Source organism: Zea mays, chromosome 7 (assembly GCF_902167145.1).
Source record: "Zea mays cultivar B73 chromosome 7, Zm-B73-REFERENCE-NAM-5.0, whole genome shotgun sequence".
Lineage (NCBI taxonomy): Eukaryota > Viridiplantae > Streptophyta > Magnoliopsida > Poales > Poaceae > Zea > Zea mays.
The window spans coordinates 18,233,214-18,305,302 of NC_050102.1; the positions used below are offsets into that span (position 1 = coordinate 18,233,214).

General features: G+C 46.1%; 3 protein-coding genes and 1 long non-coding RNA gene across 4 annotated transcripts; 2 read left to right on the forward strand and 2 right to left on the reverse strand.

The window, feature by feature from the left end:
* Positions 1-31,998: 31,998 nt before the first annotated feature.
* On the reverse strand, positions 31,999-33,626 carry LOC103632105 (uncharacterized). Its single transcript, XR_002263861.2, has 4 exons — positions 33,217-33,626; positions 32,773-32,862; positions 32,267-32,456; positions 31,999-32,173 (listed from the first exon to the last, which is right to left on the reverse strand). It is a non-coding gene; the product is annotated as an uncharacterized lncRNA (long non-coding RNA).
* Positions 33,627-35,877: 2,251 nt separating this feature from the next.
* Positions 35,878-37,133, forward strand: LOC109941004 (uncharacterized). Its single transcript, XM_020541446.2, has 2 exons — positions 35,878-36,549; positions 36,618-37,133. The coding sequence occupies exons 1-2, from the start codon at positions 36,277-36,279 to the stop codon at positions 36,843-36,845; spliced, it is 501 nt and encodes a 166-aa protein (XP_020397035.1). The 5' UTR covers positions 35,878-36,276; the 3' UTR covers positions 36,846-37,133.
* A 464-nt stretch (positions 37,134-37,597) lies between these two features.
* LOC103632107 (protein FAR1-RELATED SEQUENCE 5-like) lies at positions 37,598-39,114 on the forward strand. Its single transcript, XM_023300679.1, has 5 exons — positions 37,598-37,613; positions 37,708-38,171; positions 38,253-38,520; positions 38,612-38,952; positions 39,028-39,114. The coding sequence occupies exons 1-5, from the start codon at positions 37,604-37,606 to the stop codon at positions 39,112-39,114; spliced, it is 1,170 nt and encodes a 389-aa protein (XP_023156447.1). The 5' UTR covers positions 37,598-37,603.
* Positions 39,115-40,828: 1,714 nt separating this feature from the next.
* LOC109941031 (uncharacterized) lies at positions 40,829-43,234 on the reverse strand. The gene is made up of 10 exons (XM_020541483.1): positions 42,881-43,234; positions 42,680-42,765; positions 42,551-42,574; positions 42,346-42,459; positions 42,181-42,261; positions 41,667-41,791; positions 41,402-41,582; positions 41,188-41,313; positions 40,926-41,076; positions 40,829-40,836 (listed from the first exon to the last, which is right to left on the reverse strand). Exons 1-10 carry the CDS (start codon positions 43,104-43,106, stop codon positions 40,829-40,831), a joined length of 1,122 nt encoding a protein of 373 aa, XP_020397072.1. The 5' UTR covers positions 43,107-43,234.
* Between the last annotated feature and the right edge of the window lie 28,855 nt (positions 43,235-72,089).

The following is a 72,089-nucleotide window of genomic DNA, read 5'->3' on the forward strand; positions in this document are numbered from 1 at the left end:
ATTTTGATTAGGACGTGGAACTAAATGCCATACCTCATTCCTAGTGAAGTTGTTGAGCTCCTCTTGCATCGCCACCACCCAATCCGAATCTTGTAGTGCTTCCTCTACCCTGTGTGGCTCAATAGAGGAAACAAAAGAGTAATGCTCACAAAAATGTGCAACACGAGATCTAGTGGTTACCCCCTTATGAATGTCGCCGAGGATGGTGTCGACGGGGTGATCTCGTTGGATTGCTTGGTGGACTCTTGGGTGTGGCGGTCTTGGTTCTTCATCCTCCTTGTCTCGATCATTTGCATCTCCCCCCTGATCATTGCCGTCATTTTGAGGTGGCTCATTTTCTTGATTTTCTCCTTCATCAACTTGAGCCTCATCCTCATTTCGAGTTGGTGGAGATGCTTGCGTGGAGAAGGATGGTTGATCTTATGCATTTGGAGGCTCTTCCGATTCCTTAGGACACACATCCCCAATGGACATGTTCCTTAGCGCGATGCACGGAGCCTCTTCATCACCTATCTCATCAAGATCAACTTGCTCTACTTGAGAGCCGTTAGTCTCATCAAACACAACGTCACAAGAAACTTCAACTAGTCCTGAGGACTTGTTAAAGACTCTATATGCCCTTGTGTTTGAATCATATCCTAGCAAAAAGCCTTCTACAGTCTTAGGAGCAAATTTAGATTTTCTACCTCTTTTAACAAGTATAAAGCATTTGCTACCAAAGACTCTAAAATATGAAATATTTGGCTTTTTACCGGTTAGGAGCTCATATGATGTCTTCTTGAGGATTCGGTGTAGATACAACCGGTTGATGGCGTAGCAAGCGGTGTTGACTGCCTCGGCCCAAAACTGATCCGAAGTCTTGTACTCATCAAGCATGGTTCTTGCCATGTTCAATAGAGTTCGATTCTTCCTCTCCACTACACCATTTTGTTGTGGCGTGTAGGGAGAAGAGAACTCATGCTTGATGCCCTCCTCCTCAAGGAAACCTTCAATTTGAGAGTTCTTGAACTCCGTCCCGTTGTCGCTTCTAATTTTCTTGATCCTTAAGCCGAACTCGTTTTGAGCTCGTCTCAAGAATCCCTTTAAAGTATCTTGGGTATGAGATTTTTCCTGCAAAAAGAACACCCAAGTGAAGCGAGAATAATCATCCATAATAACTAGACAGTACTTACTCCCACCGATGCTTATGTAAGCAATCGGGCCGAATAGATCCATGTGTAGGAGCTCCAGTGGCCTGTTAGTCATCATGATGTTCTTGTGTGGATGATGAGCACCGACTTGCTTCCCTGCTTGGCATGCGCTACAAATCCTGTCTTTCTCAAAATGAACATTTGTTAATCCTAAAATGTGCTCTCCCTTTAGAAGCTTATGAAGATTCTTCATCCCAACATGTGCTAGTCGGCGATGTCAGAGCCAGCCCATGTTAGTCTTAGCAATTAAGCAAGTATTGAGTTCAGCTCTATCAAAATTTACTAAGTATAGCTGACCCTCTAACACTCCCTTAAATGCTATTGAATCATCACTTCTTCTAAAGACAGTGACACCTACATCAGTAAATAGATAGTTGTAGCCCATTTTGCATAATTGAGAAACAGAAAGCAAATTGTAATCTAAAGAGTCTACAAGAAAAACATTGGAAATGGAATGGTCAGGTGAAATAGCAATTTTACCCAGTCCTTTGACCAAACCTTGATTTCCATCCCCAAATGTGATCGCTCTTTGGGGATCTTGGATTTTCTCGTAGGAGGAGAACATCTTCTTCTCCCCTGTCATATGGTTTGTGCACCCGCTGTCGATTACCCAACTTGAGCCCCCGGATGCATAAACCTACAAAACAAGTTTAGTTCTTGGTTTTAGGTACCCAAACTGTTTTGGGTCCTTTGGCATTAGAAACAAGAACTTTGGGTACCCAAACACAAGTTTTTGATCCCTTGTGTTTGCCCCCAACAAACTTGGCAACTACCTTGCCGGATTTGTTAGTTAAGACATAAGAGGCATCAAAAGTTTTAAATGAAATGCTATGGTCATTTGATGCACTAGGAGTTTTCTTCTTAGGCAATTTAGCATGGGTTGATTGCCTAGAACTAGATGTCTCACCCTTATACATAAAAGCATGATTAGGGCCAGAGTGAGACTTCCTAGAATGAATTCTCCTAATTCTGCTCTCGGGATAACCGGCAGGGTACAAAATGTAACCCTCGTTATCCTGAGGCATGGGAGTCTTGCCCTTAACAAAATTAGACAATCTTTTAGGAGGGGCATTAAGTTTGACATTGTCTCCCTTTTGGAAGCCAATGCCATCCTTGATGCCAGGGCGTCTCCCACTATAGAGTATGCTTCTAGCAAATTTAAATTTTTTGTTTTCTAAGTCATGCTTGGCAATTTTAGCATCTAATTTTGCTATATGATCATTTTGTTGTTTAATTAAAGTCATGTGATCATGAATAGCATCAATGTTAACATCTCTACATCTAGTGCAAATAGTAGTATGTTCAACGGTAGATGTAGAGGGTTTGCAAGATTTTAATTCTACAACCTTACCATGTAATATATCATTCTTACTTCTAAGGTCAGAAATGGAAGCATTGCAAACATCTAATTCTTTAGCCTTAGCAAGCAATTTTTCATTTTCATTTCTAAGGCTAGCAAGAGAAATGTTCAATTCTTCAATCTTAGCAAGCAAATCAACATTATCATTTCTAAGATTTGGAATTGAAACATCACACATATTTGAATCAACCTTAGCTAACAAATTAGCATTCTCATTTCTAAGGTTGTCAATAGTCTCATGGCAGGTGCTTAGCTCACTAGATAATTTTTCATATTTTTCTACTTCTCGAGCATAAGCATTTTTAACATTAACATGTTTTTTGTTTTCTTTAATGAGGAAGTCCTCTTGGGTGTCCAAGAGATCATCCTTCTCATGAATAGCACTAATCAATTCATTTAATTTCTCCTTTTGTTGCATGTTTAGGTTGGCAAAAAGAATGCGCGAGTTATCCTCCTCATTACTAGCATTATCCTCATCACTAGAGGTTTCATATTTAGTGGAGGATCTTGATTTTACCTTCTTCCTTTTGCCGTCATTTGCCATGAGGCACTTGTGGCCGACGTTGGGGAAGAGAAGACCCTTGGTGATGGCGATGTCGGCGGTGTCCTCGTCGGAGGAGGAGTCGGTGGAGCTCTCGTCGGAGTCCCACTCCCGGCAAACATGGGCATCGCCACCCTTCTTCTTGTAGTACTTCTTCTTCTCCTTTCTCCTCCCCTTCTTGTCATCGCCCCTGTCACTGTCACTAGAAATAGGACATTTTGCTATAAAGTGACCGGGCTTACCACATTTGTAGCACACTTTCGTGGAGCGGGGCTTGTAATCTTTCCCCCTCCTTTGTTTGAGGATTTGGCGGAAGCTCTTGATGACGAGTGCCATCTCCTCATTGTCGAGATTTGAGGCGTCGATTGGTTGTCTACTTGATGTAGACTCCTCCTTCTTCTCCTCCGTCGCTTTGAATGCGACCGGTTGTGCTTCGGACGTGGAGGGGCCATCAAGCTCGTTGATCTTCTTTGAGCCTTTGATCATCAATTCAAAGCTCACAAAATTCCCAATTACCTCCTCGGGAGACATTAGTGTATATCTAGGATTTCCTCGAATTAATTGAACTTGTGTAGGATTAAGAAAAACGAGGGATCTTAGAATAACCTTGACCATTTCATGGTCATCCCATTTCTTGCTCTCGAGGTTGCGCACTTGGTTCACCAAGGTTTTGAGCCGGTTGTACATGTCTTGTGGCTCCTCCCCTTGGCGAAGTCGGAAGCGACCGAGCTCCCCCTCGATCGTTTCCCGCTTGGTGATTTTGGTCACCTCGTCTCCTTCGTGCGCGGTCTTTAGCGTGTCCCAAATCTCCTTAGCATTTTTCAACCCTTGCACCTTATTATACTCCTCTCGACTTAGAGAGGCGAGGAGTATAGTTGAGGCTTGGGAGTTGTAGTGTTGGATTTGGGCCACTTCGTCCTCATCATAATCTTCATCCCCTACGGATGGTACCTGTATACCAAACTCAACAACATCCCATATACTTTTGTGGAGTGAGGTTAGATGAAATCGCATCAAATCACTCCACCTAGCATAATCTTCACCATCAAACGTTGGTGGTTTGCCTAATGGGACGGAAAGTAAAGGCGTATGTTTAGGAATGCGAGGATAGCGTAGGGGGATCTTACTAAACTTCTTGCGCTCATGGCGCTTAGAAGTAATGGATGGTGCGTCGGAGCCGGAGGTGGAAGGTGATGAAGTATCGGTCTTGTAGTAGACCACCTTCCTCATCTTCTTTTTCTTGTCGCCACTCTGATGCGATGGAAGAGGATTTCTCCTTCCTCTTCCCCTTGTTTCGGGACTCTTCCGATGAAGCCTTCCCGTGGCTTGTAGTGGGCTTGTCGCTGGTCACCATTTCCTTCTTGGCGTGATCTCCCGACATCACTTCGAGCGGTTAGGCTCTAATGAAGTACCGGGCTTTGATACCAATTGAAAGTCGCCTAGAGGGGGGTGAATAGGGCGAATCTGAAATTTACAAACTTAATCACAACTACAAGCCAGGTTAGCGTTAGAAATATAAACGAGTCCGAGTGAGGGCGCAAAAACAAATCGCGAGTGAATAAAGAGTGTGACACAAGGATTTGTTTTACCGAGGTTCGGTTCTCTCAAACCTACTCCCCGTTGAGGTGGTCACAAAGACTGGATCTCTTTCAACCCTTTCCCTCTCTCAAACGGTCCCTCGGACCGAGTGAGCTTCTTCTTCTCAATCAAACGGGAACAAACTTCCGCGCAAGGACCACCACACAATTGGTGTCTCTTGCCTTGGTTACAATTGAGTTGTTCGCAAGAAAGAGTGAAAGAAAGAAGCAATCCAAGCGCAAGAGCTCAAAAGAACACAACAAATCTCTCTCACTTAACACTAAAGCTTTTGTGGAATTGGGAGAGGATTTGATCACTTGGGTGTGTCTAGAATTGAATGCTAGAGCTCTTGTATGTAGTTGGAAGATGGAAAACATGGATGACTTGAATGTGGGGGTGGTTGGGGTATTTATAGCCCCAACCACCAAACTAGTCGTTTGGTGGAGGCTGCTGTCGCATGGCGCACCAGACAGTCCGGTACGCCACGGACACTGTCCGGTGCGCCAGCCACGTCACCTGGTCGTTGGGTTCCGACCGTTGGAGCTCTGTCTTGTAGGCCCGCCTGGCTGTCCGGTGGCGCACCGGACAAGTCCTGTAGACTGTCCGGTGTGCCACCCGCGCGTGCTCTGCCCTCTGCGCGCACAGGCGCGCATTTAATGCGTTGCAGTCGACCGTTGCGCGCGAAGTAGCCGTTGCTCCGCTGGCTCACCGGACATGTCCGGTGAATTATAGCGGAGCGGATTCCCGAAGCTAGCGAGTTCAGAGTTGCTCTCCCTTGGGGCACCGGACAGTCCGGTGAATTATAGCGAAGCGCCTCTGAGAATTCCCGAAGGTGAGGAGTTCAGCTTGGAGTGTCCGGTGGCACACCGGACAGTCCGGTGCGCTAGACCAGGGCAGCCTTCAGTTATCCCTTGCTGTCTTTGTTTGAACCCTTTTCTTGGTCTTTTTATTGGCTTAGTGTGAACCTTTGGCACATGTATAACTTATAGACTAGAGCAAACTAGTTAGTCCAATTATTTGTGTTGGGCAATTCAACCACCAAAATCAATTAGGAAAATAGGTGTAAGCCTAATTCCCTTTCAACTGGAACCCCGGAGTGACCCCCTACCGCTGAAGAATGCAATGCTAACACAATGCGGGACTGAATGGTTGTGTCGTCTCCCACCCAGATACAACCTTTGTATCTGAGGATGCCTTCGGTCAGAGTAAAATTGGAAACAACAGATGGATCGATGGCAAGCTTAGCCAACATAGATTGAGCTGTTGGGTCGTGGTTGTAGCTGTTTTGGATGTCCAACAACCATTGTGGGAGGGAGATAGGAACAATAGGAGCGACGGGGAGGAAGCTGGGAGGGGTTCTATTAGAGTTTTTCTCAGTTTTTGCTTAACCCTGATACAAAGACACCCACTACCACTTATACAACACACACCTTACACCCACTCTGGACCGTGAACCCGAGTATTGGCGTGGCGTTGGCGTCGTGGACGAGTCAGACGCTGGGCTTCCTCTTGTGCAGGCTGAGCCATCTCCTCTTCAGCTGTATGCGGCACATCTGGCATAGGAGCAGAGCTCACATCCTGGCACACCACAACCAACCCACAATTCCATGCACACAAATGTTTACCGATCACAACAAATAGGCCTAGAACAAACAATAGATAGGAGACAGAAGTGGTATCTGAGGCTATAGTAGATCTTTCTGGTACCTCCAAATCCTAATGTGTCATATTGAACTGAAATGAATCAAGAAAATTGAACAATTATGTGTGCCATGATTTTTGTTCCTCCTACTACCTTTCTGCATGGTACATATGACACTCACAGTTCTAGTGAAAGAGAGCTTATCGAAGGATGCATCTAAACGGTCACATGACTCACATGGCAAGGGTTGGATGGCTTATATTGGTTGGACTATAGTGTCATTAAGGTCCTCCTCTATTTTCTGTCCTCTTTATTACTCTCGACTCTAGTTTAAACAAAATTCTACTTGATGTTTATCTCATTCTATATTATTTTCCATTTAATATAGAATCCCTTCTAATGCATTTTATTTTCAAAATCTCAGCCACTTTTGCATGAAATCAAAATGCACTGATTACAGCTTATATGTGCCATAGATACATTGACGACTTCAAGATCGTAGTTGGTGTACCATAGCTGTAGCATGTCGTTCTCTAGCTTATCTACAGTGTGTGGATCAATTACCTTCTATGACATACTGCATTCAAGAAAGTGCACAACTTTGTGATTGTTTTTCTAAGTTTGATTGAAAGGACACCCTCAACATAATCAGAAGGAACTGTGTTATCAGAACATGCCATTCATTAGACTTTATGTGCACAAATTTCTTGTCATGCGTATTTATCAGCCTTTTTATAACGTTAATCGGTACAAAAACAATTAGTATTGATTGTCACCACAAACATGTACTAAATGTAACACCCAAAATTCCATTTTAGAGATTATTAATATGTTAACCTAAAAGATTAATAATTGCTAATAAGAATCCCCTTTCTTTTCAAAGCTACTCACTAAAATGGATCAAACTTAAGTTTGGATTTTCTTTTGTTTGACTTAAAAAGGGGAAGATAAGAAATATGAGAAGATCCATAAATAAGTCAAGTCATTGAATAATATATATATATATAATACTCTAAAAATATGAAAGTTAAAATATCCTTTAACAAATAGTATACCTTAGAGATTATCGTCTAGAAATATATTTTTGAGTATATGAGATGTAAATAATTGCATAAACAAGATAATAAATAAACAAAATAAATTTGCATTCATGCTGGAGTTATTGTTGTGCATTTAATCTGTAGTTTGAAACACCAAACTCAGAGTTGAATGTAATTTGAAATCAGAAATAGAAATAAAAATAGAAAACAGAAAATTAAAAAAAAAGATAAACCGTACATGGGTCGGCTTCTTCAATCTCCCCTGGCCCACCTCCACCTTGCTCCCGCTCGCTGGACCATGCAGGTGAGCAGGTCGCGCACGCCAACAGGCGGGCCCTGCTTGCAGCCTCTTTCACCCTTTTGCAGTTTTGCTTGACCGGCTCAATCACTGTGCTATGAGCCTACATTGTCAGTCGTTTCTTCCCCGCTCATAACAAACTCTGAACGCATAACAATCTCACCGTGATCCTCTCAACTCCAGCTAGCGTAGGTTCCACCCGCGACCCCTGGACTACAAATACCAGGGCACTGCACCCCTCTGGGCCGTTCCACAAGCCACCCGGAGAGTTTCGCATCACAGAGAGAGAGAGAGAGAGAGAGAGAGAGAGAGAGAGAGAGAGAGAGAGCAGCACCACCGGAGAGATGGAGAGAGTCGGGGGTCCGCTGCAGGGCCCTCCATGTCCTGCCGGTGTTTAGCCATCAGGGGGTAACAGCGGGCGATCGCCGGGCTGTGCAGAGTCTTGTGCAAGGACCAATTGATCGCGTGAACCTTAGGGCAATGGCCAATTGCTCGTCAGACTTCTACGCGCACAGTGGTGCCGCCCCATGACGGAGGAAGCTACGTCGCAACCACCTGATCCTCTCTGGTAAGGCCCTAATCGGTTCGGTTTGTTTTTAGCTACATGTTGAACCACTGTAATCGAGAGTTCGAACGCGTGACGCCGATGCCGGTCATGGTCGCCGAGCCGCTGCTCACCGTGGTTGAGTGTCTGAGCGCGTTAATCAGTGATGTGAGGAAGAATGTCATGTTCAGAGTATCAAGGGCTTCGTGTACGATGGTTCAGATCAAGGGATAAAGCTCTGGTGCGCGGAGTGGGTGGCCTCCGGCCATGGCGCCTCTGCGCCAGATCCTGTTCACCACCGCGGATCGGCGTCGGGAGGAAGGCAGCGGTGTGAGAGCCGTTGATTTGTTGGCGGAGGGCTGAGAATAGAGCGTGCATAACGGTTCGGCCAGATGCAATCTGGACCGTTGGATCGATGATGGTGTACGCAGTTTAGATGGGGGCGTGGATGTCTCTCAAGCGGTTGATTCGTGATCCAATGGATAGGATTGGGTACCTGTTCATAGAAGATCTCATCTAATTTGGACCGTTCATAATAAATCAAAAGGCTCAGACGTTAGGATACCCCTTCATGAGTCAATTTTGCTAAAGAACCTATGGACTTCTTGGTATTCCACCCGTCGTCCATGCTAGTTCAAGGAGTAATACAAATAGGTTCTGGTTTTTGTGGATTTGATCCTGTATTCTCCAGAAAGTCATCCCGCCGTTCATTTTTCAATCAAAAGAGGTACAATAAATCAGGTATTTCATAAAATCATTTATAGATGTTTTAAGTGTAAAATTAATTCAACAAACTTAGAAAATTCATAACTTCTTCGGTTTAACTCCGAATCTAGTGGTTCTCAAACCAACAGTCTCGTAGCGATGCGTGAATATTCTTACACAATTTGTTTTCATTTTTGGTATAATGTTATTTTTATGCACTCATTGTCTATCTATATGTATTGCTACGTATAGAACCGAGGTGACGGGAATCCGAAGACCAACATTGGATAAGTACCTGGAGTTGCACCAAAAAGGCAAATTGTGTCCTTGATCACTTTTTTACCTAATAATGTTCTCGATAATCATCGTGACATGCCCAGGTTAACTTGATGGGACCTAATAGGTTACTCTAGTTTTGTTTATCCTACACCTTGCATACAAATGAACTATTGGGTAGTTTTGCTCTGCTCTACCTGGTTTTGAGATTAATGCTATATATGAATTATGATAATGATTTATCACTATTGCTGGATTATTTATTGTTGATGATAAGGTTATTGTGTTAATTGGAACATGTAGCTTAACATTAGATAACGTGCTACCACAAGGATGGAATGTGACACCCTTGACTGATTAATTAGGAAAGCTAGTGTTGGGGACTTGTTCTTAAATGCTATGAATTAAGAACAAGGCAACATAGAATGTTAAATGTTAAAGTCCTTCGTCCGCTGAAGCATTATTTCCCGATGATTTAATGAGCTTGGGACGAAGATTATGGATGATAAATCACGAAGATTCTACCTTCGTGTTCAGAAATAAAACAATACAAAATGAAATATAAAATATAAAACGTTAAAGAATACCAAGAATAAATAATATTATTTATTCATTTTATAATATAAACTGAAATATTAAAACATGATGTTTGATTACATTTATACCTTCGCCTTGGCAGAAAACAATAATTCCAGAGTAATGCGTTTGCAATTACAGGATTGCGTGAACAGTAAAGGAGTACTGTTCACTATTTATAGGCACAGGACGCAGCCTGTAAGAAATTACAATCATACCCTTGCAAAAGATTACAATTATGACTCAGACCCTTATGGACTAAAAAGTCATTCCATCTTTAAGTCAGTTCGATCCTTCATCTTCAGATACGCTATAATATCGAAGCTTTATGAGCGGTAGCTTCGGTATCACGTATAAACAGGTTTTGCCGAAGGTGTTAATTCCTGCAGGACCTTCGGCGACGAAGCACGGTCCCAACAGCTAGTGTGAGTTAATCATTTTCCGAAAGGGGCAAGCGAGGTGGAGAAGCTGCAGGTATAGGGAGGTCCTCGAGCCGATCTGTCTATAATAGCTTTTCGAACGAGGGATTCCTATATCGCCTTCGACCCAGAAATCGTACCGGGTTCTCTCATGTTAGTGGAACTTTGAAAAGGACTTGTAGTGGTACCCTGCCTCGCCTCCTCGGTAGAGGTGTATGGGTTTCGTACAACCTAATGACAGATGAGTATCACGACTTGTAGGTAAAGATGTGCAACCTCTGTAGAGTGTAAAACTGCTATATAGTCATGCTCACGGTCAAGAGCGACTCAGGACTCTCACATGGTTTATTTATGAAATTAAATTTAATCTGTCATTTGCATTGCATTTGTGGGATTTATCATTAAAGTGTGATCAATTATTTAATTGTGTTGATATCTAGTTATATCTAGTAATTGCTAATAAAATTTTAACCAACTTATTAAAAACAACGCTCAAGCTTAAACATTCTCCTTGGTAAGCCTTACACTTCACATGATTCCCTACCGTAAGTGAGATCATGCACATTATTTCCCATACTTGCTGAGCAATGAATATATGTGAGCTCACCTTTGCTATAATCACACAAGGTCAAGAATAGGTACCGCAAGATGAGGATTATGAAGGATGCTACGATGATTTCGGAGAGGTTTAGGCCATCGTCTCTCAGTCAACTATGATTGCTGAGGATTGTTGTCGTCATATAATATGTTTATTTAGTTATTTTGTACAGAACCTCTATTATATAATAAAGATGCGACATTGATTTTTGTACCATTACTTATCATATATGTAAGTCTTATAATAGCACACATTTAAGACGTGTCCGGATTTGTGTGTGTGTGACACTAAAGCTCCGGATAGTTAAAACCCAATGCTAAAACTGTTAATAGGGGGTTCCTTTTCTTAATTTTACTATCAATTCTTAGACAACCAGTACTGAATTTAAGCGACAGAAGTGTTAGAGGAAAACATCCAGCTATCGATGCGGTTAAGCCGAATTGAACTCAGAGAGAGATTTTTTTACTATTGAAAGGGAATTAGGCTTACACCTAGTTCCTATATAATTTTGGTGGTTGAATTGCCCAACACAAATCTTTGGACTAACTAGTTTGCCCAAGTGTATAGATTATACAGGTGTAAAAGGTTCACACTCAGCCAATAAAAAGACCAAGTTTTGGATTCAATAAAGGAGCAAAGGGGCAACCGAGGGCACCCCTGGTCTGGCGCACCGGACTGTCCGGTGTGCCACCGGACAGTGAACAGTACCTGTCCGGTGCACCAGGGGACTCAGACTCCAACTCTTCACTCTCGGGAATTCTCGGAAGCCGGCGCGCTATAATTCACCGGACTGTCCGGTGCGCACCGGACATGTCCGGTGCTCCAAGGAAGCTCGGCCTCCTGAACTCGCCAGCCTCGGGTTCGCGTGGCAGCCGCTCCGCTATAATTCACCGGACTGTCCGGTGTACACCGGACTGTCCGGTGTGCCAGCGGAGCAACGGCTCCCTGCGGCGCCAACGGCTCCCTGCGGTGCATTAAATGCGCGCGCAGCGCGCGCAGAAGTCAGAATCGCCCATGTCGGTGCACCGGACATCAAACAGTACATGTCCGGTGTGCACCGGACACCCAGGCGGGCCCACAAGTCAGAAGCTCCAACGGCTAGAATCCAACGGCAGTGATGACGTGGCAGGGGCACCGGACTGTCCGGTGTGCACCGGACTGTCCGGTGCGCCATCGAGCAGACGCCTCCAGCCAACGGTCACTTTTGGTGGTTGGGGCTATAAATACCCCAACCACCCCACATTCATTGCCATCCAAGTTTTTCCACTTCTCAACTACTACAAGAGCTCTAGGCATTCAATTCTAGACACATTTAAAGAGATCAAATCCTCTCCAACTCCACACAAAACTCTAGTGACTAGAGAGAGTGATTTGCCGTGTTCATTTGAGCTCTTGCGCTTGGATTGCTTCTTTTCTTTCTCACTTGTTCTTGAGATCACAACTCCATTGTAATCAAGGCAAGAGGCACCAATTGTGTGGTGGCCCTTGCGGGGAAGTTTTGTTCCCGGCTTTGATTAGAGAAGAGAAGCTCACTCGGTCCGAGGGACCGTTTGAGAGAGGGAAGGGTTGAAAGAGACCCGGCCTTTGTGGCCTCCTCAACGGGGAGTAGGTTTGAAAGAACCGAACCTCGGTAAAACAAATCTCCGTGTCTCATTTGCTTATTCACTTGGGATTTGTTTTGCGCCCTCTCTTGCGGACTCATTTATTATTACTAACGCTAACCCCGGCTTGTAGTTGTGTTTATATTTGTAAATTTCAGTTTCGCCCTATTCACCCCCCCTCTAGGCGACTATCAATTGGTATCGGAGCCCGGTTCTTCATTAGAGCCTAACCGCTCGAAGTGATGTCGGGAGATCACGCCAAGAAGGAGATGGAGACCGGCGAAAAGCCCACTACAAGCTACGGGAGCACTTCATCGGAAGAGTCCCGCACCAAAAGGAGGGAGAAGAAGAAGAGCTCCTCCAACAAAGGGAAGGAGAAGAAATCTTCTTCTCACCACAAAGAGAAGAAGGAAAAATCTTCTTCCCACAAGCCGCATCGGAAAGGCGATAAGCACAAGAGGATGAGGAAGGTGGTCTACTACGAGACCGACACTTCATCAACTTCTACCTCCGACTCCGATGCGCCCTCCGTCACTTCTAAGCGCCAAGTGCGCAAGAAGTATAGTAAGATCCCCCTACGCTACCCTCGCATTCCTAAACATACACCTTTACTTTCCGTCCCATTAGGCAAACCACCAACTTTTAATGGTGAAGATTATGCTATGTGGAGTAATTTGATGCGATTTCATCTAACCTCTCTCCACAAAAGAATATGGGATGTTGTTGAGTATGGTGTACAGGTACCATCAATAGGGGATGAGGACTATGACACAGACGAAGTGGCCCAAATCGAGCACTTCAACTCCCAAGCCGCAACCATCCTCCTTGCCTCCCTAAGCAAGGAGGAATACAACAAAGTACAAGGGTTGAAGAACGCCAAAGAGATTTGGGATCTTCTCAAGACGGCGCACGAAGGTGATGAACTCACCAAGATCACCAAGCGGGAAACGATCGAGGGGGAGCTCGGTCGCTTCCGTCTTCGCCAAGGGGAGGAGCCACAAGACATGTACAACCGGCTCAAGACCTTGGTGAACCAAGTGCGCAACCTCGGGAGTACAAAGTGGGATGACCACGAAGTGGTTAAGGTTATTCTAAGAGCTCTTATTTTCCTTAACCCCACACAAGTTCAATTAATTCGTGGTAATCCAAGATATCCACTAATGACCCCCGAGGAAGTCATCGGGAATTTTGTTAGCTTTGAATGCATGATTAAGGGCTCCAAGAAGATCAACGAGCTTGACGAGCCCTCCACATCCGAGGCGCAACCGGTGGCCTTTAAGGCAACGGAGGAGAAGAAGGAGGAGTCTACACCAAGTAGACAACCAATTGACGCCTCCAAGCTCGACAATGAGGAGATGACCCTAATCATCAAAAGCTTTAGGCAAATCCTCAAGCAACGGAAGGGGAAGGACTACAAACCTCGTTCCAAGAAGGTTTGCTACAAGTGTGGTAAGCCCGGTCACTTTATTGCAAAATGTCCTATGTCTAGTGACAGTGACAGGGGCGACGACAAGAAGGGAAGAAGAAAGGAGAAGAAGAAGTATTACAAGAAGAAGGGCGGCGATGCCCATGTTTGTCAGGAGTGGGACTCCGACGAAAGCTCAAGCGACTCCTCCGACGACGAGGACGCCGCCAACATCGCCGTCACCAAAGGCCTTCTCTTCCCCAACGTCGGCCACAAGTGTCTCATGGCCAAGGACGGCAAAAAGAAGGTAAAATCAAGGTCCTCCACTAAATATGAAACATCTAGTGATGAGGATGATGATAAAAATGAGGAGGATAACTTGCGCATTCTTTTTGCTAACCTTAACATGGAACAAAAGGAAAAATTAAATGAACTAATTAGTGCCATCCATGAAAAGGATGATCTCTTGGACTCCCAAGAGGACTTCCTAATCAAGGAGAATAAGAAACATGTTAAGGTTAAAAATGCTTACGCTCTACAAGTTGAAAAATGTGAAAAATTGTCTAGTGAGCTAAGCACTTGCCGTGAGATGATTAACAACCTTAGAAATGAAAATGCTATTTTAAATGCTAAGGTTGATTCACATGTTTGTAATATTTCAATTCCCAATCTTAGAAATGATAACGTTGACTTGCTTGCTAAGATTGATGAATTGAATGCATCTCTTGCTAGCCTTAGATTAGAGAATGAAAATTTAATTGCTAAGGCTATAAATTTTGATGTTTGCAATGCTACTATTTCCGACCTTAGAACTAAGAATGAAATGTTGCATGCTAAGGTTGTAGAACTTAAATCTTGCAAACCCTCTACATCTAATGTTGAGCATGTTTCTATTTGCACTAGATGCAGAGATATTAATATTGAGGCTATCCATGATCACCTAGCCTTAATTAAAAAACAAAATGATCATATAGCTAAACTAGATGCTAAAATTGCCGAGCACAACTTAGAAAATGAGAAATTTAAATTTGCTCGTAGCATGCTTTATAATGGGAGACGCCCTGGCATCAAGGATGGCATTGGCTTCCAAAGGGGAGACAATGTCAAACTTAATGCCCCTCCTAAGAACTTGTCTAACTTTGTTAAGGGCAAAGCTCCCATGCCTCAGGATAACGAGGGTTACATTTTATACCCTGCAGGCTATCCTGAGAGCAAAATTAGGAAGATTCATTCTAGGAAGTCTCACTCTGGCCCTAACCATGCTTTCATGTATAAGGGTGAGACATCTAGTTCTAGGCAACCAACCCGTGCCAAGTTGCCTAAGAAGAAAATTCCTAATGCATCAAATGATCATGCCATTTCATTTAAAACTTTTGATGCATCTTATGTGCTTACTAGCAAATCCGGCAAAGTAGTTGCCAAATTTGTTGGGGGCAAACACAAGGATTCCAAGACTTGTGTTTGGGTACCCAAAGTTCTTGTATCTAATGCCAAAGGACCCAAAACAGTTTGGGTACCTAAAGTCAAGAACTAAATTTGTTTTGTAGGTTTATGCATCCGGGGGCTCAAGTTGGATACTCGACAGCGGGTGCACAAACCACATGACCGGGGAGAAAAGGATGTTCTCCTCATATGAGAAAAGCAAAGATCCCCAACGAGCTATCACATTTGGGGATGGAAATCAAGGGTTGGTCAAAGGTTTGGGTAAAATTGCTATTTCACCTGACCATACCATTTCCAATGTTTTTCTTGTTGATTCATTAGATTACAACTTGCTTTCTGTTTCCCAATTATGTCAAATGGGCTACAACTGTCTTTTTACTGATATAGGTGTCACTGTCTTTAGAAGAAGTGATGATTCAATAGCATTTAAGGGTGTGTTAGAGGGTCAGCTATACTTAGTAGATTTTGATAGAGCTGAGCTCGACACATGTTTAATTGCTAAGACTAACATGGGTTGGCTCTGGCACCGCCGACTAGCCCATGTTGGGATGAAGAATCTTCATAAGCTTCTAAAGGGAGAACACATTTTAGGACTAACCAATGTTCACTTTGAGAAAGACAGGATTTGTAGCGCATGTCAGGCAGGAAAGCAAGTTGGAGCCCATCATCCACACAAGAACATCATGACGACCGACAGGCCGCTTGAGCTACTCCACATGGATCTATTCGGCCCGATTGCTTACATAAGCATCGGCGGGAGTAAGTATTGTCTTGTTATTGTGGATGATTATTCTCGCTTCACTTGGGTATTCTTTTTACAGGAAAAATCTCAAACCCAAGAGACCTTAAAGGGATTCTTGAGACGAGCTCAAAATGAGTTCGGCTTAAGGATCAAGAAAATAAGAAGCGACAACGGGACGGAGTTCAAGAACTCTCAAATTGAAGGCTTCCTTGAGGAGGAGGGCATCAAGCATGAGTTCTCCTCTCCCTACACGCCACAACAAAATGGTGTAGTGGAGAGGAAGAATCGAACTCTATTGGACATGGCAAGAACCATGCTTGATGAGTACAAGACACCGGACCGGTTTTGGGCCGAAGCGGTCAACACCGCCTGCTACGCCATCAACCGGTTATATCTTCACCGAATCCTCAAGAAGACATCATATGAACTCCTAACCGGTAAAAAGCCCAACATTTCATATTTTAGAGTTTTTGGTAGCAAATGCTTCATTCTTATTAAAAGAGGTAGAAAATCTAAATTTGCTCCTAAAACTGTAGAAGGCTTTTTACTTGGTTATGACTCAAACACAAGGGCATATAGGGTCTTTAACAAGTCCACTGGACTAGTTGAAGTCTCTTGTGACGTTGTGTTTGATGAAACTAACGGCTCACAAGTAGAGCAAGTTGATCTTGATGAGATAGGTGAAGAACAGGCTCCATGCATCGCGCTAAGGAACATGTCCATCGGGGATGTGTGTCCTAAGGAATCCGAAGAGCCTCCAAGTACACAAGATCAACCATCCTCCTCCATGCAAGCATCTCCACCAACTCAAAATGAGGATGAGGCTCAAAATGATGAAGAGCAAAATCAAGAAGACGAACCACCTCAAGATGATAGCAATGATCAAGGGGGAGATACAAATGATCAAGAAAAGGAGGATGAGGAAGAACCAAGACCGCCACACCCAAGAGTCCACCAAGCAATCCAACGAGATCACCCCGTCGACACCATCCTCGGCGACATTCATAAGGGGGTAACTACTCGATCTCGGGTTGCTCATTTTTGTGAACATTACTCTTTTGTTTCCTCTATTGAGCCACACAGGGTAGAGGAAGCTCTCCAAGATTCGGATTGGGTGGTGGCAATGCAAGAGGAGCTCAACAATTTCACGAGGAATGAGGTCTGGCATTTAGTTCCACGTCCTAACCAAAATGTTGTAGGAACCAAATGGGTCTTCCGCAACAAGCAAGATGAGCATGGTGTGGTGACAAGGAACAAAGCTCGACTCGTGGCCAAAGGGTATTCACAAGTCGAAGGTTTGGATTTTGGTGAAACCTATGCACCCGTAGCTAGGCTTGAGTCAATTCGCATATTATTGGCCTATGCTACTTACCATGGCTTTAAGCTCTATCAAATGGACGTGAAAAGTGCTTTCCTCAACGGACCAATCAAGGAAGAGGTCTATGTTGAGCAACCTCCCGGCTTTGAAGACAGTGAGTACCCTAACCATGTCTATAGGCTCTCTAAGGCGCTTTATGGGCTCAAGCAAGCCCCAAGAGCATGGTATGAATGCCTAAGAGATTTCCTTATTGCTAATGGCTTCAAAGTTGGCAAGGCCGATCCTACACTCTTTACTAAAACTCTTGAAAATGACTTGTTTGTATGCCAAATTTATGTTGATGATATTATATTTGGGTCTACTAACGAGTCTACATGTGAAGAGTTTAGTAGGATCATGACACAGAAATTCGAGATGTCGATGATGGGGGAGTTGAAGTATTTTCTAGGATTCCAAGTCAAGCAACTCCAAGAGGGCACCTTCATTAGCCAAACGAAGTACACTCAAGACATTCTTGCTAAGTTTGGGATGAAGGATGCCAAACCCATCAAGACACCCATGGGAACTAATGGGCATCTCGACCTCGACACGGGAGGTAAGTCCGTGGATCAAAAGGTATACCGGTCGATGATTGGTTCATTGCTTTATTTATGTGCATCTCGACCGGACATTATGCTTTCCGTTTGCATGTGTGCAAGATTCCAATCCGACCCTAAGGAATCACACCTTACGGCCGTAAAACGAATCTTGAGATATTTGGCTTTTACCCCTAAGTTTGGGCTTTGGTACCCTAGGGGATCCACATTTGATTTAATTGGTTATTCGGATGCCGATTGGGCGGGGTGCAAAATTAATAGGAAGAGCACATCAGGGACTTGCCAGTTCTTGGGAAGATCCTTGGTGTCTTGGGCTTCAAAGAAGCAAAATTCGGTCGCTCTTTACACCGCCGAAGCCGAGTACATTGCTGCAGGACATTGTTGCGCGCAATTGCTTTGGATGAGGCAAACCCTGCGGGACTACGGCTACAAATTAACCAAAGTCCCCTTGCTATGTGATAATGAGAGTGCAATTAAAATGGCCGACAATCCCGTCGAGCATAGCCGCACTAAGCACATAGCCATTCGGTATCATTTTCTTAGGGATCACCAACAAAAGGGGGATATCGAGATTTCTTACATTAATACTAAAGATCAATTAGCCGATATCTTTACCAAGCCACTTGATGAACAATCTTTTACCAGACTTAGGCATGAGCTCAATATTCTTGATTCTAGAAATTTCTTTTGCTAAGCTTGCACACATAGCTCTTTTGAATACCTTTGATCATATCTCCTTTATATGCTATGACTAATGTGTTTTCAAGTCGATTTCAAACCAAGTCATAGGTATATTGAAAGGAAATTGGAGTCTTCGGCGAAGACAAAGGCTTCCACTCCGTAACTCATGCTTCGCCATCACTCCGAGCAACTCTCTCGTCTTTGGGGGAGAAATGAGCATCAAGGAAAAGGACTTCATCCTTGGGGGAGAGAGTAAAAGCTCAAACGCAAAAGGACTTCGTCTTTGGTATAATCTTAACTCACTTATTTATGACCAAAGGGGAAGATTGCACTTCGAGGGCTCTAATGATTCCGTTTTTGGCGATTCATGCCAAAAAGGGGGAGAAATGAGCCCAAAGCAAAAGGACCGCACCACCACCACCAAATTCAAAAACTTAGTGCTTTCCAAAAGTCTTTATCATTTGGTATCCTATTGTGTTCAAAAGGGGGAGAAAGTAGTATTTCAAAAATGGTATATCAAAACCCTCTTGAACACTAAGAGGTGGATCTCTTTTAGGGGGAGTTTTGTTTAGTCAAAGGAAAAGCATTTGAAACAGGGGGAGGAAATTTCAAATCTTGAAAATGCTTTTGCAAACTCTTATTTATTTACCTTTGACTATTTGCAAAAGATCTATGAAATGGATTTACAAAAAGGTTTTGCAAAAACAAAACAAGTGGTGCAAACGTGGTCCAAAATGTTAAATAAGAAAGAAACATTCCATGCATATCTTGTAAGTAGTTTTATTGGCTCAATTCCAAGCAACCTTTACACTTACATTATGCAAACTAGTTCAATTATGCACTTCTATATTTGCTTTGGTTTGTGTTGGCATCAATCACCAAAAAGGGGGAGATTGAAAGGGAATTAGGCTTACACCTAGTTCCTATATAATTTTGGTGGTTGAATTGCCCAACACAAATCTTTGGACTAACTAGTTTGCCCAAGTGTATAGATTATACAGGTGTAAAAGGTTCACACTCAGCCAATAAAAAGACCAAGTTTTGGATTCAATAAAGGAGCAAAGGGGCAACCGAGGGCACCCCTGGTCTGGCGCACCGGACTGTCCGGTGTGCCACCGGACAGTGAACAGTACCTGTCCGGTGCACCAGGGGACTCAGACTCCAACTCTTCACTCTCGGGAATTCTCGGAAGCCGGCGCGCTATAATTCACCGGACTGTCCGGTGCGCACCGGACATGTCCGGTGCTCCAAGGAAGCTCGGCCTCCTGAACTCGCCAGCCTCGGGTTCGCGTGGCAGCCGCTCCGCTATAATTCACCGGACTGTCCGGTGTACACCGGACTGTCCGGTGTGCCAGCGGAGCAACGGCTCCCTGCGGCGCCAACGGCTCCCTGCGGTGCATTAAATGCGCGCGCAGCGCGCGCAGAAGTCAGAATCGCCCATGTCGGTGCACCGGACATCAAACAGTACATGTCCGGTGTGCACCGGACACCCAGGCGGGCCCACAAGTCAGAAGCTCCAACGGCTAGAATCCAACGGCAGTGATGACGTGGCAGGGGCACCGGACTGTCCGGTGTGCACCGGACTGTCCGGTGCGCCATCGAGCAGACGCCTCCAGCCAACGGTCACTTTTGGTGGTTGGGGCTATAAATACCCCAACCACCCCACATTCATTGCCATCCAAGTTTTTCCACTTCTCAACTACTACAAGAGCTCTAGGCATTCAATTCTAGACACATTTAAAGAGATCAAATCCTCTCCAACTCCACACAAAACTCTAGTGACTAGAGAGAGTGATTTGCCGTGTTCATTTGAGCTCTTGCGCTTGGATTGCTTCTTTTCTTTCTCACTTGTTCTTGAGATCACAACTCCATTGTAATCAAGGCAAGAGGCACCAATTGTGTGGTGGCCCTTGCGGGGAAGTTTTGTTCCCGGCTTTGATTAGAGAAGAGAAGCTCACTCGGTCCGAGGGACCGTTTGAGAGAGGGAAGGGTTGAAAGAGACCCGGCCTTTGTGGCCTCCTCAACGGGGAGTAGGTTTGAAAGAACCGAACCTCGGTAAAACAAATCTCCGTGTCTCATTTGCTTATTCACTTGGGATTTGTTTTGCGCCCTCTCTTGCGGACTCATTTATTATTACTAACGCTAACCCCGGCTTGTAGTTGTGTTTATATTTGTAAATTTCAGTTTCGCCCTATTCACCCCCCCTCTAGGCGACTATCAACTATCAATTCTTAGACAACCAGTACTGAATTGTGTTGGATCTTTTATGGGCTTGGCCCATTTATTGAATAACCTCTAAGGTGTGTAATGGTGGAGAATACCAATAGTACCACATTGGAAGTTCAAGGGTCTTTTGGCTTGACTTATATGGTGGGATTTATTCCACTTAACTTGAGAAGTCAAGAAATGGACAAGGGCATGCCACACGCGCGCGCGCGCGCCGCCGCCGCCGGCCGGGCGTGGCGTGGCGTGGCGTGGCGAGGCAGGCGAGGCAGGCCGGCCGGCGAGCGGGCGTGGCGTGGTTGTGTTAATTTTTAGCACTCACTAACCGCGTTAAGCTTTCAGTTGCCTGTCTCTTCGTCAGCCGAGTGACCCTTCTCTTTCAGCTGATAGAAAGTGCATCGAGGGAAATGGGTATGAGACCCATGTGAAATCTACTCTAGTGGTAACCTGCTCTATGTGATCGGAGATCCCGTGAAGTAGAGTGGAGAAACAAGCTAGGAGTAGATTGTGAGGAAAGATCCCTTCTTTAACTCATTTCTGATGCACATCTTTCCTATCTATAAGGCAGGATGGTTTTTACCTTAATGTATTCCAAGAGTCTTATAAAGGTGAGATGTTGTCCTACAGAACATCTTTTGAGGAATACACCTATATGAGTCAGACTGCTGGTCACAGTCTATGCGACTTGGGTAATCCCTAAATACTCATGAAAGGCACTGAAGTGTGACTTATATGCTTCTAAATAGCGGGAATACCCTTTTGCAGCCTAGTATCAGCAAATGATTTGAGTGAATCTTATTTCGCACAAAACTGTCAATTCAAGGCATAGTCCATTGTTCAGTTGTGAATGAGTGAAACTCTTATTCTAGATGGATGTTCAACTTAACAGTCTCCATCGAAATACTGGTATATCAAAGGATTGTGATTCTGATACTTCATCATTACAAACCCTAGAGTTTGGTGGGGATTGTTGGATCTTTTATGGGCTTGGCCCATTTATTGAATAAACTCTAAGGTGTGTAATGGTGGAGAATACCAATAGTACCACATTGTAAGTCCAAGGGTCTTTTGGCTTGACTGATATGGTGGGATTTATTCCACTTAACTTGAAAAGTCAAGAAATGGACAAGGGCGTGCCACACGCGCGCGCGCGCGCGCCGCCGCCGCCGGCCGGGCCGGGCGTGGCATGGCGTGGCGAGGCGAGGCAGGCAGGCAGGCAGGCAGGCGAGCGGGCGTGCGTGGTGTGGTTGTGTTAATTTTTAGCACTCACTAACCGCGTTAACCTTTCAGTTGCCTGTCTCTTCGTCAGCCGAGTGACCCTGTCTCTTCGTCAGCTGAGTGACCCTTCTCTTTCAGCTGGCCGACTCATGGCATGACTCGGCGAGTGCTGGCCGACTCATGGCATAACTCGGCGAGTGCTGGTCGACTCTTGGAGTGACTCGGCGACCTTTTCTCCTTCAGCTTCCCTCTGCGAGAGGTTAAATAGAGGAGCACCCCTGTCACTCGGTACACGAGAGAAACACACTTTCAGACTCACAGTCCAGCCGCCGAGTGAGGGTATTTCCATCTCGTGACTCTGCGCGCACAGAGAAGCGAGAGGGCAGGTGCCTCCGAAGTCGGTGCCGTTTGAGACCTTGCACGGGGGATCGACAATTAGGTTTTTGGGGAGCGTCTACGCGACTGCCCAAAACATCTCCAACATGTCAAAAGAAGCTGGCCAAGGATATGGATCATCAGAGCGCATCGGAGGGTATGATCAGTTTATTTACTTACTGTTTTGTGTTCTGGAGATTATATATGTTTCATATATTCATCTATGCTGCTTCATATGTAGGAATGATTTTATCTTATCTGTTCTGTCTTATTATAATATGATAGATCTGTCTGTTTTAATTTTACAGTCATGCTATTTATGTTTCTATCTGTTTATTCTCAATTGTTCAGTCAATTTACATGTTTATCGTATTTATATGATTTATATAATTCACATGCTTTATGTTCTCATGATCCATATTGTTATGGATATATTTGATGTCATGATTAATTATCTTTTATATGTCATCATCATGATATTAATTTATGGAATTAAAATGATACGGAAAATGCCTATAATTCTAACAATCCAAAAACCTAATGTTAGGCATTTTTCTGTCAGAGGTTTTGCTGCTGTGCTAAAGCCTGATCCTTTTGATGGTAAAAACTTCTTGATATGGAAAGCTAAAATGGAATTGTGGCTAACTGCAATGTCTTGTTTTCATGCCGCTGAGGGAAAGCCTGCCAACTTACCTCCTGAGGATGAGGCTAAGTTTAAGGCTGAAGACAACCTCTTTAGAGGAGCAGTAATTAGCGCACTGGATACTAAATTCCAGAAAAGCTATATCATCCTTCCTACAGGGAAAGAGTTGTGGGATGCACTTGTTGGAAAGTTTGGAGTTACTGACGCTGGTAGCGAGCTGTATCTCATGGAGCAGCTGTATGACTACAAGATGGTTGAGAACCGATCTGTAGTGGAACAGGCTCATGAGTTTCAGGCACTAGCTAAGGAACTCGAACTTTTTCCTTGTCCTTTGCCTGACAAGTTTGTGGCTGGCGGTATAATCGTCAAGTTACCACCTTCTTGGAAGGACTTTGCTACCTCTCTCAAACATAAGAGACAAGAGTTCAATGTGGAAGAGCTCATTGGTACTCTTGATGTTGAGGAAAGGGCTAGATCAAAGGACAGTGGAAAAGGTGTTGAGACCTCTACTGCTAATGTGGTGCAGAAGAGAAATTTCCGCAAGTTTAACAAGAAGAAAAACCAGAACAAACCAGAGAACACGAATAAACCTGTTCAACCAGCACAGTTTAAAAAGAAGAACAACAATAACAAGGGAAAAGGAGGATGCTTTGTCTGTGGCAGTGATCAACATTGGGCAAGAGAGTGCCCTGATCGCAAGTTCACTCAAGACAAGAAATCATCTAATGTTGTAACCACTGAAACTGAAGGAGGAACATCTGGGTATGGTAATTCTTTACCATTTGTTCTTTCAGTCTGTAATTCACCTGAGTGGTGGATGGACAGTGGTGCAAACATTCATGTGTGTGCTGATGCCTCTATGTTCACTTCCTATCAGGTCGGGAAGTCTGGCGCCTTGTTAATGGGAAATGGGTCACGTGCTCATGTTCTTGGTGTTGGTACAGTCATTCTGAAGTTTACTTCGGGAAAGACGGTGCCATTGAAGAGCGTGCAACATGTGCCCTCTATCAAGAAGAATCTCGTTAGCGCTTCTATGCTATGTAGAGATGGATACAAAGTTGTTCTTGAGTCTAATAAATGTGTTGTGTCGAAACATGGTACTTTTGTTGGTAAAGGATATGACTGCGGAGGCTTGTTCCGCTTATCACTACATGATGTGTGTAATAAACAGGTGAATTCTGTTCATTTTTCTGATGAGTCAGATTTATGGCATTCACATTTTTGTCATGCAAGTTTTGGCTGTCTTATGCGGTTAGCAAATATAAATTTAATTCCTAAATTTAACTTGGTCAAAAAGTCTAAGTGCCATGTGTGTGTTGAATCAAAACAACCCTGCAAGCCTCACAAGGCTGCTGAGGCGAGGAGTTTGGCACCTCTAGAACTTGTTCATTCTGATCTGTGCGAGATGAATGGAATTTTGACCAAAGGTGGTAAAAGATACTTTCTCACTTTTATAGATGACTCCACTAGATTTTGCTATGTGTATCTCTTAAAAACAAAAGATGAAGCGTTCAATTATTTTAAGGCCTATAAAGCTGAAGTTGAGAACCAACTTGAGAGGAAAATAAAACGGTTAAGGTCTGGTCGAGGTGGAGAATATTTCTCTAATGTGTTCGATGAGTTCTGCGTGGAACATGGTATTATTCATGAGAGGACACCGCCATTCTCACCACAATCCAATGGGATCGCTGAAAGGAAAAACCGCACTCTAACAGATTTGGTGAATGCCATGTTGAGTACAGCGGGATTATCCAAGGCATGGTGGGGTGAGGCAATTTTGACAGCATGTCATGTCCTGAATAGAGTTCCAACAAAGAACAAAGAGATCACACCATTCGAGGAATGGGAAAAGAGAAGATTAAATCTCTCATATTTGCGCACTTGGGGTTGCTTGGCTAAAGTGAATGTGCCAATCAACAAAAAGCGTAAACTTGGGCCTAAAACTGTTGATTGTATATTCCTATGGTACTCTTTTCACAGCACTGGGTATAGGTTCTTAATTATAAAATCTGATGTGCCTGATATGTATGTTGATACTATCATGGAATCAAGAGACGCAACATTTTTTGAGAATGAGTTTCCCATGAAGGATACACCTAGTGATACAAGTCATGAGACTATAATTTCCCATGAGCACGAACTGTCGATTCCTACAGATCATGCTGAGGATTCTCACGTGCACATCCCTGAGGAGGATGACACTATAGTCACTCGAAAGAGCAAGAGACAGAGGGTTGCAAAATCCTTTGGTAATGACTTTATAGTGTACCTTGTGGAAGACACACCAACTACCATTAGTGAGGCATATTCCTCTCCTGATGCTGACTTATGGAAGGAAGCAGTAAGGAGTGAGATGGAATCTATTATGTCTAATTGAACTTGGGAGGTCGTTGACCGTCCTTATGGTTGTCAACCTATAGGCTGCAAATGGATCTTCAAGAAAAAGCTTAGGCCTGATGGTACAATCGAGAGGTACAAGGCAAGGCTTGTAGCCAAAGGATATACCCAAAAGGAGGGTGAAGATTTCTTTGATACCTACTCACCAGTGGCTCGATTGACTACAATTCGCACATTAATAGCCGTGGCAACCTCTTATGGTCTTATCATTCATCAGATGGATGTTAAGACAACTTTCCTAAATGGAGAGTTGGATGAGGAGATCTATATGGATCAGCCAGAAGGGTTCATTTCGGATGGTCAAGAGAACAAGGTGTGCAGGTTGATAAAATCATTGTATGGCCTAAAACAAGCACCTAAGCAATGGCATGAAAAGTTTGATAATACTCTTACATCAGCTGGCTTTGTTGTAAATGAATCTGACACGTGTGTATACTATCGGTATGGTGGGGATGAGTCTGTTATGCTGTGCCTTTATGTTGATGACATCTTGATCTTTGGATCAAATCTCAATGTGATTGAGGAAGTTAAAAGTCTTCTATCGAGCAATTTTGAGATGAAAGATTTGGGAGAGGTTGATGTCATTCTAAACATCAAGCTTGTTAGAGAAGCTAATGGTGGAGTAACTTTGTTACAATCCCATTATGTGGAAAAGGTATTGAGTCGCTTTGGTTTTAGTGACTGTGATCCTGCTCCAACACCTTATGATCCCAGTGTGCTATTAAGAAAGAATCGAAGAATAGCAAGGGATCAATTGACATACTCCCAGATCATTGGCTCGCTCATGTACCTTGCAAGTGCAACAAGGCCAGACATCTCTTATGCTGTGAGTAAGCTAAGTCGGTTTGTGTCGAAACCAGGAGATGATCACTGGCGTGCTCTTGAGAGAGTGTTGCGGTATTTGAAAGGTACTATGACATACGGTATTCATTATACCGGAAACCCAAAAGTGCTGGAAGGCTATTGTGATGCCAACTGGATTTCTGATGCTGATGAGCTTTATGCCACAAGCGGATATGTGTTTCTGTTTGGAGGTGGCGCTGTTTCCTAGAAGTCTTGCAAGCAGACTATCTTAACGAAGTCTACAATGGAAGCAGAACTCGCAGTATTAGACACTGCTGGGGTTGAGGCTGAGTGGCTTCGTGATTTCCTATTGGACTTACCGGTAGTTGAAAAACCGATACCAGCTATTTCCATGAACTGTGACAACCAAACGGTGATTACAAAGGTTAACAGTTCTAGGAATAACATGAAGTCTACAAGGCATGTTAAGAGGAGATTGAAATCTGTCAGAAAGTTGAAAAACTCCGGAGTTATAACTGTGGATTATGTCCACACATCGAATAATCTGGCAGATCAATTCACTAAGGGTCTATCACGCAATGTGATAGAAAGTGCATCGAGGGAAATGGGTATGAGACCCATGTGAAATCTACTCTAGTGGTAACCTGCTCTATGTGATCGGAGATCCCGTGAAGTAGAGTGGAGAAACAAGCTAGGAGTAGATTGTGAGGAAAGATCCCTTCTTTAACTCATTTCTGATGCACATCTTTCCTATCTGTAAGGCAGGATGGTTTTTACCTTAATGTATTCCAAGAGTCTTATAAAGGTGAGATGTTGTCCTACAGAACATCTTTTGAGGAATACACCTATATGAGTCAGACTGCTGGTCACAGTCTATGGGACTTGAGTAATCCCTAAATACTCATGAAAGGCACTGAAGTGTGACTTATATGCTTCTAAATAGCGGGAATACCCTTTTGCAGCCTAGTATCAGCAAATGATTTGAGTGAATCTTATTTCGCACAAAACTGTCAATTCAAGGCATAGTCCATTGTTCAGTTGTGAATGAGTGAAACTCTTATTCTAGATGGATGTTCAACTTAACAGTCTCCATCGAAACACTGGTATATCAAAGGATTGTGATTCTGATACTTCATCATTACAAACCCTAGAGTTTGGTGGGGATTGTTGGATCTTTTATGGGCTTGGCCCATTTATTGAATAAACTCTAAGGTGTGTAATGGTGGAGAATACCAATAGTATCACATTGGAAGTCCAAGGGTCTTTTGGCTTGACTTATATGGTGGGATTTATTCCACTTAACTTGAGAAGTCAAGAAATGGACAAGGGCGTGCCACACGCGCGTGCGCGCGCCGCCGCCGCCGCCGGCGGCCGGGCGTGGCGTGGCGAGGCGAGGCAGGCAGGCAGGCAGGCGAGCGGGTGTGCGTGGTGTGGTTGTGTTAATTTTTAGCACTCACTAACCGCGTTAACCTTTCAGTTGCCTGTCTCTTCGTCAGCCGAGTGACCCTTCTCTTTCAGCTGGCCGACTCATGGCATGACTCGGCGAGTGCTGGCCGACTCATGGCATAACTCGGCGAGTGCTGGCCGACTCTTGGAGTGACTCGGCGACCTTTCTCCTTCAGCTTCCCTCTGCGAGAGGTTAAATAGAGGAGCACCCCTGTCACTCGGTACACGAGAGAAACACACTTTCAGACTCACAGTCCAGCCGCCGAGTGAGGGTATTTCCATCTCGTGACTCTGCGCGCACAGAGAAGCGAGAGGGCAGGTGTCTCCGAAGCCGGTGCCGTTCGAGACCTTGCACGGGAGATCGGCAATTAGGTTTTTGGGGAGCGTCTACGCGACTGCCCAAAACATCTCCAACATGTCAAAAGAAGCTGGCCAATGATCTGGATCATCAGAGCGCATCGGAGGGTATGATCAGTTTATTTACTTACTGTTTTGTGTTCTGGAGATTACATATGTTTGATATATTCATCTATGCTGCTTCATATGTAGGAATGATTTTATCTTATCTGTTCTGTCTTATTATAATATGATAGATCTGTCTGTTTTAATTTTACAGTCATGCTATTTATGTTTGTATCTGTTTATTTTCAATTGTTCAGTCAGTTTACATGTTTATCGTATTTATATGATTTATATAATTCACATGCTTTATGTTCTCATGATCCATATTGTTATGGATATATTTGATGTCATGATTAATTATCTTTTATATGTCATCATCATGATATTAATTTATGAAATTAAAATGATACGGGAAATGACTATAATTCTAACAAATTGAACATTCAGCTATCTGGTGGTTGAACTCAGAGAGGCGAGATGAACTCAGAGAGAGATTTTTTTGCGGTTAAGCCGCTTTTTTCTGATGCTCCGATTGCTTACAGACACACTGACGCGTGAGAACTGGACTCAGCCACACTATAACCGTGCCATCCCACGATTAAGCTAAGCACCCGTTCCACTGCACCACTAATCTCCTATAGAAACGCGCTCGACCATTGACCGAGCTCAACGAACTCGGCTACATACGAGGACTTCACTCAGACTGAACAAACAAAAGAGAAAACTCTGAAAGTCTGACGAAACTGAATGAGAACAAAACAGCAACAGAAATAACTCTGAAACGCTAACACTGCAATGACTGAATGACGACTGAATCTTGCTATCAGGAAGCCCTTCTCGAGTAGTGGGCGGCTCCCCGCTTTCCCACCGTGGCCTGCTCATGGCACACTGACGAGGGAAAATTTTATCGCTCGGCCCCGATATTTTTACATATGGGCCAAGAATTTCGTCCCTTTTTGAAACTGGGCCCAAATAAGACGCAGCGCAGGCCCAGTTGTGAGACGTGAGCTAGGTTTTAGTCGCAGCCGTCCGCGTTCACCGAGTCTTCCTCTCTTTCCCACGCGCCGCAGCACTGCAGCAGCCGCCGTCAAGTCGAATCGGTCGGACGTCGGAGAAGCCAGAAGCCTCCGCGCACGGCGCAGCGGTTGCTGCTAGCCTGCTACTTCCACTGGCCGGTACGTATCTTGTTAGCTCAAGCACGATCTGGTCGTATCTGGTCGTCGTTAGCCTTTTTGTTAGCTTTTAAGCAGCCGCCGTCAAGTAGGATCTTGTCGTCGTTAGCTTCTACTTTTTAGGTAAATAGAAATATTAAAAGCAACCAAACTCCATGAGATAAACTGAATAAAAGTACTTGTGTTAGTTAACTTGTTTAGGTTCATAGGTTATTGTCATTTTTTGTAAATATAAATATTAAAAGTAGATACTTGCTTACCGGTTAATATACAATTATTTGAGATTATTGTAGTAACACATGACATTTGAGGTTGAGAAAGATAATGCACATCCTAGAGGGCGTTCAAATGCAACTGTGACAAATGAACAAGGCGATTACCATCACAAAGGAAAATGTGTCATTGGAGCATCATCAAGCGGCGTTGCTGGTATGAGCACAATGCATGTAAACACTGTTGAGGTGATCACACAAAACGGTAGGTACATATTAGTGTATTTATATGTGATGGTCAATAAAAATATTCGTGCACTTTTAAAATATTGTGGTTTTACATTAAAGGGAGGCGTGTGAAATTAAAAGGAGGCATTGAGAGCCCATGGAGCCATGGTGAGCCTTATGGAAATGATTTTAGTTGTAATTATTGCACTAGTCGTATCAAGGGTGGAGGTGCGACTCGTCTAAGAGAGCATTTGGGGGGATTGCCTGGAAATGTGGCTGCATGTATTAATGTTCCTCTTAATGTTAAGGCAATAATGACTGATGAAGTGGTTGTTCGGAGAATAAGGAGGAGGCGAAACAGTGACATTAGACTCTATGTTGAGTGAGAGGTTAGAGAATCAAATAAAGGTTTAAGGACTTTAAGTAAAGCAAGAATTCCTCTAGATGAAGAAGGTCGAATACAGATGTCATTGAGAGAGTCACTAAAGGAATATGATGAGGAGAGGGTCATTGGTTGTTCTAGTCGTAGTAGGTCTACAAGTTGTTCTGCTAATCAACAAACTAGACTTGACAGGTAAATAATTTATTTTTAGTTAACAATCTTATTAGATCTTACTAGGTAATTGCCCGTGCTTCGCAACGGAACCATTACAATGCAAAACACAATGAATTTGCACTTGCAATGGGGCCAGAAGCTCCAATATCCGGAAACGATTCAGAAGAGCAAATATCAGAAAGTGGAGCTTATTGCTTGTGAAATTGATCAAAAAAGCAAAAGACACTGACTTGAGACGACAGGAAAGAAAGGAGGTAAGGCAGAGCCCAAAGCGGATAGATAGAAAAAGATCTGCTGCTCAGTAACATGCTATTCATATTATTAACTCACCAAGCATTCTACCCGCTTTTCATAAAACTCGATATCATCTAGCACATGTAACAGGTGTCCATATATAGCATAGAAAAGATATAGCATGCACATTATGTCCTCTCCAATACCCTCACATGCATGTCTCATGGCTTCAATATCCTATGAACTTAATGCATCATCATTGGACTGCTGAGAAAATAAAATACTATTAGGTAAAGTTCCCTCCTATGAAACATTAGATTTTCCATTAATCTTCTAGAGCACATTTGTCCACTTGTTGTGTCCTTGGCATTCCTTATTTTCCTCGTGGAGGATACTTGCACATCTCAACTGTTTCTCATGTCCTATTTCTTGTGAATTCTGGATAGGTGGATCCAAAATAGGCATTTCTAGTTCCCACTTAAAAAGAGTAGAGAAATTGAATCACTGCAAAATATCTGATAATTTTCACTCATCACCATTATTTGTTTTTGCAAATTGCAATCAATTCCTGGCAGACAGTCTACTAAATGAAACCATTCATGCTTATTGGCAAATCAAAAATAATTGGGAGATAAAATTCACTTTCTGTAACAAAACCAGTCCAGTGAGTTGAAACATGACAAAAAGCGCACCGAAGTAAATACTTTATTAGCTGGTAGCTGCTCGACAAGAAACCAAGAATCCACCACGTGTAGTAGTTGATGTTTTATCTTATTCACAAAATAGTGGTACAACTTAACAAAGAAACCTATTTCTTGTGGTTATTGTAGAGTGTAGACAATCGCAACAGCGCAGGAATGCAGCTCTAAAAAATAACCAGTAACCCAAACAATTCAACTCTCAAGCTAGCGAGTAGCAAGAGAGGCACATACAGACAGTATGCACACATAGGTGATTAGAGATGAAGCAGCACGCCTCGACACCCCCGAGGCCGTCGTAGACACCGATGAAGGTGGTGGCAACAACCGTCTCCACCTGGTTGTGGTCCTACAACATGTCGTTGGCCTGCACCATGGCGAAGGAGAACTCGCCCGCCGCGTGCTGTGTTAGATCCCACGACCACATCAGCTCGTCGGCGCCTATTTGTTCCATAAATAAAAGTGAGGTGGAATGGAGTTGGCTAAAAGCATATATGATTCAAAAGTTGGAAAGAATGTGATTCAATTGGGCATGCACACTGTTTCTTGGGGTTATGTGAGCTTTATCATGAGGTCTGAAAATGTGTGGTATTGTTAGAGCTAATGACAAACAAAACACCCAACGGCTAGACTGTTCAAAGAATATGTTACAATGGTTTAAATATAGTCATATGCCTTTTTATAGATGATCCAAACAAGGAGGATTAGTTGATCTTAGTAATGCTTGACCCAAATCTAATGCAGAACATAAGGTACGATAAGCAAACCAGACTATGTGCAGTGGACGATTTCATCAAGGGTATTAACTGGAAGCAGCAAAAAATGGGGAAGACAGTTTGTTGCACTTACATTTTCTCTTTGAGTGATATTGTGGCATCAGGTTTGCCATCAAGAATATTCTCAAGAATTGTAGATGCAAAAAGAGCAAGTTCCTGATTCATCAAGCTGATCTGGTCTCTAAGTTGCTTCAATTGCAGTGTCTTGACGTCCACATTATCAAGTAAAACTTGCCCTACAACACAATCATGACCACTTATTAAAATCAAATAGACTAACAAATTACAACAACATAAGGCTCACAGTTCATTTGCTCACCCTGATTAACCTTATCCCCAATGTAGCCCATCAGTCCTCTCCCAACACAAGAAACTTTTAGATTTCTTGTTTCTTAAATAAATCCTAAGGTACACGGTACAACTGAGAGTGTCAGCATTTGTATACAGGAAGTTTCGGTATTCTTGTAGTGAGACATTATCCAGCGTGTCCTTCTTTGGTACACTTCCCTTCTATGTCGTCTGCAGCAAACAAAGTCGGTGGAGGACAAATAAAACATGGAATCAAACATTGATCCAAATACACCAAGCATTTTTACCTGGGAGGTGCCAATTTTATGAGGCCATACACATAATTCCTTCAGTGAGGAATGTCTGTTAAGAATGATAGTGCAAAACCAATAGAACAACCAGATTACTCAAATCTATCAGATCATGCACAAGCAATGCTATCCCGAAGAAATGTGAGGGTAAAGCTTCTAAGTTTTCCTGTGCTTTTTACAAGTCTGAGGATACCACACATGTGAACACAGCAAACAACTTTATCTAAAATCTTTACCTGATATAACAGGTTTGACGCCTCTGAGAATGAGCATGACGACAAACTGTGAGCACAGATCTGCCACCGCGTTTGACACCACCTCACCCTCTGTGAACATGTAACATGTAGCTGATGTAGTTGCACAGGCAGAGGATCACAATGGCAGGCTTGATAAATATTAGTATAGGGATTACAATCACTACCCACACTAAAAAATAAGCAATTTTTGGGTGGGTGGCACTGAGCTCATTGCCCACTCCCACAATTGAAAGCATTCAGAAGTTAGTCAGGATACAGAAAACCAGTAAGAAATTAAACCTGACAGCTGTAGTAGTTGAGTTGCGAACCTACGTAGCAACCCTACTGAGATCATGAACAGGGAATAGGGATCACGACAGATGGAGTGGTCTGAAAAAAGAAAAGAAAAGAAAAGAGATGAATGAACAGGGAATAGGCACTTACCGTCCTGCGGCAGGAGAGATGATGTTAGGCCCTGGAGCTCTGTCATGGCACAAAGCCTCGCCGGCGATGCGCATCCCGTGAGCCGCTCACAGGCGCGCGATTTGGACACCCCGTTGCTCGATCCATGCATGCATCCTCCGATCCATTCATTATAATAACACACAAAAAGGAAATACATGACAGGAAAAATAAAGCAGAAACCAACATTAATCTTGGTACCAGTTATCGTTACACAAGCATTATGCAGGAATTAGTGTGTTAGGACTGAAATATGACTGAGCATCCAACAATAACATTGTACCATTCTTTGACATTGCAAATATATTGTTTTGTGAACTGGGTAGTTGGGAGTTTGTTCTGTTCAAATTAATATGTGTGTCACTGCTATCAGTATCAATAGTCTGTTCCGCCTATTGAGAGAAATATATCATAATAACCGAATTTGTATTCGAATTTTATATTTATCATTTGAGAGAAATATATCATAAATTTTAGGTTTATCTTTTATGAATCTTTATAAGCTCAATGCTAAAGATAAGAATATGAATTTGCATATTAGATTTTATAGCATGTTTATTCATAATAAAAAAGACAAAAAATTAATTGTCTGAATAATTACCGTTTTCATACCTTATGCACCGTTATATATGACCTCCTCAACAAGAAATCTTGTCTATTGCTCTTAAATTGATTTGGGGTATTTTATTGCTAGGATCTGGCTCTTACATATATTCAAGCATTAGATCAAAGAAAAATATGAATATATGAACATATCGGTAATAAATAAATTATGTGTATTATTCTTTACTATATTAAACCACCAGTTTCAATGGTACTCCTGCGTTAATATATTTTTTAAAATCCTATATTTTTTTTAGAATCAACCCGCACTCTTATAATCTCTTCTCTACTACTATAATATGAGAGTTTATGTAAAAAATAAGTTAAAATTATGATAAGTGAGTGTTTGAACCTTGGTTGTTGGCTCCACATTCACACCCACCTAATCATTAAAAAACATATATTTTATGCTTTATTAAAACAAAATTAATGCTATGTTATATATATATATATATAAACTGTAGCAATGTATTTTATGCTTTATAAAAACAAAATTAATACTATGTTATATATATAAAAACTGTAGCAATGCAGATAAGTCGCTCTAGAACATTTCTATTGGAACCCCACATCTTGTAAATTTCCTTACGAACATAGTATCCACACAAATTTTGCCCTAGTTCTTGCGGCACACACTTAACAAGAAAATTATTCATCAAATAATCAAACATGGTACTAATAAAATAAAGGAAATAAAGATACTGAGGACCTAGCTAGTAATACTTACCATAAAGTCTATATATATGTAGATGAGCCTTCCAATCACCTTTGTTTTTTAAATAAATCTTACCGAAGCACTTCCCAAGAAAATAAATAAACAGAGTTATTCTCTTGATATTTAAAAAAACAACGATTGTGGTATAATATGATGACCGAAATTACTTCTTGAGAATAAGTATCATGTGGTACTCTCTTTGCCTCAATGAGTCAAATACAACGATATATACTTGATTACCAACAATATCCAGTGGAAGTTACATGTTTCACAGGATTTGTGAATTTTTTCGTCGGTTAACTTACCATGTGTTTGGTTTGAGGTCAAAATAGGATAGCGAGGGCGACATCGTCCCCTCGAGTTTGTGGGATCACGACGCCACAAAAAACTGCTATGGTGTTTATTTCGCCCCGCGTCACTCTCATCCAAACACTATAGAAAATGTGGCCGGCCCTTTCCATCCTTCCTTCCACGTCCAACAAAACACACCCTTAACTCCCATCAACACTTGACCAAACCGACGGGAGTCAACTCTATCGATTGTGAACTAGCCGACCGAAATTAAATTAACTTCCATCAGTCTATTGGACAGTCGACAGGACATAGTTAATTACCATGGGCCTGGCAGCCAGCCTGATGGGATTTAAACATGCTAGAAGAAACTTTTAAGCTAATACTATAACATGTATCTTTTTATTTACTTGTTGTTTGATATGAATATTTTTAGATGTATCTTGAGTGTTAATATTGGTAACATTAATATATAAAAATAATTATAATGACCTCTATTATAAATCTTGTCATGGGCCCCTATATCTTACGACAGGATCGTCGCTGCATGAACTCATCCTCACAAATTATGGTCGGTTTTTCATGGTTATATGTCATTAGATTTTGAAGGATGGGGTAGTGGATAAATGAAAAATCTATCATGTTAGGGTCGCCAGTGGTGGTACTGAAGTGACATCTTTGTATGCTTATGTGGAACAAAATCAAGAAGTTCTCACATCGCAATGCTTATACGACAGGGTGGCGATGCAAGGATGGGTGGCTCAATGACTTGATATTCTATATCGAGCAAGAGATATTTAGGTCGAATGTTCTCAAGCCATGAGTAAACATAGAATGTCTATTACTCTTATTACTACTCATGGTTAACAAGTAGCAACTTAGTGGTATGTTACATAATGTTTTATAGCTAGTTTGCTACTCATGTGCTATATATATATATATATATATATATATATATAGGGAAGAGGTAATGGAAGCCCTGGGCTTCCGTTAGTGGGCGAAGCCCCAGCCAGGGAGACCGAACGGGTCGCGTTAGGCCCACTGGACGCCAGCCTGCGCCATTTATGCAAAGGATAACCACGTATCCCGCTTTACACGCGACATGCAATTACGCAAGCATAAATTTGTGTACAAATGTGCATAACTCATGCATAAATGGAATCTTTGCATGCCAGGAATCGCGCGCACGAATATCTGCATGTGCTAGACGCTTACGACTGCATAACGTTGTGATACAAGATAGCGTAAACCATGCAAACGTTCACGGCAGGTTTTGGGATAAGGCAAGACGTGATTTTCGTGCGCGAAAATAAAGGCGCAGTTACGGCAGGAAACTAATACAACTTTACAGCCGCGTCCACGTTCGCTCGTCCATCTGAATTATTGGCGGCGGTTAGCGGCGGCGGAAGTGAGAGGTCCGGCCGGCGAAGAATATGTCGACCACCGGCGCTGGCGATGACATCCTGCCTGTACCCTCTGTGCATAAGCCAGCAGGTACGTCAGTTTCAATGGACATGCAACCTGTTTTGTCTGCAATCGCCCCATACACAGAGGGTGTATCTGTTACTCCTCCGGTTGCATTGAGGGCACCTGGACATATCGAAGAGCACACAAAAACAGCAGACGTGGTCGGCGCAGAGAAGCACATCCTCATGAGACATATTGGGCCACATGAACAGGACACACCTCATATTCTTCAAAGCCACGTAAGTTCTCCCGTATTACGTTAAATTTAGTCGCTATTGAATCGTAAATGTTAAATTTCTGTGCGCAGCCGGACAATATTGATATAAGATTGATACCTAAAGTCGGTATGACATTTAGTAACGTGGATGAGGCGTATAATTTTTATAGTCAATATGCGTACGAGGTAGGATTTCCGTTGAAGAAATATAGGGAGCGGAAGAATTGTAAATGGTTGAACTGTTCAATGGAAGGAAAGAATGCTGAAAGGGTAGCTGGAAATCCAAGGATACGTAACACATGTTCGAAACGAACATAGTGCAAGGCTGGGATGAAACTTAAAAAAATCTACGATGATGCTAAAGAGAATGTTATTTCTGTTCGGATTGATCTGGTAAACTATGAGCATAATCATGAATTTTTGAAGAAAGATACAGAAAAAGGGCAATTGCAATGCAACAAAACACATGATCGTGAATATATGGAGTTCCTTAGTGCGATGCAAGAAAGCAGGATTCCACCACATTGCATTATGGATTTTGTTACAGAAATGCATGGTGGCCCAGAAAACGTTCCAATAACCGTGCAAGACATGAGTAACCTGTAAGTGTATTATGCATTGACAATAATTGTATTTTATATTACATAAACAATCGTAATGTGTTGAGTTAGATATAGTGCATAATCATTACATTTTTTGACAGGAAAAAAGCATGGCAAAGGGAGAGAAATGCAAATGATGTGTCAAAGCTGTTATCTTTTTTTTCATTATGCAAGAAAGATAATCCACAGTTTTTTTCAGACTTTCAACTGGACAAAGAAGGGAAAATTTTAAGCATATTTTGGTCCCATGCTAGCCAGCAAGCCGAGTACATTGATTTTGGTGATGCAGTGACTTTTGATACTACACATAAGACTAATATGTATGATAAGCCATTAGGCATGTTTGTTGGCTCGAACCACCACCTACAATGCACAATATTTGGGTTTGCTTTACTAGGAGACGAGACAGTTGATACATTCGAGTGGGTATTCAATACGTTCAAAACATGCATGGGATGTGATGGACCACGAGTGATGCTGACAGGTATGTTGTTATAAAATGGCTCGTAATTATTATGTATTGTACTATATGATATCATATTGTCTTGCATGATGTTATGTAAATTTATATATTTCAGATCAAGACCCTGCCATGCCAATTGCACTTGGCAGAGTATTCCCAAACACAATACATCGATTGTGTTTGTGGCATGTGCAAAACAGGTATATGCCTCACTTGAATGAATTATATGCAAGATTTGAGGACATGGATTTCAAAACAAGGTTCCAATCTATAATACATCATCCATTGAATGAAATGGAGTTCGAGGCTGCCTGGCAAATGATGCTTGATGATTTCCACCTACACGAGAACAACACCCTTGCCAGATTATATGAAATACGCAAAGATTGGGTACCTGCATTTTTTAAAGGAGATTATTGTGGTCTTATGGTCTCTACACAACGAAGCGAGAGCATGAACAAGTTGGTGAAGAGTGCCCACGTGGATGCAAACACACCGCTTCATCAATTTGCAAAGCAAATGATGAAGCTCCTGCATAGTAGGAAGATGAAAGAGGCCAAAGAGGCACTAGGATGCATGGTAAGTGAAAAAAATTAATAAACATATGTTTTATGCTATTAGAAACAAAACAGTATTAATACTATATTGTGTAATTTGCAGGGTCAAAAGGATACAACTACATTGTATATGTTTGAAATAAGAGTTGCAAGGGCATACACTAGAGCTGTGATGTCAAGGTTTCAGGAGACAGTAAAATATGCAACTGCATACCGAATAGACCGTGATACAGAGGGTGAGGAACATGATTGGGTGGTGAAACATACTACAAGATCAAATAAAATTGTTTGGGGTCAACACCAATTCAAGATAAGGGCTGATGTAGATGCCGGAAAGTATTCATGTGAGTGCAAGCATTGGGAGCATACAGGTATGTTATACTATATAAAATTATAAAATATTACGAATACATAGCTGTTTACGATTAATATATGACATAATGTATGTTTAATCAATTATAGGTCTATTTTGTGTTCATCTTGTACGCGCTTTCATGCATCTACAAATTGAAAGGATCCCAAGTGAGTATATTTTGCAACGATACACATACTCCGCGCATCAAGATGTGGCTTTTTCAAGAGACGATAGAAATTTGAAAGGAAAAGATGGAGAAACTAGATCATATAGACAGAAGATGTTGCTTAAAAAAGCAATGAAAGTAGTACACCATGCGAGTATGTCTAAAGCTGGGAATGATAAAGCCCTAGAGATGATGGACGAATTATTAGGGTTATTGATGCGTGTGGAGCCTGATATAGGTACTGGTGAGAGTTGTGGCACAAGTGTTTGCGATGACATCCAGGTACGCACCTCGTGATGTTATGAATTTTGCATAATTACTTGTCGAATATGATCCATGATTGTAATGATGATATAGGTCGAAGCGTATGAAACAGAAGAAATGGCTATAGACAACTTAGGCAAATTAGATGATGGGAACGAGGTATGGAACAGATCTTTATAATGTATTACATATACAGCACTATAAAATTTGTGTCTTCACTGGAGTTTGTTTTATTTCACAGGAAATTTTAATGGGCTCTAATACAACTGAATGCAATACTAAGGATGATCAATGTAATATGCAGATATTAACATTGGAACATAACACTGACATTCGGCTGGTTGAGAGTAGTTCTATGGATGTGGAAGCTAGAAAGGTGAAAACATTGCTACAATATATGATGACATACGATAATGTAAAATCTGACTTGATATCTTTGTTTTGTAGAAACTGGAATTTCATATGGAAGGTGTAAACTTAACAAGACCAGATAAGGCCAAGCCTAAGGGAAGAACAATCAAAAGTAGTGAGCAACAAGTTTTAAAATTGGGTGCGAAAGGAGCTAAGAAGATGAGTAGGAAATGCCAGAAATGTGGCATAGCTGATGGTCACAACAGACGTACGTGTTTAACTGTCGAGGATAATAGGGTTCGATTGGCTAACCTATATGGACGTAAGCGAGGATGACCTCCTGGTTCAAGGAACAAACTCATAGCTGCAGCCCCGCAATGGAATGAGACATCAACGTCGAAAAAACGAACGGTGGATGTCGGAGATGATGATTCATCTGGTAGAGAGTAGAAGACCATAAGATACAAATATTTCCTTGTGTAAATGTGATTCCTGTGTTCATTTGACAACTTCCATAAAGAATCATAAATATACTTGCAAACTGGCATAAATGGATGTGTAATTTGTCATAAGCTTTAACAGTTATGCAGCAGTCTGACTGTACATATACTTAGCATACATGTATGTGAAAACCTGCGTAACTCTGCGTTGTGTAATGCATAAGATGGTAAGCCTGTGAACCATGACTGTACAAAAAATGACTCTGCGTAGTGTAATGCAAACTGGCATAAATGTCTGTGTAATTTGTCATAAGCTTTAACAGTTATGCAGCAAACTGACTGTACATATACTCCGGTCAATAATTATATCGTAAACATGCATACTTCCAGATAGGTTATGCAGTTATGCAGCAATCTGACTGTACAGTTATGCAGCAATCTGACTGTACATATGCAGCAATCTGACTGTACAAACATGCATAATACTGTCAATAATTATATCGTAAACTCCGGTCAAGAAACATGCATACTTCGAGGTTATTGACATAACAATATTGTACAGGAACCTGGAAGAATCAAATGCAAGAAACACACATTACATTTCAAACACAGTTTGGAACAACATTCCAGTTTAGAAAAAAGCTGATCCCAAAGTTGTCAATGACATAACTAAGAAACGTCTACGGACTTTGGCCATAATATACAGTTATGACTGATCTGAAGTTTAGGGAACCATTGTATACAAAATATATTACATGACCAAACTAAACTACATCCTTTAGACCTTGAATCTTTGGATGTCTTGGAGCAGCGATAATGCTTTGTTCTTCGGGTGGAATGTGATGTAATGCAGCGCAAGAGACCGTATCTCACTGGTGTTGCCCTGCAATACAAAAACACTGAGTTAGTTATACCTCTGTTCCATGTGTTGCCATGGGCCAACTATAGAATTAAATGGTAAATTTGTACGTACTGCTTCTATGTCTGACCGCAAAGATCCTTCGTCGCATTGATAAAATAGAATGTAACCCATGACATAAAACCCACAGTCATTTGATCCAGCTGCCATGTTAGGACAATTTTGGCACAAGTCAATTGTGAAGTTACCAAACTTGGGAAAGCATGTACTGGGCCGCACATGTTGTATTGCTTTGTTTAATCTGCTCATAATAACCTTAGCCCATGGTAACTTTCTGCCACCTGAACCCAAATGTGCAAAATGATAGTCCTTCCATGTAGTTCCACCAAGTGTTGGTCCATATGGGTTGGAATCTAAAATATGAATGCACTTCTTGACCTTGTTGACAACATACAATGTCCAATGCCCCCTGCTTACCATGGGGACCATGATCTGACCGTGTAAAAAAAGCATAAAATTAACAGGGTAACTTACAAAAGCATAACAATGTGAACTGTTCCATTTAAAAGGAATTGTGTTTGGATTATGAAATACGATTGTTACCGCTTTGCATTGGTCCAACTCATCTGTCTCAGGCAATGAATTGTCTAGAAGTGTGTGGAGTACAGATTCATCAAAAGGTTGAGGGTTGCGACTGTGTCGTTCCTGTTCCTCAAAGTTGAGTATTGACTGCAATAAACAATATAAATGGAGTGAGTGTACTTGGGTTGATATAATTTGTATATGAAAATGGTGTATGTAAGTTACAATAGTTTACCCCAACATTAACATCAAGAACCAAACTGTTCGAACTCATGGAAGTGTGCTGATTTTTTGCATCATCAATAACACATTGGATGAAACACTGCATGAATCCATTGTCGAGACACTTCCCATCGGCAAAAGATTCATATATGTCAGAACATGTCGCTGAATATTCACCATAATCTATTATGGTCCTGGTGAATTTTTTATATCAATTAGAGAGGTGGCGTAAATGTACAAGCATATAAACAAATTTAGATTAAGTATGAACTTCGTACCTGCCGGTGTCAGATTGCAGACCACACAAATATTCGCGTAGAGCTAACACAGTTTGCATCTCCGAATCAAGAGAAGCCTGGCCAACCTGTGGAGTGTTTGTAGCTGGATCGGTTTCAACATAAACCTAAAAATATATATGAAAATATACATAAAACTCTGTGAACAATTTTGACAACTATAAAGAAAATGAAAATTACTGAGCTGACATAAAGTGGAATATACGTATGTGGAATGAAGTGTCATAAACTGGCATAAAATTAATGAGCTGCCATTACTGATACATATCAAGAGAAAGAAATATTCTTGCAAACTGCATAAATGAATGTGTAATTTATCATAGGCAGCTAGCAGTTATGTAAAAACTGCATGCACATCTACTCAGCATATATGTATATGTAAATGGGCATAACACTGATTTGTAAGATGCATAACCTATTTAGACTGTGAAGCATGGCTGTACAAAATCTGTGAACAGTTGAACACTACAAAGAAAATGTAAATTACTGAGCTGACATGTTCAGATGGAGTCTGATCAAAGCATGGACCACTGTCAGGCAAGTCTGTTTCTGCCACTTGTTGTACGCCGCCAGTAGACTAACAATGATGGTATAAATGGATTACAAATTTAGTAAACTGCTAATGAGAATATAGAAAAACCACGAGGGGGTTTAGACATACCTTGATTTGCGGAGTCGCATCAAATATCGGCGCGTCAGGATCCATGTGTGGTGTTGCTTTAGGAGTGACGTTTGTATTGGTCGGCATGTTCTTGCCACCGTCACCATGTTTACCCTGAAAGAATTGTAATGGTTATATGCTATTTACATAAAACGATTAATAGAACCCTAGAATGAAAAAATACAAATAATAATACAAACATTACCACTGAGGTTGTAGGTGTTTTGTTCTATTTCGTTATATTTGTATGAACCAGTGGATCAATATCAGCTTCATCGGGACAACTTTCTAATAGTACACGAATATGCTGTTGCCTTAACAGTAATTCATGTACCTGTGTGTCTGTAAACTGCGTATCCAGCTGAGAAACTGGAGTAGACATATCGGGTACAGTTGGGGGGGCCGGACACGTACATCCTTCTGTACGTGTCATGAAAACAAATAAAACATTGTTAAAAATAATGGCATCAAAACCATATCGATAAATGATTGCATAACTTTTTTATATTGACGTAAATACTTTAAACAGACTAACCAGCTGTCTGGGGAAGAATATCATCTGATTTTGATGTGGTTTTCTGCACATCATAAGCATCTTCGTTGTCACCCGCCTCGGCACGGAGGACCTCATCAATTAACTCGCCAAAAACATCAGATAGATTGAATTGTTTCTCAACAATCTGCTGAAGAGTCTGTTTAATAACTGAACACGCCTTACCAACCTCCGCATCAAAATGTGACAGCTTCTCTATGAAACCCATGCGGTGGCGGGATGGAAGCTGATTCAGCTTGCTTGATATCAAATCCCTGATGAGCGGGAGTTCGATGTGAATTGAGTGCTGTCCAGATGGGTCAGGACGAGGAACATCAAAAGTGTTGGTCCTGGTCTTATGCTGTTGTAAATTGAAAATTATTAAGTAAATGTATAGCATATCACTGAATATTATGTTGAAATTCTATGACAAACAAATATATAAATAGAATCATGCCTTGAATTGTGCATGAACGGGTGGTACATCTGTGTAGCAGGTCTCTGAGGAGCTTCGGAACTAAAAAAAATGTGTGAAAGATGGAGTAAAACTTATACAAACATATTAAATTGATAAATGAGATTCATATGTTTAATGGAAAATGCAAAACATCATCACAAATATGCTTACAAACGGGCATAAAGGTATGTGAACGTTATCATATGCATGTAAATAAATGATTGACACATAAAAAAAATACCGAGCAATGTCCAAATGCTTCTTCTCCTTTGCGTATCTTGCCCTTGTCAGCTCTTGTCAGGGCTTGAATAATATTCCTATCAAAGTATTTGATTCGTGGTGTTCCACGTTTGTTCTGGGGTGCCGCTGAGTCATGCAAATGATCCAAATAATACAGCTGCAAAAGGCATAACATGAGTCATTATAAGACATAGCAAAAGCATAAACTACGTGTATATGGATTTTGCATACAAGATTATGGGTACATGTAACAGACAAAAAAAGGATATGCTTATAAGAATAACGATGGAACATCCATAGATGGTTGTAGAAACGTTCGTAACGCTCCTATTATGCCACTTCTTGGCAGCTTGGCATAAATCATTGAAAATAAGCTGGCACCAGTCAATCTGGTGGAAACGATCCATCTGCTCGGTTAAAAGAACCTCATGGTTCGTTATTCCCCAGCTGGCAGTAGGGAACAACAACCTATTGAACAATATCAAGAAAAAGCATCTGATGCTTAAATCATCGTCAGAACCTTTCCTCAAACGATCTTGTAGAGCTGTAACCCCAAAGTCTTCTTTCGATAGACCAAGTTCAGCTCTCAAATTGTTGGCAACAACAGCTTCATCGATGCCCAATGCAGTTTCTCCCCCAGCATTCGGTAAACCCAAAATTAGGTGCACCATATCCTTTGTAATTTTCAGCTCCTTTCCAGGGCCAGCTCGAATTGTCATGTCATTGTGGTCGAGCTTTTCCATCAGCCAAGCTAAGTGTGATCTGCTGCCGAGTGCGTCCAGTCTCATATCAAGAATACTAGAAAATCCCCTACGTGCAATTGCTTGTTGCTGTCTGTCATTTAATATCTGTATGCTTACTAACACATCTTGGGGGTTGCATCTGACGTTCAGCCTCTGCTGGGAAAAATATATAAAATGAATATTGTAAACATTTACATGTGCATAATCGCAACACAATGTTTAACTCAGACATCAAGACAACATGATTTCACGCATAAAAATGATATATTGCCATAGACATAAATATCTAACCTGTCGGGGTGGGGGCACTGCTTTCCTCCGCTTAGTGACTACCTTCTTCAAAACTTTCCCAGGGCTGTCGTCCAAGTTACGCTTCTTGGATAATGGCATAAAGTCATCATCCTCATCAGCAGCATGCCTTGTTTCGGGTCTAACAGTCCCCGCCAGAGCACGGGGTATGTCAACGCTGAAGCACTCCTGAGTAGACTGGATTATGATCCGTTTTGGATTGGAAGGTGGTCGGTCTACGTTCTTCATCACTGATGTTCCTGCCAAATGAAACAACACATATACATAAAATACGTAAAGGATCAAAAAAAGATAAGCACAAAGTCAATTCAGATCAGTTCATGACCATACATTGCATAAATGTATCAACAAAGCAGCATAACACAATATTGTAAATTGCATAAACTTGTGAGACTAACTTGATAAAAAAAATCTGCTCATATGCGACATCTAATTAATGTATAACCTGGTTATTTCGTTTGAGCTGGCCCAATTTGAATAGCAATAGGTTTTATGGCATAATGTATTGATGTATGGATCATACTTCTGTCAACAAAATCAGCATAACACAATATTGGAAATTGCATAAACTTGTGAGACTAGCTTGATCAAAAAAATTCTGCTCATATGCGACATCTAATTAAAGTATAACCTGGTTATTTCGTGTGAGCTGGCCCAATTTGAACAGCAATAGGTTTTATGGCATAATGTATTGGTGTATGGATCATACTTCTGTCAACAAATCAGCATAAACAAAGTATTGTAAACTGCATAAAGGTGTGATAGATTGCATAGTATACATTTGTGTCTCCAATTAACTATAAATTTATAATGAATTGGTATTTGATAAATCAAGCAATTGGCAAAATAATAATGTGAACTCTATCTACGATTCAGATTGTAAGAGTTAAAGGTTGATGGCTTACCGGAATGTGGATGGGCCTGGAGGGCGGCTGAATCCGAGACACCTGTGCAGGGGACAACCCAACGCGACGCGGGGCTGTGTCAAATGCGTTGGGGACTCGACGTTGGGGACGGACCTCGCGACGGGGTAGGGGACTCGGCGTTCGGCCGCCGCGGTGGAGAAGATCGAGGTCTCGGTCTCTGACGAGTAGGAGAACGCAGGGGCGGCACAACCGCCTCCTCGATTCCGGGGCCCTTGCCGGAGACGAAGAACAAGGACACGACCTGTGTGCGGCAGAGAAGGCGAGGGCGAGCGGCGGAGAAGGCGAGGGCGGGTCTCTGCGGTGGTGAAGGAGAATGCGACGGCGGGGGAACTGCGGGGGAGAATCTTAATGCGACGACGGCGGTTAGTCTAGGGTTCACGGGGCGCGGAGGAGAAGCAGCATACGGCGGCGAATTTGGCTAGGGTTCGGCGGGAGCGATAGTTACGGGAGAGCTGAGCTGAGAAAACGAAAGCTCAGTTCCTTGATTCGTGGGCCCGGTATACGTAAACTGCCCAGATTGCGGGAACACGATCTTTTCGTGGGCCCGGATGCTGCGAGACGTGCGCACACCAAAGGAGTGTAAACGGTAACACAAAAGAGCATAACTCGTATTTATAATTGACGTAACAGTGTATTACATTAAACCAGTAAAGCGTGCGCGCCGGTCAGAGCACCTGGTCGGTTTCTGGTCGGGGCTTCCTGTAGTTAGAGAGAGCCCAGGGCTCTAAATACTATATATATATATATATATATATATATGCTATTTTTGTTACACTAGCACCTCCTTAAATTTAGTCCTGCGTCCACCGCTTCATCATGTGGTGTTGTGGTTTTTGTGGAGTGACAATGCGTGTACAATTTAGTTTTTGAGTGATGCAGTGGTATAGAGTTGTGGTGATGTTGTGTTGTTAAACGTGAGTTAATGTTTCAATCCAACTAGCCATTGTGCTAGTGTTTTTTTGGGCAGGGGGGTATTGACCCTTTTCATGTCCATGTTGCTTGTTTTATGCTTTGGTTTGAGTTCTGTCTTTTCCTTTTCATGTCATGTAGAGCATGTCATACTATTTTTTAAGAAAACCAAACAAAAAGGTGAATACAAAGTAATTCAATGCTTACAAAAAAGTAGTTCTTTCCAGATATTAATTTGTGCACGGGGGGGGGGGGGGGGGGGGGGGGGTTGAAAAAGTGCTCCAGCCAAGCTCGTTGTCACATGATCTGTCCTTTGCTATAAAAGCAACGCTTGCCTAGCACTGCCCTAATGTTCGTTCTTGCTTTCTTCCCTTTGCATTGTTTGGGTAATCTCTAGCCCACAATATTGTACTATTAAGTGCTATTGAAATGGGATGCATGGGGAAAGAAAACAACACATCCCAAACCCTCTCAAGAACTACCAACGACAAATCCACTCCTCTGTGTGTAATCCGCTGCTAATCTTCCACTCATCACAACAGTTGGACAGTGCGTTGTTGTGTGCGCATCATGTTCATCCCCACGAGTGTGTGTGCATCATGTTCATCCTCACAAAGTTCGTGTTTGGTGGTGGTGTATGCTTATTTCTATGGAGGATTTTCTTGTTTTATTGAGAAGGAGGCACTTTATTCTTGTTTGCATTTCTCATCAGGTGCTGGGTGAACAGATTTCCGCCATTCTCTATAGACACACATTCTTTCCTATGTGCGCCTATTGTGGCCAGAGTGGGTGAAGCCTATTATCAAATTGCCTCCCTGCAGTTGGTTGTAGAGAAATGAAAACCTTGAGGTAAAATAGTTTATAACCATTGATTGCAGAACATTATGTTGTCTAATGAGAAGGATGAAGGAAATCAGCTATAATATATCTATACCCCTATATAACCACCAGTTTCAACTTTGCAAAAACCACCCAACCAAATCACCCTCATAGGCTCATAGCCATAACCTCTCCTAAATTGTAACACCCTGAAATTTTGGGGTATACAAATTTCTTTGCTCTATACTCAAAATTCAGATGTTGCCCTCTCTTTCTCTTCTTTTTTATTCTTTTTCTTAAATGATGTAGAGTTATTTTGTATACATAAATGTGCTAAGCTTAGTAAAATAAAACCCTATAGGAGCATTAATTGTTGCATTCGTACTGTTGCATATCGTTTATGACTGCAAAAGTTTTCAAAACATATCAAATTATCTTGTGTATGTTTATGGGAATAATAGGAAACTTTTACAATTATCTCACCTAGTATTAAGTATGAATTTCAGATTTTTTGATATCATTTTAATCCCTAAAATTCAATATTTTCAAAAACTAAAATGTTTAAAAAACCTGATAATATATATTCTTCTCGTCGAGCCCATTCTAGATCTCATGTCTTTTTCGCGAGATCACTAAACAACCTCTCCTTGAGAACGACATTCCATTCATGTCTCTGCTATCCACGTATACTCTTCATCTATCATCATCTACCCCCTCCGTCAACCCCACCTTACCTCGCCTCATCGCGCAACGCCCCATGCGATGTGCGCGCAACCGCCTTTCCCGCTCAGATGTTCCTCTCCCTGTCATCCCAAACCCACACATTAGCTTCAACTTCGCAAACCGTCTCCCGTTTCGCGCGTTCGTATCCGACTCGGACGTAGGCGCAATGACCTCGCCTCCATACCTGAATCACCTTGCCCACGTTCTCCCACAACCAAAAAAGGAAAAGCCCTAGGGGAAAGGGGAATGTGCCCTTGGGCCATTTTTTGTTTTGGTGATTAAATTCTCAACACATTATTTTGGACTAACATCTTCTTGTATGGGCATGAGAACACATAGTTGTAAAGAAAATTGAGAGAAAGCACTTTTAGGCTTAAAAATGGGCATACTACAAGTCTAGATAGTTCCAAGTGAAAAAGGTATGCACCTAGCACTTAGTCAATTGTTTTAAGTACTAATCATGTTTGTCTAAGTGCTAGGAACTATATGAAGACAAGCCAAAAGGAGCAAAAGAGAGTTGGCATAAAAAAGAGGAACTCGGGCTGATCTGCGTAGCACAGGACGGTCCGACGCCACTCACAGACAGTCCGGTGAGTGTTCGGCCGAATGGGCCACTCTCGGGAAAAGCTTACTCCCTCGGCTATAATTTGTCGGACCATCCGCGTGGAGCGCCGGACAGTCCGGTGTGTTAGCCAGCCAACAACTACTTGACACGTTAGCCGAAGCCAACGGTCAAGTGGAGCACTGGACAGTCCGGTGCCCCCAAGAAGCAGAAAGTGACCGATCAGTGATTCGTGACCGTTGCACTATGCAGTGTCTAGTGTGCACCGGACAGTCCGGTGCACCCGCGGATAGAAGGCAACTAGGGCCTTCCAAATGGAGCTCCAACTGCTCCTAGGTCCCTTGGGACTATGAAAGGACCCCTAGGCGCCATGGAGTAGCACCCAAGCACTCTTTGAGCACACTACAACTCTGGATCTTTGCGACCACACTATTGTTTTGCTAGAGAAAGATTTGAGCGTGTTCTTGAGCTATAACTCTGTCATTTTGTTCCAGAAGTTATATCTTCTCGATCGTAACTCCATTTCGATGGCTCTTTTTCTTGCGCGATCGTAGTAACGATCTCTATCATGTGTTACATGTTTTAATAATCTTTCCTTTTGTATGATGTATTTTTTTATTTTTCTGGTACATTGAGTGTATATTTGCAATCGCATAGATAACGTCTGTTTGAGGAGCCCAAAGGTGTTGCAGGAGAAGACCCTAACCATCTGTTTGGTGAAGGCAAGTATCCTATGACCTACTTATATCTTATTTCACATGATAATTCACAATCCCGCACAACATGATTAACCTAAGTATGATTAGCTTTCTATTTACTTCTTCTCGTTTATCCATGGGTTTGGGTTGTGATGATTAAGTTTTATGCTAGTGCTTGAACTTAATCAATGAACATGATGAAATATATTTATGATACGATGTTTCCAAGGTTTTATTCATGAATTTGTAGATGCTTGAGCTATATCCTAAGTACTTCAGCTCAGGTTGTATCTCTAGTACTTCTCAATAAGGACTGGTTCGTTGAGAGACCACCCGAGAAAACAGTGCAACCATGAGGGTGGTATGGGACACCCTTAGCTAATTAATTAGAGGAACCTAAGGTGTAGTTTGCTTCGCCATTGTGTCGTCAATGAGGTATAGGGCACAATGCTTTCTCTATTAAGGCTGGGTGTCAGGGTTCTTTCGTTTGCTTTCGTTAGTCACCCCTTGGAGAGAAGTATTGTGTTTAAGCAACTAGAGAGTCCTAACGGACTGCTATACACTCGGGGAATCTTTGTAAAGGTATGTAGTGAGACCTTGCTGACTCATCTTTGAACTTTAAGGGTTTGATCGGCCGAAGGCAAAAGGTATCATGACACATGGGTAAAGTGTGCAACCTCTATAGAGGGTTATTAAAAACTGATATGTCAGTCATGCTCACGGTTAAGAGTGGCCATGAGGCCCTCTTTAATTAGAGATACAATGATTATATTTATGGTTTTGGTTACAGTAATTCATGAATACATGTACCGATGTTTTCTCGATGAGAAGATATCCCATGGGTTGATAACTTTGGGATTAATGTTAAACTTGGCTTATATTAATGATAAATGCTTGATGAAGTAAAAGCAACCTGCTGCGAGCCTACTAGGAATAAGTACCACTGGTCCGAGAGTGGATAGGGTGTTACAAATGGTACCAGAGTCGACCCTCGAGGTTTCATGACGTGTGTGGGCTAGGGGTTCAAGTATATGGCGCATGGCGTATGTGGGTCTAGAGTGGTCACATGGCATGGCATATGCCAACACTAGAAGTACCAACATGGCCAAGGGGGAGGTTTCTGGCTTGAGGTTGACAGACGAGGATGTCAGTCTTCTAAGGGTGTGGATTGTGATATTCTGACCTAGGTGGATTGTGTGATATCCTGGTCTAAGGCTTAATAGGATTGACAGAATACTCATACCAGTATGGTATATCTTCTTTTTCTGAAACCAACTTGATAAAAACTCCAGGTTAAGGGTAACTGCAAATTTTCAGCTCAAGCAAATGTTAAAACCTTGAGTTGCATTGTCGGATAACCTAAAATGGTCTAAACGCTCCAAACTCTCACATAGTGAAATTGATATGATTTCTTACTTCTACTTGGAATATGAGGTTCAAACTATTAAAGCGCAGGAAGCAGACTAAATAGAGTGAGATGAGATTCAAATGAGCTTTACTCAAACCCTAACTAATCAAATGAGCAACACAATTCAACACACAAAGACATGATATTTATCCTGTGTTCAGCTTGCCACAAAGGTTTTGCTACCTCCACGTTGTTGAGGAAAGCATCTAAGGCAAAGAATTCCACAAACTCTTCCTCGATCTCAAGCCAAGAGCTCTTACTCTTAGTATGAGAAGTTTTCACTATGAATTTAGGTGAACTTACAAAGTACCAATATTGCAACAAACTTGCAGCTCGAGGAGAGATTCACACGTCGGCTAGGAGCAAGCTCCAAGATTCAGTGAGAAAAGTTGTCGGCCTTGAGATGCTCCAATGCTTAAATGGGGCTAAGGAAACTCTAGGGTTCTTGTTGTTCTTGTTGTTTCTCTCGGCCTCTTTTTGAAGAATGCAACTGAAGTTGGAGTCACAATGGAGCAAGTGAGGGAGAGAGGGATTCAAAAGTGACCAAGGGGTACTTTAACCCACTATGCTGTATCTGTTGTCATGATTCATAGCAAGTTACTGTTGGAGAGTTGTAGAATAGAAAAATCCTGAGATTTTACACTCCAACGATCATTTAATGTCTAGGAGTGCCGGCCATTGAGTCCGGCAGTGCCAGGGCGCAACAGTGCCGCTCATATGCCCGGCTATGCCGCGCAACCCAAACTGATTAGATTGAAATGAGATTTTGGAACTGGCTAACTGGGCTTAGGTAGAGATGTTTTGTGGAGTTTGAGCATTGGGGGACCAAGAAGAGCAGTGAAACTCATAGAACCTTGATAGTACGACATCTCTAGTCTATAGAAGTAAATAAAAAGTACACCAGATTTTATAAACTATTGATGTCCCTTCATTGCCATATGTTTTCTCCCTTTTTGGTGCTTTTCGTGTCACATTGCTTAGTAAAAAGATTAGACCTCTAGTTGTGTTGTCATTATCATCAAAACCCACAATTAGAGCTTGATTGCACTTACAGTGACCGACCGAGAATTCTTCTCAGGTGCGTATGAATGAGGACAAAGTAAGCATAAAAGACTCGTGTTAATCTGTAGAGATGATATATGGTCCTAGAGGGATACCAGTAACAAGTACCGCTGGTACGAGAGTGGATGAGATGTTACAATGCCAGAATAAGTTAATTCTCGGTGAAATATCTCTATTCAACGACAATTTGGATAGATACCCCTAATACTATCAAGAGATTATGCAAATTAAAGGTCTCGTTAAAGATTAGGTTTTTTCTATGTTGCATTCGAAGAAGAGTGACTATAGACAAAAAGATAACTAATTAGCTAAGCGTAATTGGATCAGTAACAAGGATTGTTGCTTTTGTCACAAAGAGAGCAAGTAAACACTCCTTTGAGTGTAACTATTACCGCACTGTTTGGGCTATAATCCAGGCTAGCTGGTAGCACATTTATTTAGAAGTTGACTGAGGGGTGTTAGCAAATAGTTGGAGCTGCTAGTCCTGCTAGATGCACGCAACACTGATCTGATGGTTGTTTGACTGTGCAGGAACGATTCAGCATTTCAATGGAAACATACTCGTTCCCCTACAGAATCTATCATCGGATGAATTGTTTGTAGCGGCGTTGCATTGTTTAGTGCAGGTGGGCACCAAGTTTTATGATAATGATTTTATATAGTGGCCTAAAGTACATATGTTAGTGATGATTCTATCTAGTTGATAAATAGGCATTTAAACTTGAGGTGAGGATATAATAAGTGCTCGGACAAAGCAGGGTTGCCATACGTTCTATCTTCTGTTATAAAAGAAGCACACGCCTAAGCTAGGACCGCCTCACCCATTGCTACTTTCTTCCCTTGGAAAACCCCCCACAAACAATATTAATATTAGCTGAGTGTTTTCGAAATGGGATGCATGGGGAAAAACGTCCAGAACCCTCCATGGTTCCGTGACTCCGCGAAGCTCAAGGAGAGTAATCGGCTACCAAATAAATTAATTTCGAGTCATGAGCTCATATACTCTTACACACAACACTGATCAACTCGAGCAATATAGCTTCCTGGTTTGGATGAATTAAGAACTCCAGTGTACGATATATCATGGCTATCTGCTTCTTGCTTTGTGAACAATCTAGTCTTATTGTGTGTATATGGTCCTGGTTTGAGAGAGGGCGTGCGTATATTGCTTTTGAATTTGACTTGCAAATTAACTCATTTTTTTAATTTTGTTAGTTCACTCTGCCCTGTATATGGCTACTGCTTCCTTTTTGACAAAATACATGCAACGCCACGTTCGTGACAAAAAAAAAACACCACGAGATTTAGACTAGAACTAGAATGTAGAGTCTACTCAGACAGTGGTCAAAGAAAGTTGTTGAAGCGATGAAGTTGTGGTGCATCAGAGAATGGAGAGGGAACTGAATTTGTTTGCATTTCAGAAGAAGTGATCAAGAATTGAGAAACCGATTGTCCTAAAGTTCTGCACGGCGGACATATTTTTTTATCGGAATAGGACGGACGAGCCCCTACTACAAGAGTACATGAACTAAAACACCATCAAACCAAGAAGGTTAAAAAAATTAACACAATTACAGATAGGTTTGTAACCATTATTGACTAGAACAACAGAAAACGGAACAAAATCCAACGGCCTCGACGTCGTCGGAAAAAAAATATATAATTTTGGTGGTATGCTGCAGCCATCGAACTTAAGTTACTTCCAACAGCCCACCCTGCCAGCTGTCGAAAGTAAAGTAACTTCCGACAGTAGATAAAGCTGTCGGAAATAATGTAAAATAAATTATTTCTGATGACTTATATGTTAAGGGTTTATAAGCTTGTTTTGCTCGAAGAATAACTTGAGTATTTTTTATTTCGTCTAACAAGCTCCGAAGGAGCTGAATATCTCTGAAGATGAAATCATTATAAACCGTCTAAATGGACTAACACATTGTCATAGTAATTTTTGCGGAGAAAGGAAGGCGCACCTAATTCCTGAAGTGAGATAGGGCAACAAAATGATCATGCGGTAGAGTGTGAAAAAGACCAATACTGTCCCATATCAATCATTGATACCATAGTTCAGGTTTAAGTGCGCTGCATTTTGAAGGCTTAGGAACATAGGTGGCACCAAAAGATAAGTTTAAGGATCGTTGACGTCCTCTATGCCATCTGCATTGCTCATTTTAGTCTTAGGGTATAAGGGTAGGAGCATGCTCTACAACAATAACTGTGGACATTTGTGGGTTTGCCTATAATCTTTAAACAAAAATCTTTGTTTATTTACCTTAAAATGCACAATCACCTACAAATTTGCAACTTTTAGGCTTCCTACAATGCTCACATAAAAAGGTTCTAAGGTAGTATATATTTTGGATATTATTGTAAGTACCTCTGTCTCATAGCTGACTGTCACACCCGGGCTTCGGGACACCAAGACCCGGGCGCGAACATAATCACCAGGTGTGCTAGGACCAAGTCTCACACATACGATGAATCATGACACATGATCGAATGTCACATCATTACTATATAATTGGAGTTCTATACAAAATAAATGAATAATTACATTATAAGGAGACAACGGTCCAGCAACCCAAAGTTGACTGGGAGATGACGGCCTAGACCTCTCACGAACACATCACAGCATCCTCTAAGCGCCTCATCCTGCGGTACCTGTTCTTGACCTGTGGGGGGTGAGACAGCAAGAGTGAGCTCACATACGTTCATAGCTCAACAAGTTGTGGGGAATAATGTGCATGAACTCGCCAAAGGTGGGAGCTCACGTGAAGTGTAAGGCTTACCAAAGAGGATGGTTGAATCTGAATATTGCTTTTAAAGTTGGTCAAAATTTTATTAGCAATTACTAAGTATAAGTAAATACCAACCCAATTAAGTAGTAGAACAAAAGTAACAACATCACCTGCGATGCAATGCATATAACAAATTGAGTTTAAGTTCCATAATTCAATCATGTGAGTGTTCGAGCTGCTCATGACCGTGAGCACGGCTAGTATACTAGTTTTACACTCTGCAGAGGTTGCACATCTTTACCCACAAGTCATGTTACCCATCTGCCAAGAGACGGCCAATCTCATACACCTCTACCAAGGAGGCGAGGCAGGGTAACACTACGAGGCCTTTACAAAGTTCCACTAGCTTCAGAAAACCCGCTACAATTTATAGGAAGCTACAGTGCAGGAGTCTCTCGCCTGACTGCCATCGCAGCAAAATCAACCAAGGACCTCCCTACACTGACCACTCCCCTACTGCCCTTTCTCCTTTCGAGTAAGGTAGTCATCCACTAGCTTTCCTAGTTAATCAGTCAAGGGCGTCCCATTAAACACTTGTGGTAGCACTGTTTTCCCGGGTGGTTCTCCATGTTCCCATTAACATAATGATCTTATCATGAACAGTAATAATAAACAGATAGTAAAGATGAAAGCATGAATAGTGTATCTCCATACCCAAAACCACAATAAGCAATAGCAAGTACTACCCAAAAATATTCAGTGGTAACAAGGTATAAAGATAGCCAAAACTGGAGTAACCTATTGGATCCCATCAAAATAAACCTATGCAGATCATTATGATTAATAAGAACATGACTGGGTAAAAAGAAAGTGATCAAGGGCACAACTTGCCTGGGACTTGAGATTCCAGGTACCAACTTGCTCTTCAGGTGACACATGTCCTCACTGCTAAACGTAGCAATACAGACAAACACGGTATAGGCAAAATTAACATTACACCAAACATAAGTACAAACTACATAATAGTAATCTATGCTTGCTACGAGATCGTGGGTACAAGAACCACAAAATTCGGAGCTACGGTTATAAAGTTATGGTTTTATAAAGATTTAAGTGTTGGACACAAAAGAAATTAAGTGCATAAATTATACCCATGTTTCATGATAAAATAAGGTTACCAGATGATAAACAATATTATTATGAATTTATAGCAACTGGAATAAATTTATTCGGAGCTAATATGAATTAAATATGATTTAAATAAGATTCTAGGTTTATTTTTATACTAGAAAACATTTTCTGCATTATTTTATTCCATTGATTCACTTCCTGGGCTGCGGACACAATTTCCGGAAAGCACAGGGTGCACTTTATAAAAACTAGGGGCCTATACCGAATTACTTTTACCCATTTGTGGAGCGCGAGTTGATATCCTATAAATCCAGGGACTCTTTAACAAATTGCGCATGGCCAAGGGGTACCAAGCATCCTGAACCGTCCGGTCGTCAATCAGTGGCTACGATTAGATCTGCAATAATCCGAACGAGTATGCAACTCGGACCGTCCGATCTAGCGCCAACGCCCCAAATTAAATCAGCCCGAAGGGATGAGCGACTTTAGATCGGAGCCACGGACGCCAGATCCAACGGCCCCCAACTAATCCCCTATTCGACCCCACGCAGACGGCGGAGCGTGCGCTACCCGCAGCGGAGACTGTCGCCGACGTTGCTCCATCCGGCCATCATCCTCCAACGGAAGCATCGCAACAGGAAGAGGGAATAACGAAGGTCGTCACGAGGAGGTTCTCACCGGCGGAAACGACATGCAGAGGCCCGCCCACGGAGGATTTGTGGTCCGCGGCGGAGCTGGATTTCCGGCGAGGAATTCACGTCTACCCGCTGCACCATGGTGCCCAATCTAACCATGAAATCATGCGGCGTGGTAGATCGAACATTTTTGAACAAAACCCGGTCACCATACGACGACGAGGGGAAGAAACGGCCGCGACGGGGCTCCCTGTGCTGTGCTCTCTGTTGGGGCGAAGGCGAAGACGCTACCCTTCGCTCGATGCCTTCGCCGATCTCGCCGCACCAACGGAGGCGAAGCGACCGGCAGTTTCCACCCTTCGTCCAACACGCCGCAAGACGAAGGCCCACGACGAGGTCGCTCCGTCTCGCGTCCTCGTCCAACACGAAGGCCCACACGAAATTCGGCCCATTGTAATAGGCCCCGCGCGACTGAGTGTATTACGGGCCCGATTTGTAAAGGCTTTTCTGTAATGACAGTCTGTAACCCTGCTTTATGGGAATATTCCGGGGATGACCTAGGCGCCTAAGGGCACATGCGTCCTTAATCCAAGACGCTGGGTACTCAGGCACCTATAAATACCCCCGCACAGTGCCCTTGAGAGGCTAGATTAACAGAGCAATTGCCTTCCTGAGCCAAAACCTTGTTTGCACTACTTTCACTCCCTCGTTGGATCATCTTGCTCGGGAGAGCAAGGTCCAACATTTGGCGCCCACCGTTCGTGCTATGAAAAAACCACCCGCGATGGCACCCAAGAGAGCTAGCTCGAAGGCAGCTCCATCCGTTGACGAAGCAGCGAAGGCAGCGCTGTTGGCCGAGAAAAAGGGCAAGGCCCTTGTCGACACCACCCACCACGAAGCCTGCGAAGACGACGCACTCAGCAAGAGGCAGCGCAATGAACAACCCACACCCGAAGGCAGTCTCCGCACCTGCAGCTCCGGAGGACAACCGCAACCTCCCCCAGGCTTCGCTCCACCGGAGGGCGCGGACGCCACTGAGGATGGCAAAGTCATTGGCGTTTCAGCAGAGGAACAACTACAGCTGCGGGCCTCGCGCATCAAGAACCGCAACCTCCAGAAGCAAAAAGAGATCCTCGAGGCCAAGCGCCAATGTGTCTCTGCGTAGGCCAAGGTGCGCCAGATGATACGCGACGAGGAGCAGAAGGCTCAGGAGCTTGAGCAAGAGATTGCGCTCATGCAGAGCGAAGGCCAACTTGGTCTGCAACAAGGCCCACCCCTCCATCAGCACGCGCCATTCGAAGACCTGTTCATTCCTCAGCGCGGACCCATCCCGCACGCCACAGCGTTCCAAGGTGTCAACTACCTTGACGAGCGAAGTCCCCTAGCGCCGCACCTGCAAGTGTCACCATGACCCGCCAATTTTAGGGCAGGGACCTACCCCAAGTACAACGACAACACTGACCCAGCACAATACATCATGAGCTATCAAGTTGACGTTGCATCATCCGGAGGGGATGAAGCCACGATGGCCAAGTCATTCATCATCGCCCTCGAAGGCCCGACTCTCACTTGGTACACCAGGTTGCCCCCGTTGTCCATCGACTCCTGGAGAAGTCTTTGGGACAAATTTCTGCTCAACTTCCAAGGGTACCGCCCAGACACTGACGCCTTGGCTGAACTGTCACTCTGCAAACAGCTGGAAAGAGAGACTCTGCGGGAGTACTACCGCAAGTTTCTGACCCTCAAGTCACAACTGCCTTCGGTTGATGACCAAATAGCCATTCACTATGCCATCAGCGGCCTTCGGGCTGGCGTCCTTTACAACCACTGCATCAGAGATCCACCCAAGAACCTCCAGGAGTTGTATCAGCTATTCGAAAAATATGCCAGGTCAGAAGAGCTCCACCAGCGCAAGGTCGAGTCACAGAGGAAACCCAAAGACCCTCCGTAGTCCAGCCGTACGTGGACGAGACCTTCGCAGCCAGACTCCGGTCGGGACGGCCGTAGTCAGCAGCAGGTACACAACATCGCCAACCAGCACCCCACTGGTGAGGCCCCTCGCCACCAAGAGTATCCCACCCAGGGCCGCGGCAACGGAACTCGTGGTCAGTGCCGGGGACGGGCGCAACAGCCGTACAGATTTTACTGCTTGTTCCACGGCGAAGACTGCGCGCACCCTACAAGGGACTGCATAGAAACGAAGGCCACCAGAGACAGGATGTCTCGGGCGCAACCAGCCGACAACCCTAGAGTTGTCGCGCACACATATCAACAACTCCCTCAACCATACAACCACGACCCCGCTCAGCTTCCACCTAACTACGCATACCCACACCACCAGGAGGTACAAATCGTACCTCCCCCACTCCCACCTCCACACCCGCAATAGCCAAACATCCACCACCCCAACCACCCCCAAGCACCAAAACAAGAAGACTTCGCCGATCAGCCGTATCGCGGAGTCATTCACATGATCACCGGGGGGTCCAGCGTCGACTTCGACACAAAGCGACAGAAGAGGGACCACTACCGCAGCATCAACCACGTCGCCGTCACCGGTCCAGTCGTGCATACAAAGTGGTCCCATGTGCCATTGACCTTCGACGCCCGAGAAATCGACCTGCGCAGCGCACCCCACATCAACGCCATAGTTATCAACTGCAGCGTGGCAGGCTGGGACCTGCACAAAGTCTTAGTTGACAACGGCAGCCAGGCGGATATCATTTTCCTCCATGCCTTCGACCGCATGGGCATCAGCCACAACTTGCTCAAACCCTCGGACAACCCACTGTATGGCTTCAGCGGCAAGGGCACCTTTCCTGTCGACAAAATAGAGCTACCCCTCTCCTTCGGTGTAGCACCCAATGCACGAAGCGAGCAAGTCACTTTCGACATCGTCGACATGGTGTACCCGTATAACGCCATAATGGGTCGGGGCTCCATCAACAAGTTTGAGGCAGCCATTCACGGACTTTACCTGTGCATGAAGATCCCGGGTCCGCAAGGCGCGATCACATTCTACGGCAACCAGCAGGCCGCGCGCAACATAGAAAGAGACTTCGTTCCTGGGCAAAGGAACGTACACTGTCTCACAGCGCAGCACGAGGTCCCCGAGTCTGCCAGCCCAACCACCAAAGAGCATGAAAAGGCACAGCTGCAGAGCAACGATGGGACCAAGACTGTTCTCTTCGACCAGGCAACGCCAAAGCAAACAGTCATCATAAGCGAAGACCTCACTTCGCATGACGAGACGAGACTCCTCTCCTGTCTGTCCAAAAATAAAGACGTCTTCGCCTGGTCCGCCCTCAACCTGGTCGGAGTCAGTCGCTCTATCATCGAGCACAGCTTGGGAATTGACCCTTCGGTGAGGCCGAAGAAGCAGTGGCTGCGCAAGATGTCTGATGAGAAGATAGAAGCCGCCAAGGCCGAGGTACACCGCCTGCTTGAGGCCAACTTTATCGAGCCAGTCGTCTACCCTACGTGGCTCGCCAACGTAGTGATGGTGTAGAAGAAGAGCGGCAAGTGGCGAATGTGCATTGATTTCACCAGCCTCAACAAGGCCTGCCCCAAGGACAATTTCTCGCTGCCTCGGATCGACAAGATCGTCGATAGTGCAGCCGGGTGCAAAGTCATGTCACTCCTTGATTGCTTTTCCGGCTACCACCAAATATATATGAAGGAGGAAGACAAGGCCAACACTAGTTTCATAACACCCTTCGGCACATATTGCTTCATCAGAATGCCGGAGGGACTTAAGAACGCTGGGTCCACATTCTCTCGGCTCACCAAAACGGTGCTCGAGAGCCAAGTCGGCAGAAACATATTTACGTATGTGGACGACATCGTCGTCGCCAGCAGAAGCAAGGAAGACCATCTGGCTGACCTTGCAGAAACGTTCGCGAACATGCGGGACGCACGACTTCACCTAAACCCCGAAAAGTGCGTCTTCGGCGTTCGCCAGGGGAAAATACTGGGCTACCTGGTGTCGCACCGCGGGATCGAAGCCAACCCGACCAAAATCCAGGCCATCATCAACATGACGCCCCCACAGTCAGCTAGAGACGTCCAACAACTGACAGGCAGATTGGTCGCCCTCAACAGATTTGTCGGGGACCATAATTAGGGGTACTCTCAAGGCTCCTAATTCTCAGCTGGTAACCCCCATCAGCACAAAGCTGCAAAGGCCTGATGGGTGCGATTAAGTCAGGGATCAGTCCATTCGAGGGACCCGATCACGCCTCGCCCGAGCCTAGCCTCGGACAAGGGCAGCCGATCCCGGAGGATTTCCGTCTCGCCCGAGGCCCCCCTCCAGCGGCGAACATATTTCCGGCTCGCCCGAGGCCCTGTCTTTGCCAAGAAGCAACCCTGACCAAATCGCCGCACCGACCGACCAAATCGCAGGAGCATTTAATGCAAAGGTGGCCTGACACCTTTATCCTGACACGCGCCCCCCAGCCGGCAGAGCCGAAGTGACCACCGTCACTTCGCCGCTCCACTGACCGGCCTGACAGAAGGACAGCGCCGCCTGCGCCACTCCGACTGCGGTGCCACTTGACAGAGTCAGACTGACAGGCAGTCAGGCCCGGCCAAAGGCACCATAGGAAGCTCCGCTCCGCCCGACCCAGGGCTCGGACTCGGGCTAAGTCCTGGAAGACGGCGAACTCCGCTCCGCCCGACCCAGGGCTCGGACTCGGGCTAAGTCCCGGAAGACGGCGAACTCCGCTCCGCCCGACCCAGGGCTCAGACTCGGGCTAAGTCCCGGAAGACGGCGAACTCCGCTCCGCCCGACCCAGGGCTCGGACTCGGGCTAAGTCCCGGAAAACGGCGAACTCCGCTCCGCCCGACCCAGGGCTCGGACTTGGGCTCAACCCCAGAAGACGGCGAACTCCGCTTCGCCCGACCCCAGGGCTCGGACTCCGCCCTGGCCTCAGCCGGCGGCCTCCGCCTCGCCCGACCCAGGGGCTCGGGCTCGACCTCGGCCACGGAAGACAGACTCGACCTCAGCTTCGGAGGAGCTTCCACATCGCCCAACCTAGGGCGCAGACCAGCCACGTCAACGGGAGGTGCCATCATCACCCTACCCCGAGCTGACTCGGGCCACAGGGAACAAGACCGGCGTCCCATCTGGCTCGCTCCGCCAGATAGGCAATGATGGCGCCCTGCATACTCTGTGACGACGGCGGCTCTCAGCCCCCTTACGGAAGCAAGAGGACGTCAGCAAGGACTCAACCGCTCCGACAGTTGTCCCTCCGCCAGGCTCCATCGCTCCTCCGACGGCCACGACATCACACCAGCTGGGTGCCAAAATCTCTCTGGCTGCCACAACGACATGTACTTAGGGCGCTAGCTCTCCTCCGCTAGACACGTAGCGCTCTGCTACACCCCCCATTGTACACCTGGATCCTCTCCTTACGCCTATAAAAGGAAGGACCAGGGCCCTCTTAGAGAGGGTTGGCCGCGCGGGGACGAGGACGAGACAGGCGCTCGCTTGAAGCCGCTCGCTCCCTCTCCCGCGTGGACGCTTGTAACCCCCTACTGCAAGCGCACCCGACCTGGGCGTGGGACGAACACGAAGGCCGCGGGATTCCCACCTCTCTCACGCCGGTCTCCGGCCGCCTCGCTCTCCCCCTTCGCGCTCGCCCTCGCGCTCGACCCATCTTGGCTGGGGCACGCGGCGACATTCACTCGTCGGCTCAGGGACCCCCCGGTCTCGGAACGCCGACAGTTGGCGCGCCAGGTAGGGGTCTGCTGCGTGTTGACGAACAGCTTCCCGTCAAGCTCCAGATGGGCAGTCTCCAGCAACCTCTCCAACCCGGGACGGTGCTCCGTTTCGGGAGTCTTGAGTTCATGTCCCTCGACGGCAGCTACGACATGATACTCCTTCCACCGCCGCGCGACAACGACAATGGCGGCCGACAGCCCGCCCGCCGGCGGCGGAATCGACGACGTCTTCCCCGCGTGGTGGAAGAACAACCTTCGAGCTCATCCCGCCCTCTTCCCCACCGACGAAGGGGAAGGCAGGGCAACCAAGGCCAAGCAGGAGGCAGCGCCTCGTCGGCTATCGAGCGAGTCGATAGCGCCGGCACCCCAACGGGGGGCGCACCGGGTATCGACTTCGCGCTTGAGACGAAGACGAGCGCCGTCTCCCCGCAACACGCCAGTCCCGAGCAAGCGGACGACGCCAACACGCTCGCGAAAAGCTTGCTGGACGTCACCCTCATACCTGAGATGGCGGTGCAGTCAGTCCCCGACGTGACTTTATCACCGCTCGTCGACCAAGAGGTACCGATCGATTCCCATCCCACGTCATTTGGATTCAGCCTCAACCCGCCTAGCGACCCCGCTTTGGCGGGCGCTCTCGTAGAGGCGAGTCCAAACCCACTGGGGTTTCGTATGCGGTCACCTTGGGACCGGCTGACGGACGTCTCGACCTACGGGCCCTCCGGGTCCGAGGAAGACGACGAGCCCAGCTTCTGTTGGGATTTCTCTGGACTTGGCAACCCCAGTGTCATGCGGGACTTCATGACCGCATGTGACTACTGCCTCTCCGACTGTTCCGACGGTAGCCGTAGCCTCGGCGACGAGGACTGTGGCCCAAGTCGCGAATGCTTCCACGTCGATCTAGGGGGTCCCTTCAAAGGCAACCATCTCGGCATGCCAGAGGATGGTGATCTCCCTAGGCCGGTGCCTCGTGTTGATATCCCACGGGAGCTAGCTGTGGTCCCCGTTCAGGCGGGGGGCCATGACCCACAGCTCGAGCAAATCCATGGGGTGCAGGCCAGGCTCGACGAGGGAGCAGGAGCGCTTGAGCCGATCCGCTGGGACGTCGGGCAGGCATGGGCGGGCCAACCCCAGGCCGGAGAAATACGTCATCTACCCCAGGGCTTCCAGCACCGCGTCGCCGACGACGTCAGGGTCAGGCCACCGCTCGCATCTAGTGGGGTCGGCCAAAACCTGGCTGCAGCAGCGATGCTTCTCCGCGCGATGCTGGAGCCATCAACCACCGAGGGGCGGCGAATCCAGGGGGAGCTCAAGAATCTCCTGGAGGGCGCCGCGGTCCGACGGGCCGAGAGCTCTGCCTCCCGAAGGCAGGGGTACCCCTCGGAACCTCATGCCGCGACTTCCCGATTCATGCGGGAAGCCTCGGTCTACACCGGGCGCACGCGCAACACCGCGCCTGCGGCCCCAGGTCGCCTCGGCAACGAGCACCATCACCACGACCGTCGGGCCCACCTCGACAAGAGGGTGCGCCGAGGCTACCACCTCAGGCGCGGGGGACGCTACGACAGCGGGGAGGATCGGAGTCCCTCGCCCGAACCACCCGGTCCGCAGGCCTTCAGCCGAGCCATCCGACGGGCGCCGTTCCCGACCCGGTTCCGACCCCCGACTACTATCACAAAGTACTCGGGGGAGACGAGACCGGAACTGTGGCTCGCGGACTACCGTCTGGCCTGCCAACTGGGTGGAACAGACGATGACAACCTCATCATCCGCAACCTCCCCCTGTTCCTCTCCGACACCGCTCGCGCCTGGTTGGAGCACCTGCCTCCAGGGCAGATCTCCAACTGGGACGACCTAGTCCAAGCTTTCGCCGGCAATTTCTAGGGCACGTACGTGCGCCCCGGGAATTCCTGGGACCTCCGAAGCTGCCGACAGCAGCTGGGAGAGTCTCTCCGGGACTACATCCGGCGATTCTCGAAGCAGCGCACCGAGCTGCCCAACATCACCGACTCGGATGTCATCGGCGCATTCCTCGCTGGCACCACCTGCCGCGACCTGGTGAGCAAGCTGGGTCGCAAGACCCCCACCAGGGCGAGCGAGCTGATGGACATCGCCACCAAGTTCGCCTCCGGCCAGGAGGCGGTCGAGGCCATCTTCCGAAAGGACAAGCAGCCCAGATCCGCCCATCGGAAAGATGCTCCCGAGGCGTCAACTCAGCGCGGCGCCAAGAAGAAGGGCAAGAAGAAGTCGCAAGCAAAACGCGACGCCGCCGACGCGGACCTTGTCGCCGCCGCCGAGTACAAGAATCCTCGGAAACCCCCCGGAGGTGCCAACCTCTTCGACAAGATGCTCAAGGAGCCGTGCCCCTATCACCGGGGGCCCGTCAAGCACACCCTTGAGGAGTGTGTCATGCTTCGGCGCCACTTCCACAGGGCCGGGCCACCCGCGGAGGGTGGCAGGGCCCACGACGACGATAAGAAGGAAGATCACCAAGCAGGAGAGTTCCCCGAGGTCCGCGACTGCTTCATGATCTACGGTGGGCAAGCGGCGAATGCCTCAGCTCGACACCGCAAGCAAGAGCGCCGGGAGGTCTGCTCGGTGAAGGTGGCGGCACCAGTCTATCTAGACTGGTCCGACAAGCCCATCACCTTCGACCGAGACGATCACCCCGACCATGTGCCGAGCCCAGGGAAATACCCGCTCGTCGTCGACCCCATCATCGGCGACGTCAGGCTCACCAAGGTCCTCATGGACGGAGGCAGCAACCTCAACATCATCTACGCTGAGACCCTCGGGCTCCTGCGTGTCGATCTGTCCTCCGTCCGAGCAGGCGCTGCGCCCTTCCATGGGATCATTCCCGGGAAGCGCGTCCAGCCCCTCGGACAACTCGACCTTCCCGTCTGCTTCGGAACACCCTCCAACTTCCGAAGGGAGATCTGACGTTCGAGGTGGTCGGGTTCCAAGGAACCTACCACGCGGTACTGGGAAGACCATGCTACGCGAAGTTCATGGCCGTCCCCAACTACACCTACTTGAAGCTCAAGATGCCGGGCCCCAACGGGGTCATCATCGTCGGCCCCACGTACAAACACGCGTTCGAATGCGACGTGGAGTGCGTGGAGTACGCCGAGGCCCTCATCGCCGACCTAGAGAGCCTCTCGAAGGAAGTGCCAGATGTGAAGCGTCATGCCAGCAACTTTGAGCCAGCGGAGACGGTTAAGTCCGTCCCCCTCGACCTCAGCGGGGACGCCTCCAAGCAGATCCGGATCGGCTCCGGGCTCGATCCCAAATAGGAAGCAGTGCTCGTCGACTTTCTCCGCGCGAACGCCGACATCTTCGCGTGGAGTCCCTCGGACATGCCCGGCATACTGAGGGATGTCGCCGAGCACTCGCTGGACATCCGAGCCGGAGCCCGACCCATCAAGCAGCCTCTGCGCCGATTCGACGAGGAGAAGAGCAGAGCCATAGGCGAGGAGATCCACAAGCTAATGGCGGCAGGGTTCATCAAAGAGGTATTCCATCCCGAATGGCTTGCCAACCCTGTGCTTGTGAGAAAGAAAGGGGGGAAATGGCAGATGTGTGTAGACTACACTGGTCTCAACAAAGCATGTCCGAAGGTTCCCTACCCTCTGCCTCGCATCGATCAAATCGTGGATTCCACTGCTAGGTGTGAAACCCTGTCTTTCCTCGATGCCTACTCAGGGTATCATCAAATCAGGATGAAAGAGTCCGACCAGCTCGCGACTTCTTTCATCACACCCTTCGACATGTACTGCTATGTCAGCATGCCGTTCGGCTTGAGGAATGCGGGCGCGACGTACCAGCGGTGCATGAACCATGTGTTCGGCGAACACATTGGCCGCACGGTCGAGGCCTACGTCGATGACATCGTAGTCAAGACGAGGAAAGCCTCCGACCTCCTTTCCGACCTTGAAGTGACATTCCGATGTCTCAAGGCGAAAGGCGTCAAGCTCAATCCCGAGAAGTGTGTCTTCGGGGTGCCCCGAGGCATGCTCTTGGGGTTCATCGTCTCCGAGCGGGGCATCGAAGCCAACCCGGAGAAGATCGCAACCATTACCAGCATGGGGCCCATCAAGGACTTGAAAGGCGTACAGAGGGTCATGGGATGTCTCGCGGCTCTGAGCCGCTTCATCTCACGCCTCGGCGAAAGAGGTCTACCTCTGTACCGCCTCTTGAGGAAGGCCGAGTGCTTCACTTGGACCCCTGAGGCCGAGGAAGCCCTCGGGAACCTAAAGGCGCTCCTCACAAAGGCGCCTATCTTGGTGCCCCCAGCTGCCAGAGAAGCCCTCTTGGTTTACGTCGCCGCGACCACTCAGGTGGTTAGCGCCGCGATTGTGGTCGAGATGCAAGAAGAGGGGCATGCATTGCCCGTTCAGAGGCCAGTTTACTTCGTCAGTGAGGTACTATCCGAAACCAAGATCCGCTACCCACAAGTTCAGAAGCTGCTGTACACGGTGATCCTAACGTGGCGGAAGCTGCGACACTACTTCGAGTCTCATCCGGTAACCGTGGTGTCATCCTTCCCCCTGGGGGAGATCATCCAGTGCCGGGAGGCCTCGAGTAGGATTGCAAAGTGGGCGGTGGAAATCATGGGCGAGACGATCTCGTTCGCTCCTCGGAAGGCCATCAAGTCCTAGGTCTTGGCGGACTTCATGGCCGAATGGGTCGACACCCAGCTACCGACGGCTCCGATCCAACCGGAGCTCTGGACCATGTTTTTCGACGGGTCGTTGATGAAGACGGGAGCCGGCGCAGGCCTACTCTTCATCTCGCCCCTCGGGAAGCACATACGCTATGTGCTACGCCTCCATTTCCCGGCATCCAACAATGTGGCTGAGTACGAAGCTCTGGCCAACGGGTTGCGGATCGCCATCGAGCTAGGGGTCCGACGCCTCGACGCTCGTGGTGACTCGCAACTCGTCATCGACCAAGTCATGAAGAACTCCCACTGCCGCGACCCGAAGATGGAGGCCTACTGCGATGAGGTTCGGCGCCTGGAAGACAAGTTCTACGGGCTCGAGCCCAACCACATCGCTCGACGCTACAACGAGACTGCGAACGAGCTGGCTAAAATAGCCTCGGGGCGAACGACGGTTCCCCCGGACGTCTTCTCCCGGGATCTGCATCAACCCTCCGTCAAGATCGACGACACGCCCGAGCCCGAGGCACCCTCGGCCCAGCCTGAGGCACCCTCGGCCCAGCCCGAGGTACCCTCGGCTCAGTACGAGGCACCCTCGGCTCGGCCCGAGGCATCCTCGGTTCAGCCCGAGGTACCCTCGGTCCCCGAGGGCGAGACGCTGCACGTCGAGGGGGAGAAAAGCGGGGTCATGCCTGATCAAAACTAGCAGACCCCGTACCTGCAATATCTCCACCGAGGAGAGCTACCTCTCGACCGAGCCGAGGCTCGGCGGGTGGCGCGGCTTGCCAAGTCGTTCGTTTTGCTGGGTGATGAGAAGGAGCTCTACCACCGCAGCCCCTCTGGCATCCTCCAGCGGTGCATCTCCATCGCCGAAGGTCAGGAACTCCTGCGAGAGATACACTCGGGGGCTTGCGGCCATCACGCAGCGCCTCGAGCCCTTGTCGGGAATGCTTTCCGACAAGGCTTCTACTGGCCTACGGCGGTGGCCGACGCCACTAGAATTGTCCGCACCTGTGAAGGGTGTCAGTTCTACGCGAGGCAGACACACCTGCCCGCTCAGGCTCTGCAGACGATACCCATCACCTGGCCTTTTGCTGTGTGGGGTCTGGATCTCGTCGGCCCCTTGCAGAAGGCACCCGGGGGCTACACGCACCTGCTGGTCGCCATCAACAAATTTTCCAAGTGGATCGAGGTCCAACCCCTGAACAGCATCAGGTCCGAGCTGGTGGTGGCGTTCTTCACCAACATCATCCATCGCTTCGGGGTCCCGAACTCCATCATCACCGACAATGGCACCCAGTTCACCGGCAGAAAGTTCCTGGACTTCTGCGAGGATCACCCACATCCGGGTGGACTGGGCCGCCGTGGCTCACCCCATGTCAAATGGGCAAGTAGAGCGTGCCAACGACATGATTCTACAAGGGCTCAAGCCTCGGATCTACAACAACCTCAACAAGTTCGGCAAGCGATGGATGAAGGAACTCCCCTCGGTGGTCTGGAGTCTGAGGACAACGCCGAGCCGAGCCACGGGCTTCACGCCGTTCTTCCTAGTCTACGGGGCCGAGGCCGTCTTGCCCACAGACCTGGAATACGGCTCCCCGAGGACGAAGGCCTACACCGACCAAAGCAACCAAGCTAGCCGAGAAGACTCGCTGGACCAGCTGGAGGAGGCTCGGGGCAAGGCCTTACTACACTCGGCGCGGTACCAGCAGTCCCTGCGACGCTACCATGCCCGAGGGGTCCGGTCCCGAGACCTTCAGGTGGGCGACCTGGTGCTTCGGCTGCGACAAGACGCCCGAGGGCGGCACAAGCTCACGCCCCCCTGGGAAGGGCCGTTCGTCATCGCCAAAATTCTGAAGCCCAGAACGTACAAGCTGGCCAACAGTCAAGGCGAGGTCTACAGCAACGCTTGGAACATCCAACAGCTACGTCGCTTCTACCCTTAAGATGTTTTCAAGTTGTTCATATACCTCGCACCCACGCAAAGTTTAGTCGTCAAGGAAGGGTCGGCCTCGCCTCGGCAAAGCCCGACCCTCCCTCGGGGGCTAAAAGGGGGGGAACCCCCTCTGCGTCGAAATTTTCCTCGAAAAAAGATCTTTTGTGCCAGAATGTCTTTCGTGCTTTTTGACTACTTCGAAAGTGGATCCTGAAAACGACGGAGTACACGCAAGCAGCCAAGGCTGACCGAGCCGAGGGACTCCTACCCCTCCGGGATTCGGATACCTCACTCATCACCTTCTGCGATATGTAACTCGCGTTCGGATAAGTGATTCCGCGGACCGAACAAGTCTACACATTCGGAAGCTCTTCTGCCGAAGCGATCCTTTGAGCCTTCTCGACTGCGTCGGTGACAGAGCCCCATGGACGGGTAAGAGTGCGCGTAAGCGGCAAGGCCGATCGAGCCGAGGGACTCCTACGCCTCCGGGATACGGATACCTCACTCATCACCTTCCGCGAGAAGCAACTCTCGCTCGCACAAACATTTCTGTTACCAACAAAAAAGTCCAGATACTCGAAGCAAGAGGAAAAGAGACGCAGCTTTACAACACGGTGAGGGTGTGTTTTGGCCTCGGCGGCCGCAGGAAACACACGCTACAAGACAATCCGATCCTGCAGGCTCGGGTCTTGACGCTGGAAGGGAGCAGCAGCACCCTCGGCATCGACAACACTTTCGGCGAGGTCCGACCCAGCCTCGGATGGCGACGCGGTCCAAAGATCTCCACTCTGAAGGACGACGTCATCGCCACGCCCGGGCCATTGCTGCCAGGGTCTTCTCCGGGAATCCGGCCCGAGCAGGCGGCTCGGCCGGTCACCCCGGGGCCTTGGCCAGCTGTCCTCCAAGGACGTCAGCCCAACCCGAGGCCTCGGCTGGTCAATTCCGGTGTCGGTCCTGCTAACAGACGACCCGGCCAGGCTCCGGCCAACCAAGTTTTCTTTTCAAGCCAACTCTGCCTCTGTTCATGTTGACACCGCTACCCCTGGCCTCGGCTCATCGGAGAGCGGCCGAGGGGTTCCTTTAACTAAGCTAGAGAAGCCTCGGACAACAAGGCCGACCGAGCCGAGGGACTCCTACGCCTCCGGGATACGGATACCTCACTCGTCACCTTTACACGGGGCGACACACGCTTGGTGAAGCGGTTCAGACAACCAACAGGCGAGTCTTAGTGCTCGAAAATGAGGAAAAAACACGGCTCCGTGCCAAAACTACATACATGTTCAGGCCTCGACAGCCACAATGAACAAAAACACTGGCTTTCAAAGTGCCATTACAAACGGAACTCTGGTTCCGTCCCCGCGGGTACAAACAACCTCGAGCCTGCAGGGCGACGAACACCGGGGGACCCGCCAGCGACCTCTGCAGCAGCAGCCATGGTCCCAGGACGGACGCGGCCGCCGGAGGGCTCTCGTTCGCGTTCCCGCTCTCGGGACGCGAACCAGCTATTAAAGCCAAAGAGCGGGCCGCTCCCAAGCGCGCCGGCAGGTCCTCGCTGCTGTCCTCGCCGCAAAAGCAAGGAAGAGGGTGGAATGTTGCATCCTAGCTGGGCAACAACAGTTCGCCTTCCCCGGCATGGCTGGAGGACGTCTCCTCCACAGAGCTGGAGGATGTTTGCCACCACCAGAAGCTAGAAGAAGAGGTGGCCCGCCGGCCCGCGCGGGAGGTAGAGCCCCGGCTCGCCTCGCTCCCCGCCCCAGCGAGGATGACGAACACCCTCGAGGCTGAGGGCGGGACCAAGATCACAGCCCGGCTTGCCTCTCCCCATCTAGGGGCTGGAGGTCACCGTCTTGGGTGACCACCATCGGAGGGGTGCAACCGGGCTGCATGATGAAAATCCTTGAAGCCGAACGATGGCTGAAAGGTACCGACTCCCACGGAGTTGCGTTCCTCCAACGACAAGGCGGAAAGGTGGCGGGTATCCCCCATCCGAGGGCTTGGAAGGTGGAAAGACACGATGCATAAGGGAGCGCGAAGACGTGGTCGCCTTCCAAGGGGGTCACCCTCCTTTTAAAGGCGACTCTCCCTACTTGCGCCCCCAACCGTCGCGAGTTGAGTCTTCTCCAACACACTCCAAGGTCCTCCCCAGCGGCGCGGGGGCTGGGTCCCACACGTCATGCAAACCGGCTCAGAGCAGAAGAAGCCAAACCGCCGTGCGCGGTGCGTACAATCGCCCAGCGGTTACAAGCGACCCTCCACTTTTGCCCAGACCAGCGGGCGAAAGGGTGGGCAGCCATGCAGGCGGCATGCAACCGCGCCAAGTGGGCGCACTTCTCTGACTCCCAACACGCCCGGCATGGAGGCCCAGGCCCACACGTCATGCAACTGGCGCGCCGAATGCTTCGTGCATGCAACTGCACCGCCACTTGCGCCACTACCGCGCCTCCTCGACTGCGGAACCAATACCGCGACTCGAGGCGACCCAGCGCGCGACCCAGCAGCGCCAGCCTGGCGCGACGGTCAATGCGGCCAAAAATGGGCCGACAGTAATGGCGGTGGCAGGCGGGCAGGAGCAGCGGGCCCGTCGTCAGCCAAGCTCACGTCCCATCCGGGGCAGCAAGAGAACCCTCTCTCACGGCGTGAAGACAACGCGCCCGTGCTCCGTTCCTCAAACGGCTCGCGCACGCGCAACGGCCGCCCCGCCAACCACTCGCCCTGTCGCATTAACTCCGCGGCGGGACAGGCGGCGCCTCTGGCTGGAGAAGCGGGCGACGCTTCGCCTTCGCCATAATGACCGCGCCAAAAAAGGTACGCCGCGTCGTTCGATTTCGTATCCTTTTCCTTTTTTCCTCTTTCTCTCTCTTGCAACAGGGACCGGGAAAGGGGGATACCCCGAAAAGGATCCTTCCCCGTGAAGGAACCAGGCTCCGAGCCCCCCTACTGATCAGAGGTTCGAAGGCTGGCCCCCCGGAAGGGTTCGACAGCCGCCTCAGATCGCGTGGGCCCTACACCCACTACTGGTCAGAGGTTCGAAGGCCGGCCCCTCGGAAGGGTTCCACGGCCGCCTCAGGCTACTCGGGCTCTGTGCCCATTACTGATCAAGGGTTCGAAGGCTGGCCCCCGAAGGGTTCACAGCCGCCTCAGACGCCGAGCGAGGGATGACCATGGGTACGTTCGATACATAACCAAGGCTCGGGCTGCGCTCCCGAGGTACCCTAGGACATTTCCGAGACCAGCGGGAACGATCTTGTAACGGAATCCCATCAGAGGGAGGCATCGAGCCCCCGGACCCCGTCGCCAGGGGACCGGGTCCGGCAGATCACCCGCAGGTACTTTTGGGCGTGCCTCTGGGCCCCTAGCCGACCCCTAACGAACGGGGCATGGACGTCCACTCGGATTACCCGCTTGCAGCTCACCGGAGACACCATGTTCGGCGCCCATCAAGGGCAACATGGCGCTTCCCCCCCTCCTCCTTGCGGAAAGGCAACGTAGGGGCGTATGTAAAAAAGTCGAGTCTGTCCCTGATCGCCCTCTCGCCCTG

Excerpts from the sequence above, each read along its gene's own strand:
- LOC109941004 (XM_020541446.2), top strand. The coding sequence starts at position 36,277 with ATGTCGACCACCGGCGCTGGCGATGACATCCTGCCTGTACCCTCTGTG. Across the intron at positions 36,550-36,617 it reads CTCATATTCTTCAAAGCCAC|CCGGACAATATTGATATAAG; the intron begins GTAAGTTCTCCC and ends TTCTGTGCGCAG.
- LOC103632107 (XM_023300679.1), top strand. Across the intron at positions 38,521-38,611 it reads CAAGCATTGGGAGCATACAG|GTCTATTTTGTGTTCATCTT; the intron begins GTATGTTATACT and ends AATCAATTATAG. Across the intron at positions 38,953-39,027 it reads GTGTTTGCGATGACATCCAG|GTCGAAGCGTATGAAACAGA; the intron begins GTACGCACCTCG and ends ATGATGATATAG.
- LOC109941031 (XM_020541483.1), bottom strand. The coding sequence starts at position 43,106 with ATGGGTTTCATAGAGAAGCTGTCACATTTTGATGCGGAGGTTGGTAAG. Across the intron at positions 42,766-42,880 it reads TATTCTTCCCCAGACAGCTG|AAGGATGTACGTGTCCGGCC; the intron begins GTTAGTCTGTTT and ends TGACACGTACAG. Across the intron at positions 42,460-42,550 it reads AAACACCTACAACCTCAGTG|GGTAAACATGGTGACGGTGG; the intron begins GTAATGTTTGTA and ends CAATTCTTTCAG.